Here is a 72089-nt window from a genome sequence, read left to right as displayed (position 1 = left end):
CACAAAATTGCAGAAAAATGCCACAAAATTCCCTAAACCTTCTCAAAACCCTACCCAATTCCTGCAACATCCCACAAAATCTCCAACAATTTCCACAAAATTCAAGAAAAATCCCTCAAAATTCACTGAATTTCCTCAATATCCCACCAAATTCCAGAACCATCTCACAAAATCTCAACAAATTTCCACAAAATCTAAGAAAATTCCCGCAAAATTCTTCAAGTCTCCTCCAAATCCCACAAAATTCAAGAGAAATCCTCAAAATTCCACAAAAATCCAACAAAATTCCCTACATCTTCTCAAAACCCAAACAAATTCCTGCAACATCTCACAAAATCTCCACCAATTTCCAAACATTTCAAGAAAAATCCCGCAAAATTCTTCAAGTCTCCTCCAAATACCACAAACATCCTACAAACATCTCACAAACATCCCACAAACATCCCATAAAATTCAATAGAAATCCCACAAAATTCAAGAGAAATCCCACCAAATTCTGTACAAGCCCCACACAATTCCCTAAATCTTCTCAGAACCCAACCACATTCCTGCAACATCCCACAAAATCTCCAACAATTTCCACAAAATTCAAGAAAATTCCCTCCAAATTCACTGAATTTCCTCAATATCCCACCAAACTCCAGAACCATCTCACAAAATCTCAACAAATTTCCAAAAAATTCAAAAAAACTCTCACAAAGTTCTGTACAAGCCCCTCAAAATTCCAGAAAAATGCCACAAAATTCCCTACATCTTCTCAAAACATTACAAAATTCTACAGACATCTCACAAAATCTCCACACATTTCCACAAAATCTAAGAAAATTCCCGCAAAATTCTTCAAATCTCCTCCAAATCCCACAAAATTCAAGAGAAATCCTCAAAATTCCACAAAAATCCAACAAAATTCCCTACATCTTCTCAAAATCCAAACAAATTCCTGAAACATCTCACAAAATCTCCACCAATTTCCACAACATTTAGGAAAAATTCCTCCAAATTCTTCAAGTCTCCTCCAAATCCCACAAAATTCAAGACAAATCCTCAAAATTCCACAAAAATCCAACAAAATTCCTGCAACATATCACAAAATCTCCGGAAATTTACAAAAAATTCAAGAAGACTCTCACAAAATACTTGAAAGCTGCTGAAAATTCCACGAATATCCCACAAAAATCCCTGAATCTTCTCAAAACCCAACCACATTCCTGCAGCATCTCACAAAATCTCCACCAATATCCAAAAAATTCAAGAAAATTCCCTCCAAATTCTTCAAGTCTCCTCCAAATCCCACAAAATTCAAGACAAATCCTCAAAATCCCACAAAAATCCCACCAAATTCCAGAACCATCTCACAAAATCTCAACAAATTTCCACTAAATTCAAGAAAACTCTCACAAAGTTCTTGAAAGCCCCTCAAAATTCCAGAAAAATGCCACAAAATTCCCTACATCTTCTCAAAACCCAAACAAACTCCTGCAACATCTCACAAAATCTCCAACAATTTCCAAACAATTCAAGAAAAATCCCGCAAAATTCTTCAAGTCTCGTACAAATCCCAGAAAAATCCCACAAAATTCCAGAAACATCCCACCAAATCACCTCAATATCACCAAACATTCTGGAAAAGCCTCACAAAATTGCAGAAAAATGCCACAAAATTCCATAAATCTTCTCAAAACCCTACCAAATTCCTGCAACATCTCGCAAAATCTCCACCAATAACCAAAAAATTCAAGAAAAATCCCTCAAAATTCACTGAATTTCCTCAATATCCCACCAAATTCCAGAACCATCTCACAAAATCTCAACAAATTTCCACAAAATCTAAGAAAATTCCGCAAAATTCTTCAAGTCTCCTCCAAATCCCACAAAATTCAAGAGAAATCCTCAAAATTCCACAAAAATCCCACAAAATTCCTTCCATCTTCTCAGAACCCAAACAAACTCCTGCAACATCTCACAAAATCTCCACCAATTTCCAAAAAATTCAAGAAAAATCCCGCAAAATTCTTTAAGTCTCCTCCAAATACCACAAACATCCTACAAACATCTCACAAACATCCCACAAACATCCCATAAAATTCAATAGAAATCCCACAAAATTCAAGAGAAATCCCACCAAATTCTGTACAAGCCCCACACAATTCCCTAAATCTTCTCAGAACCCAACCACATTCCTGCAACATCCCACAAAATCTCCAACAATTTCCACAAAATTCAAGAAAATTCCCTCCAAATTCACTGAATTTCCTCAATATCCCACCAAACTCCAGAACCATCTCACAAAATCTCAACAAATTTCCAAAAAATTCAAAAAAACTCTCACAAAGTTCTTGAAAGCCCCTCAAAATTCCAGAAAAATGCCACAAAATTCCCTACATCTTCTCAAAACATTACAAAATTCTACAGACATCTCACAAAATCTCCACACATTTCCACAAAATCTAAGAAAATTCCCGCAAAATTCTTCAAGTCTCCTCCAAATCCCACAAAATTCAAGAGAAATCCTCAAAATTCCACAAAAATCCAACAAAATTCCCTACATCTTCTCAAAATCCAAACAAATTCCTGAAACATCTCACAAAATCTCCACCAATTTCCACAACATTTAGGAAAAATCCCTCCAACTTCTTCAAGTCTCCTCCAAATCCCACAAAATTCAAGACAAATCCTCAAAATTCCACATAAATGCCACAAAATTCCTGCAACATCTCACAAAATCTCCGGAAATTTCCACAAAATTCAAGAAGACTCTCACAAAATACTTGAAAGCTGCTGAAAATTCCACGAATATCCCACAAAAATCCCTAAATCTTCTCAAAACCCAACCACATTCCTGCAGCATCTCACAAAATCTCCACCAATATCCAAAAAATTCAAGAAAATTCCCTCCAAATTCTTCAAGTCTCCTCCAAATCCCACAAAATTCAAGACAAATCCTCAAAATCCCACAAAAATCCCACCAAATTCCAGAACCATCTCACAAAATCTCAACAAATTTCCACTAAATTCAAGAAAACTCTCACAAAGTTCTTGAAAGCCCCTCAAAATTCCAGAAAAATGCCACAAACTTCCCTAAATCTTCTAAAAACCCAACCACATTCCTCCAGCATCTCACAAAATCTCCACCAATTTCCAAAAAATTCAAGAAAATTCCCTCCAAATTCTTCAAGTCTCCTCCAAATCCCACAAAATTCAAGACAAATCCTCAAAATCCCACAAAAATCCCACCAAATTCCAGAACCATCTCACAAAATCTCAACAAATTTCCACTAAATTCAAGAAAACTCTCACAAAGTTCTTGAAAGCCCCTCAAAATTCCAGAAAAATGCCACAAACTTCCCTACATCTTCTCAAAACCCAAACAAACTCCTGCAACATCTCACAAAATCTCCACCAATTTCCAAACAATTCAAGAAAAATCCCGCAAAATTCTTCAAGTCTCGTACAAATCCCAGAAAAATCCCACAAAATTCCAGAAACATCCCACCAAATCACCTCAATATCACCAAACATTCTGGAAAAGCCTCACAAAATTGCAGAAAAATGCCACAAAATTCCATAAATCTTCTCAAAACCCTACCAAATTCCTGCAACATCCCACAAAATCTCCAACAATTTCCACAAAATTCAAGAAAAATCCCTCCAAATTCACTGAATTTCCTCAATATCCCACCAAATTCCAGAACCATCTCACAAAATCTCAACAAATTTCCACAAAATCTAAGAAAATTCCGCAAAATTCTTCAAGTCTCCTCCAAATCCCACAAAATTCAAGACAAATCCTCAAAATTCCACAAAAATCCCACAAAATTCCTTCCATCTTCTCAGAACCCAAACAAACTCCTGCAACATCTCACAAAATCTCCACCAATTTCCAAACAATTCAAGAAAAATCCCGCAAAATTCTTCAAGTCTCCTCCAAATACCACAAACATCCCACAAACATCCCACAAAATTCAAGAGAAATCCCACAAAATTCAAAAGAAATCGCACAAAATCCTGTACAAGCCCCACACAATTCCCTAAATCTTCTCAGTACCCAACCACATTCCTGCAACATCCCACAAAATCTCTGGAAATTTCCACAAAATTCAAGAAGACTCTCACAAAATACTTGAAAGCTGCTGAAAATTCCACGAAAATCCCACAAAAATCCCTAAATCTTCTCAAAACCCAACCACATTCCTGCAGCATCTCACAAAATCTCCACCAATATCCAAAAAATTCAAGAAAATTCCCTCCAAATTCTTCAAGTCTCCTCCAAATCCCACAAAATTCAAGACAAACCCTCAAAATCCCACAAAAATCCCACCAAATTCCAGAACCATCTCACAAAATCTCAACAAATTTCCACTAAATTCAAGAAAACTCTCACAAAGCTCTTGAAAGCCCCTCAAAATTCCAGAAAAATGCCACAAACTTCCCTACATCTTCTCAAAACCCAAACAAACTTCTGCAACATCTCACAAAATCTCCACCAATTTCCAAACAATTCAAGAAAAATCCCGCAAAATTCTTCAAGTCTCCTACAAATCCCAGAAAAATCCCACAAAATTCCAGAAACATCCCACCAAATCACCTCACTATCATCAAACATTCTGGAAAAGCCTCACAAAATTGCAGAAAAATGCCACAAAATTCCCTAAATCTTCTCAAAACCCCACCAAATTCCTGCCACATCCCACAAAATCTCCAACAATTTCCACAAAATTCAAGAAAAATCCCTCAAAATTCACTGAATTTCCTCAATATCCCACCAAATTCCAGAACCATCTCACAAAATCTCAACAAATTTCCACAAAATCTAAGAAAATTCCGCAAAATTCTTCAAGTCTCCTCCAAATCCCACAAAATTCAAGACAAATCCTCAAAATTCCACAAAAATCCCACAAAATTCCCTACATCTTCTCAGAACCCAAACAAACTCCTGCAACATCTCACAAAATCTCCACCAATTTCCAAACAATTCAAGAAAAATCCCGAAAAATTCTTCAAGTCTCCTCCAAATACCACAAACATCCCACAAACATCCCACAAAATTCAAGAGAAATCCCACAAAATTCAAAAGAAATCGCACAAAATCCTGTACAAGCCCCACACAATTCCCTAAATCTTCTCAGAACCCAACCACATTCCTGCAACATCCCACAAAATCTCTGGAAATTTCCACAAAATTCAAGAAGACTCTCACAAAATACTTGAAAGCTGCTGAAATTTCACGAAAATCCCACAAAAATCCCTAAATCTTCTCAAAACCCAACCACATTCCTGCAGCATCTCACAAAATCTCCACCAATATCCAAAAAATTCAAGAAAATTCCCTCCAAATTCTTCAAGTCTCCTCCAAATCCCACAAAATTCAAGACAAATCCTCAAAATCCCACAAAAATCCCACCAAATTCCAGAACCATCTCACAAAATCTCAACAAATTTCCACTAAATTCAAGAAAACTCTCACAAAGTTCTTGAAAGCCCCTCAAAATTCCAGAAAAATGCCACAAACTTCCCTACATCTTCTCAAAACCCAAACAAACTCCTGCAACATCTCACAAAATCTCCAACAATTTCCAAACAATTCAAGAAAAATCCCGCAAAATTCTTCAAGTCTCGTACAAATCCCAGAAAAATCCCACAAAATTCCAGAAACATCCCACCAAATCACCTCAATATCACCAAAAATTCTGGAAAAGCCTCACAAAATTGCAGAAAAATGCCACAAAATTCCCTAAACCTTCTCAAAACCCTACCCAATTCCTGCAACATCCCACAAAATCTCCAACAATTTCCACAAAATTCAAGAAAAATCCCTCAAAATTCACTGAATTTCCTCAATATCCCACCAAATTCCAGAACCATCTCACAAAATCTCAACAAATTTCCACAAAATCTAAGAAAATTCCGCAAAATTCTTCAAGTCTCCTCCAAATCCCACAAAATTCAAGACAAATCCTCAAAATTCCACAAAAATCCCACAAAATTCCTTCCATCTTCTCAGAACCCAAACAAACCCCTGCAACATCTCACAAAATCTCCACCAATATCCAAAAAATTCAAGAAAATTCCCTCCAAATTCTTCAAGTCTCCTCCAAATCCCACAAAATTCAAGACAAATCCTCAAAATCCCACAAAAATCCCACCAAATTCCAGAACCATCTCACAAAATCTCAACAAATTTCCACAAAATCTAAGAAAATTCCGCAAAATTCTTCAAGTCTCCTCCAAATCCCACAAAATTCAAGACAAATCCTCAAAATTCCACAAAAATCCCACAAAATTCCTTCCATTTTCTCAGAACCCAAACAAACTCCTGCAACATCTCACAAAATCTCCACCAATTTCCAAACAATTCAAGAAAAATCCCGCAAAAATCTTCAAGTCTCCTCCAAATACAACAAGCATCCCACAAACATCCCACAAAATTCAAGAGAAATCCCACAAAATTCAAAAGAAATCGCACAAAATCCTGTACAAGCCCCACACAATTCCCTAAATCTTCTCAGAACCCAACCACATTCCTGCAACATCCCACAAAATCTCCGGAAATTTCCACAAAATTCAAGAAGACTCACACAAAAAACTTGAAAGCTGCAGAAAATTCCACGAAAATCCCACAAAAATCCCTAAATCTTCTCAAAACCCAACCACATTCCTGCAGCATCTCACAAAATCTCCACCAATATCCAAAAAATTCAAGAAAATTCCCTCCAAATTCTTCAAGTCTCCTCCAAATCCCACAAAATTCAAGACAAATCCTCAAAATCCCACAAAAATCCCACCAAATTCCAGAACCATCTCACAAAATCTCAACAAATTTCCACTAAATTCAAGAAAACTCTCACAAAGTTCTTGAAAGCCCCTCAAAATTCCAGAAAAATGCCACAAACTTCCCTACATCTTCTCAAAACCCAACCACATTCCTGCAGCATCTCACAAAATCTCCACCAATATCCAAAAAATTCAAGAAAATTCCCTCCAAATTCTTCAAGTCTCCTCCAAATCCCACAAAATTCAAGACAAATCCTCAAAATCCCACAAAAATCCCACCAAATTCCAGAACCATCTCACAAAATCTCAACAAATTTCCACAAAATCTAAGAAACTTCCACAAAATTCTTCAAGTCTCCTCCAAATCCCACAAAATTTAAGAGAAATCCTCAAAATTCCACAAAAATCCAACAAAATTCCTTCTATCTTCTGAAAACCCAAACAAATTCCTGCAACATCTCACAAAATCTCCACCAATAGCCAAAAAATTCAAGAAAAATCCCTCCAAATTCACTGAATTTCCTCAATATCCCACCAAATTCCAGAACCATCTCACAAAATCTCAACAAATTTCCACAAAATCTAAGAAAATTCCACAAAATTCTTCAAGTCTCCTCCAAATCCCACAAAATTCAAGAGAAATCCTCAAAATTCCACAAAAATCCCACAAAATTCCTTCCATCTTCTCAGAACCCAAACAAACTCCTGCAACATCTCACAAAATCTCCACCAATTTCCAAACAATTCAAGAAAAATCCCGCAAAACTCTTCAAGTCTCCTCCAAATACCACAAACATCCCACAAACATCCCACAAACATCCCACAAACATCCCACAAACATCCCACAAAATTCAAGAGAAATCCCACAAAATTCAAAAGAAATCGCACAAAATCCTGTACAAGCCCCACACAATTCCCTAAATCTTCTCAGAACCCAACCACATTCCTGCAACATCCCACAAAATCTCCAACAATTTCCACAAAATTCAAGAAGACTCTCACAAAATACTTGAAACTGCTGAAAATTCCACGAATATCCCACAAAAATCCCTAAATCTTCTCAAAACCCAACCACATTCCTGCAGCATCTCACAAAATCTCCACCAATATCCAAAAAATTCAAGAAAATTCCCTCCAAATTCTTCAAGTCTCCTCCAAATCCCACAAAATTCAAGACAAATCCTCAAAATCCCACAAAAATCCCACCAAATTCCAGAACCATCTCACAAAATCTCAACAAATTTCCACTAAATTCAAGAAAACTCTCACAAAGTTCTTGAAAGCCCCTCAAAATTCCAGAAAAATGCCACAAACTTCCCTACATCTTCTCAAAACCCAAACAAACTCCTGCAACATCTCACAAAATCTCCACCAATTTCCAAACAATTCAAGAAAAATCCCGCAAAATTCTTCAAGTCTCCTACAAATCCCAGAAAAATCCCACAAAATTCCAGAAACATCCCACCAAATCACCTCAATATCACCAAACATTCTGGAAAAGCCTCACAAAATTGCAGAAAAATGCCACAAAATTCCCTAAACCTTCTCAAAACCCTACCCAATTCCTGCAACATCCCACAAAATCTCCAACAATTTCCACAAAATTCAAGAAAAATCCCTCCAAATTCACTGAATTTCCTCAATATCCCACCAAATTCCAGAACCATCTCACAAAATCTCAACAAATTTCCACTAAATCTAAGAAAATTCCCGCAAAATTCTTCAAGTCTCCTCCAAATCCCACAAAATTCAAGAGAAATCCTCAAAATTCCACAAAAATCCAACAAAATTCCTTCCATCTTCTCAAAACCCAAACAAATTCCTGCAACATCTCACAAAATCTCCACCAATTTCCAAACAATTCAAGAAAAATCCCGCAAAATTCTTCAAGTCTCCTCCAAATACCACAAACATCCTACAAACATCTCACAAACATCCCACAAACATCCCATAAAATTCAATAGAAATCCCACAAAATTCAAGAGAAATCCCACCAAATTCTGTACAAGCCCCACACAATTCCCTAAATCTTCTCAGAACCCAACCACATTCCTGCAACATCCCACAAAATCTCCAACAATTTCCACAAAATTCAAGAAAATTCCCTCCAAATTCACTGAATTTCCTCAATATCCCACCAAACTCCAGAACCATCTCACAAAATCTCAACAAATTTCCAAAAAATTCAAAAAAACTCTCACAAAGTTCTTGAAAGCCCCTCAAAATTCCAGAAAAATGCCACAAAATTCCCTACATCTTCTCAAAACATTACAAAATTCTACAGACATCTCACAAAATCTCCACACATTTCCACAAAATCTAAGAAAATTCCCGCAAAATTCTTCAAGTCTCCTCCAAATCCCACAAAATTCAAGAGAAATCCTCAAAATTCCACAAAAATCCAACAAAATTCCCTACATCTTCTCAAAATCCAAACAAATTCCTGAAACATCTCACAAAATCTCCACCAATTTCCACAACATTTAGGAAAAATCCCTCCAACTTCTTCAAGTCTCCTCCAAATCCCACAAAATTCAAGAGAATTCCTCAAAATTCCACAAAAATCCCACAAAATTCCTGCAACATCTCACAAAATCTCTGGAAATTTCCACAAAATTCAAGAAGACTCTCACAAAATACTTGAAAGCTGCTGAAAATTCCACGAATATCCCACAAAAATCCCTAAATCTTCTCAAAACCCAACCACATTCCTGCAGCATCTCACAAAATCTCCACCAATATCCAAAAAATTCAAGAAAATTCCCTCCAAATTCTTCAAGTCTCCTCCAAATCCCACAAAATTCAAGACAAATCCTCAAAATCCCACAAAAATCCCACCAAATTCCAGAACCATCTCACAAAATCTCAACAAATTTCCACTAAATTCAAGAAAACTCTCACAAAGTTCTTGAAAGCCCCTCAAAATTCCAGAAAAATGCCACAAAATTCCCTACATCTTCTCAAAACCCAAACAAACTCCTGCAACATCTCACAAAATCTCCAACAATTTCCAAACAATTCAAGAAAAATCCCGCAAAATTCTTCAAGTCTCGTACAAATCCCAGAAAAATCCCACAAAATTCCAGAAACATCCCACCAAATCACCTCAAAATCACCAAACATTCTGGAAAAGCCTCACAAAATTGTAGAAAAATGCCACAAAATTCCATAAATCTTCTCAAAACCCTACCAAATTCCTGCAACATCTCGCAAAATCTCCACCAATAACCAAAAAATTCAAGAAAAATCCCTCAAAATTCACTGAATTTCCTCAATATCCCACCAAATTCCAGAACCATCTCACAAAATCTCAACAAATTTCCACAAAATCTAAGAAAATGCCGCAAAACTCTTCAAGTCTCTTCCAAATCCCACAAAATTCAAGAGAAATCCTCAAAATTCCACAAAAATCCCACAAAATTCCTTCCATCTTCTCAGAACCCAAACAAACTCCTGCAACATCTCACAAAATCTCCACCAATTTCCAAACAATTCAAGAAAAATCCCGCAAAATTCTTCAAGTCTCCTCCAAATACCACAAACATCCCACAAACATCCCACAAACATCCCACAAACATCCCACAAACATCCCACAAAATTCAAGAGAAATCCCACCAAATTCTGTACTAGCCCCACACAATTCCCTAAATCTTCTCAGAACCCAACCACATTCCTGCAACATCCCACAAAATCTCCAACAATTTCCACAAAATTCAAGAAAATTCCCTCCAAATTCACTGAATTTCCTCAATATCCCACCAAACTCCAGAACCATCTCACAAAATCTCAACAAATTTCCAAAAAATTCAAAAAAACTCTCACAAAGTTCTTGAAAGCCCCTCAAAATTCCAGAAAAATGCCACAAAATTCCCTACATCTTCTCAAAACATTACAAAATTCTACAGACATCTCACAAAATCTCCACACATTTCCACAAAATCTAAGAAAATTCCCGCAAAATTCTTCAAGTCTCCTCCAAATCCCACAAAATTCAAGAGAAATCCTCAAAATTCCACAAAAATCCAACAAAATTCCCTACATCTTCTCAAAATCCAAACAAATTCCTGAAACATCTCACAAAATCTCCACCAATTTCCACAACATTTAGGAAAAATCCCTCCAACTTCTTCAAGTCTCCTCCAAATCCCACAAAATTCAAGAGAATTCCTCAAAATTCCACAAAAATCCCACAAAATTCCTGCAACATCTCACAAAATCTCCGGAAATTTCCACAAAATTCAAGAAGACTCTCACAAAATACTTGAAAGCTGCTGAAAATTCCACGAATATCCCACAAAAATCCCTAAATCTTCTCAAAACCCAACCACATTCCTGCAGCATCTCACAAAATCTCCACCAATATCCAAAAAATTCAAGAAAATTCCCTCCAAATTCTTCAAGTCTCCTCCAAATCCCACAAAATTCAAGACAAATCCTCAAAATCCCACAAAAATCCCACCAAATTCCAGAACCATCTCACAAAATCTCAACAAATTTCCACTAAATTCAAGAAAACTCTCATAAAGTTCTTGAAAGCCCCTCAAAATTCCAGAAAAATGCCACAAAATTCCCTACATCTTCTCAAAACCCAAACAAACTCCTGCAACATCTCACAAAATCTCCACCAATTTCCAAACAATTCAAGAAAAATCCCGCAAAATTCTTCAAGTCTCGTACAAATCCCAGAAAAGTCCCACAAAATTCCAGAAACATCCCACCAAATCACCTCAATATCACCAAAAATTCTGGAAAAGCCTCACAAAATTGCAGAAAAATGCCACAAAATTCCCTAAACCTTCTCAAAACCCTACCCAATTCCTGCAACATCCCACAAAATCTCCAACAATTTCCACAAAATTCAAGAAAAATCCCTCAAAATTCACTGAATTTCCTCAATATCCCACCAAATTCCAGAACCATCTCACAAAATCTCAACAAATTTCCACAAAATCTAAGAAAATTCCGCAAAATTCTTCAAGTCTCCTCCAAATCCCACAAAATTCAAGAGAAATCCTCAAAATTCCACAAAAATCCAACAAAATTCCTTCCATCTTCTCAGAACCCAAACAAACTCCTGCAACATCTCACAAAATCTCCACCAATTTCCAAACATTTCAAGAAAAATCCCGCAAAATTCTTCAAGTCTCCTCCAAATACCACAAACATCCTACAAACATCTCACAAACATCCCACAAACATCCCATAAAATTCAATAGAAATCCCACAAAATTCAAGAGAAATCCCACCAAATTCTGTACAAGCCCCACACAATTCCCTAAATCTTCTCAGAACCCAACCACATTCCTGCAACATCCCACAAAATCTCCAACAATTTCCACAAAATTCAAGAAAATTCCCTCCAAATTCACTGAATTTCCTCAATATCCCACCAAACTCCAGAACCATCTCACAAAATCTCAACAAATTTCCAAAAAATTCAAAAAAACTCTCACAAAGTTCTTGAAAGCCCCTCAAAATTCCAGAAAAATGCCACAAAATTCCCTACATCTTCTCAAAACATTACAAAATTCTACAGACATCTCACAAAATCTCCACACATTTCCACAAAATCTAAGAAAATTCCCGCAAAATTCTTCAAGTCTCCTCCAAATCTTACAAAATTCAAGAGAAATCCTCAAAATTCCACAAAAATCCAACAAAATTCCCTACATCTTCTCAAAATCCAAACAAATTCCTGAAACATCTCATAAAATCTCCACCAATTTCCACAACATTTAGGAAAAATCCCTCCAAATTCTTCAAGTCTCCTCCAAATCCCACAAAATTCAAGAGAATTCCTCAAAATTCCACAAAAATCCCACAAAATTCCTGCAACATCTCACAAAATCTCCGGAAATTTCCACAAAATTCAAGAAGACTCTCACAAAATACTTGAAAGCTGCTGAAAATTCCACGAATATCCCACAAAAATCCCTAAATCTTCTCAAAACCCAACCACATTCCTGCAGCATCTCACAAAATCTCCACCAATATCCAAAAAATTCAAGAAAATTCCCTCCAAATTCTTCAAGTCTCCTCCAAATCCCACAAAATTCAAGACAAATCCTCAAAATCCCACAAAAATCCCACCAAATTCCAGAACCATCTCACAAAATCTCAACAAATTTCCACTAAATTCAAGAAAACTCTCACAAAGTTCTTGAAAGCCCCTCAAAATTCCAGAAAAATGCCACAAAATTCCCTACATCTTCTCAAAACCCAAACAAACTCCTGCAACATCTCACAAAATCTCCACCAATTTCCAAACAATTCAAGAAAAATCCCGCAAAATTCTTCAAGTCTCGTACAAATCCCAGAAAAATCCCACAAAATTCCAGAAACATCCCACCAAATCACCTCAATATCACCAAACATTCTGGAAAAGCCTCACAAAATTGCAGAAAAATGCCACAAAATTCCCTAAACCTTCTCAAAACCCTACCCAATTCCTGCAACATCCCACAAAATCTCCAACAATTTCCACAAAATTCAAGAAAAATCCCTCAAAATTCACTGAATTTCCTCAATATCCCACCAAATTCCAGAACCATCTCACAAAATCTCAACAAATTTCCACAAAATCTAAGAAAATTCCGCAAAATTCTTCAAGTCTCCTCCAAATCCCACAAAATTCAAGAGAAATCCTCAAAATTCCACAAAAATCCCACAAAATTCCTTCCATCTTCTCAGAACCCAAACAAACTCCTGCAACATCTCACAAAATCTCCACCAATTTCCAAACAATTCAAGAAAAATCCCGCAAAATTCTTCAAGTCTCCTCCAAATACCACAAACATCCCACAAACATCCCACAAACATCCCACAAACATCCCACAAACATCCCACAAAATTCAAGAGAAATCCCACAAAATTCAAGAGAAATCCCACCAAATTCTGTACAAGCCCCACACAATTCCCTAAATCTTCTCAGAACCCAACCACATTCCTGCAACATCCCACAAAATCTCCAACAATTTCCACAAAATTCAAGAAAATTCCCTCCAAATTCACTGAATTTCCTCAATATCCCACCAAACTCCAGAACCATCTCACAAAATCTCAACAAATTTCCAAAAAATTCAAAAAAACTCTCACAAAGTTCTTGAAAGCCCCTCAAAATTCCAGAAAAATGCCACAAAATTCCCTACATCTTCTCAAAACATTACAAAATTCTACAGACATCTCACAAAATCTCCACACATTTCCACAAAATCTAAGAAAATTCCCGCAAAATTCTTCAAGTCTCCTCCAAATCCCACAAAATTCAAGAGAAATCCTCAAAATTCCACAAAAATCCAACAAAATTCCCTACATCTTCTCAAAATCCAAACAAATTCCTGAAACATCTCACAAAATCTCCACCAATTTCCACAACATTTAGGAAAAATCCCTCCAACTTCTTCAAGTCTCCTCCAAATCCCACAAAATTCAAGACAAATCCTCAAAATTCCACAAAAATCCCACAAAATTCCTGCAACATCTCACAAAATCTCTGGAAATTTCCACAAAATTCAAGAAGACTCTCACAAAATACTTGAAAGCTGCTGAAAATTCCACGAATATCCCACAAAAATCCCTAAATCTTCTCAAAACCCAACCACATTCCTGCAGCATCTCACAAAATCTCCACCAATATCCAAAAAATTCAAGAAAATTCCCTCCAAATTCTTCAAGTCTCCTCCAAATCCCACAAAATTCAAGACAAATCCTCAAAATCCCACAAAAATCCCACCAAATTCCAGAACCATCTCACAAAATCTCAACAAATTTCCACTAAATTCAAGAAAACTCTCACAAAGTTCTTGAAAGCCCCTCAAAATTCCAGAAAAATGCCACAAAATTCCCTACATCTTCTCAAAACCCAAACAAACTCCTGCAACATCTCACAAAATCTCCAACAATTTCCAAACAATTCAAGAAAAATCCCGCAAAATTCTTCAAGTCTCGTACAAATCCCAGAAAAATCCCACAAAATTCCAGAAACATCCCACCAAATCACCTCAAAATCACCAAACATTCTGGAAAAGCCTCACAAAATTGTAGAAAAATGCCACAAAATTCCATAAATCTTCTCAAAACCCTACCAAATTCCTGCAACATCTCGCAAAATCTCCACCAATAACCAAAAAATTCAAGAAAAATCCCTCAAAATTCACTGAATTTCCTCAATATCCCACCAAATTCCAGAACCATCTCACAAAATCTCAACAAATTTCCACAAAATCTAAGAAAATTCCGCAAAACTCTTCAAGTCTCTTCCAAATCCCACAAAATTCAAGAGAAATCCTCAAAATTCCACAAAAATCCCACAAAATTCCTTCCATCTTCTCAGAACCCAAACAAACTCCTGCAACATCTCACAAAATCTCCACCAATTTCCAAAAAATTCAAGAAAAATCCCGCAAAATTCTTCAAGTCTCCTCCAAATACCACAAACATCCTACAAACATCTCACAAACATCCCACAAACATACCATAAAATTCAATAGAAATCCCACAAAATTCAAGAGAAATCCCACCAAATTCTGTACAAGCCCCACACAATTCCCTAAATCTTCTCAGAACCCAACCACATTCCTGCAACATCTCACAAAATCTCCAACAATTTCCACAAAATTCAAGAAAATTCCCTCCAAATTCACTGAATTTCCTCAATATCCCACCAAACTCCAGAACCATCTCACAAAATCTCAACAAATTTCCAAAAAATTCAAAAAAACTCTCACAAAGTTCTTGAAAGCCCCTCAAAATTCCAGAAAAATGCCACAAAATTCCCTACATCTTCTCAAAACCCAAACAAACTCCTGCAACATCTCACAAAATCTCCAACAATTTCCAAACAATTCAAGAAAAATCCCGCAAAATTCTTCAAGTCTCCTCCAAATCCCACAAAATTCAAGAGAAATCCTCAAAATTCCACAAAAATCCAACAAAATTCCCTACATCTTCTCAAAATCCAAACAAATTCCTGAAACATCTCACAAAATCTCCACCAATTTCCACAACATTTAGGAAAAATCCCTCCAACTTCTTCAAGTCTCCTCCAAATCCCACAAAATTCAAGAGAATTCCTCAAAATTCCACAAAAATCCCACAAAATTCCTGCAACATCTCACAAAATCTCTGGAAATTTCCACAAAATTCAAGAAGACTCTCACAAAATACTTGAAAGCTGCTGAAAATTCCACGAATATCCCACAAAAATCCCTAAATCTTCTCAAAACCCAACCACATTCCTGCAGCATCTCACAAAATCTCCACCAATATCCAAAAAATTCAAGAAAATTCCCTCCAAATTCTTCAAGTCTCCTCCAAATCCCACAAAATTCAAGACAAATCCTCAAAATCCCACAAAAATCCCACCAAATTCCAGAACCATCTCACAAAATCTCAACAAATTTCCACTAAATTCAAGAAAACTCTCATAAAGTTCTTGAAAGCCCCTCAAAATTCCAGAAAAATGCCACAAAATTCCCTACATCTTCTCAAAACCCAAACAAACTCCTGCAACATCTCACAAAATCTCCACCAATTTCCAAACAATTCAAGAAAAATCCCGCAAAATTCTTCAAGTCTCGTACAAATCCCAGAAAAATCCCACAAAATTCCAGAAACATCCCACCAAATCACCTCAATATCACCAAACATTCTGGAAAAGCCTCACAAAATTGCAGAAAAATGCCACAAAATTCCCTAAACCTTCTCAAAACCCTACCCAATTCCTGCAACATCCCACAAAATCTCCAACAATTTCCACAAAATTCAAGAAAAATCCCTCAAAATTCACTGAATTTCCTCAATATCCCACCAAATTCCAGAACCATCTCACAAAATCTCAACAAATTTCCACAAAATCTAAGAAAATTCCGCAAAATTCTTCAAGTCTCCTCCAAATCCCACAAAATTCAAGAGAAATCCTCAAAATTCCACAAAAATCCCACAAAATTCCTTCCATCTTCTCAGAACCCAAACAAACTCCTGCAACATCTCACAAAATCTCCACCAATTTCCAAACAATTCAAGAAAAATCCCGCAAAATTCTTCAAGTCTCCTCCAAATACCACAAACATCCTACAAACATCTCACAAACATCCCACAAACATCCCATAAAATTCAATAGAAATCCCACAAAATTCAAGAGAAATCCCACCAAATTCTGTACAAGCCCCACACAATTCCCTAAATCTTCTCAGAACCCAACCACATTCCTGCAACATCCCACAAAATCTCCAACAATTTCCACAAAATTCAAGAAAATTCCCTCCAAATTCACTGAATTTCCTCAATATCCCACCAAACTCCAGAACCATCTCACAAAATCTCAACAAATTTCCAAAAAATTCAAAAAAACTCTCACAAAGTTCTTGAAAGCCCCTCAAAATTCCAGAAAAATGCCACAAAATTCCCTACATCTTCTCAAAACATTACAAAATTCTACAGACATCTCACAAAATCTCCACACATTTCCACAAAATCTAAGAAAATTCCCGCAAAATTCTTCAAGTCTCCTCCAAATCCCACAAAATTCAAGAGAAATCCTCAAAATTCCACAAAAATCCAACAAAATTCCCTACATCTTCTCAAAATCCAAACAAATTCCTGAAACATCTCACAAAATCTCCACCAATTTCCACAACATTTAGGAAAAATCCCTCCAACTTCTTCAAGTCTCCTCCAAATCCCACAAAATTCAAGACAAATCCTCAAAATTCCACAAAAATCCCACAAAATTCCTGCAACATCTCACAAAATCTCTGGAAATTTCCACAAAATTCAAGAAGACTCTCACAAAATACTTGAAAGCTGCTGAAAATTCCACGAATATCCCACAAAAATCCCTAAATCTTCTCAAAACCCAACCACATTCCTGCAGCATCTCACAAAATCTCCACCAATATCCAAAAAATTCAAGAAAATTCCCTCCAAATTCTTCAAGTCTCCTCCAAATCCCACAAAATTCAAGACAAATCCTCAAAATCCCACAAAAATCCCACCAAATTCCAGAACCATCTCACAAAATCTCAACAAATTTCCACTAAATTCAAGAAAACTCTCACAAAGTTCTTGAAAGCCCCTCAAAATTCCAGAAAAATGCCACAAAATTCCCTACATCTTCTCAAAACCCAAACAAACTCCTGCAACATCTCACAAAATCTCCAACAATTTCCAAACAATTCAAGAAAAATCCCGCAAAATTCTTCAAGTCTCGTACAAATCCCAGAAAAATCCCACAAAATTCCAGAAACATCCCACCAAATCACCTCAAAATCACCAAACATTCTGGAAAAGCCTCACAAAATTGTAGAAAAATGCCACAAAATTCCATAAATCTTCTCAAAACCCTACCAAATTCCTGCAACATCTCGCAAAATCTCCACCAATAACCAAAAAATTCAAGAAAAATCCCTCAAAATTCACTGAATTTCCTCAATATCCCACCAAATTCCAGAACCATCTCACAAAATCTCAACAAATTTCCACAAAATCTAAGAAAATTCCGCAAAACTCTTCAAGTCTCTTCCAAATCCCACAAAATTCAAGAGAAATCCTCAAAATTCCACAAAAATCCCACAAAATTCCTTCCATCTTCTCAGAACCCAAACAAACTCCTGCAACATCTCACAAAATCTCCACCAATTTCCAAAAAATTCAAGAAAAATCCCGCAAAATTCTTCAAGTCTCCTCCAAATACCACAAACATCCTACAAACATCTCACAAACATCCCACAAACATACCATAAAATTCAATAGAAATCCCACAAAATTCAAGAGAAATCCCACCAAATTCTGTACAAGCCCCACACAATTCCCTAAATCTTCTCAGAACCCAACCACATTCCTGCAACATCTCACAAAATCTCCAACAATTTCCACAAAATTCAAGAAAATTCCCTCCAAATTCACTGAATTTCCTCAATATCCCACCAAACTCCAGAACCATCTCACAAAATCTCAACAAATTTCCAAAAAATTCAAAAAAACTCTCACAAAGTTCTTGAAAGCCCCTCAAAATTCCAGAAAAATGCCACAAAATTCCTTACATCTTCTCAAAACATTACAAAATTCTACAGACATCTCACAAAATCTCCACACATTTCCACAAAATCTAAGAAAATTCCCGCAAAATTCTTCAAGTCTCCTCCAAATCCCACAAAATTCAAGAGAAATCCTCAAAATTCCACAAAAATCCAACAAAATTCCCTACATCTTCTCAAAATCCAAACAAATTCCTGAAACATCTCACAAAATCTCCACCAATTTCCACAACATTTAGGAAAAATCCCTCCAACTTCTTCAAGTCTCCTCCAAATCCCACAAAATTCAAGAGAATTCCTCAAAATTTCACAAAAATCCCACAAAATTCCTGCAACATCTCACAAAATCTCTGGAAATTTCCACAAAATTCAAGAAGACTCTCACAAAATACTTGAAAGCTGCTGAAAATTCCACGAATATCCCACAAAAATCCCTAAATCTTCTCAAAACCCAACCACATTCCTGCAGCATCTCACAAAATCTCCACCAATATCCAAAAAATTCAAGAAAATTCCCTCCAAATTCTTCAAGTCTCCTCCAAATCCCACAAAATTCAAGACAAATCCTCAAAATCCCACAAAAATCCCACCAAATTCCAGAACCATCTCACAAAATCTCAACAAATTTCCACTAAATTCAAGAAAACTCTCATAAAGTTCTTGAAAGCCCCTCAAAATTCCAGAAAAATGCCACAAAATTCCCTACATCTTCTCAAAACCCAAACAAACTCCTGCAACATCTCACAAAATCTCCACCAATTTCCAAACAATTCAAGAAAAATCCCGCAAAATTCTTCAAGTCTCGTACAAATCCCAGAAAAATCCCACAAAATTCCAGAAACATCCCACCAAATCACCTCAATATCACCAAACATTCTGGAAAAGCCTCACAAAATTGCAGAAAAATGCCACAAAATTCCCTAAACCTTCTCAAAACCCTACCCAATTCCTGCAACATCCCACAAAATCTCCAACAATTTCCACAAAATTCAAGAAAAATCCCTCAAAATTCACTGAATTTCCTCAATATCCCACCAAATTCCAGAACCATCTCACAAAATCTCAACAAATTTCCACAAAATCTAAGAAAATTCCCGCAAAATTCTTCAAGTCTCCTCCAAATCCCACAAAATTCAAGAGAAATCCTCAAAATTCCACAAAAATCCAACAAAATTCCCTACATCTTCTCAAAACCCAAACAAATTCCTGCAACATCTCACAAAATCTCCACCAATTTCCAAACATTTCAAGAAAAATCCCGCAAAATTCTTCAAGTCTCCTCCAAATACCACAAACATCCAACAAACATCTCACAAACATCCCACAAACATCCCATAAAATTCAATAGAAATCCCACAAAATTCAAGAGAAATCCCACCAAATTCTGTACAAGCCCCACACAATTCCCTAAATCTTCTCAGAACCCAACCACATTCCTGCAACATCCCACAAAATCTCCAACAATTTCCACAAAATTCAAGAAAATTCCCTCCAAATTCACTGAATTTCCTCAATATCCCACCAAACTCCAGAACCATCTCACAAAATCTCAACAAATTTCCAAAAAATTCAAAAAAACTCTCACAAAGTTCTTGAAAGCCCCTCAAAATTCCAGAAAAATGCCACAAAATTCCCTACATCTTCTCAAAACATTACAAAATTCTACAGACATCTCACAAAATCTCCACACATTTCCACAAAATCTAAGAAAATTCCCGCAAAATTCTTCAAGTCTCCTCCAAATCCCACAAAATTCAAGAGAAATCCTCAAAATTCCACAAAAATCCAACAAAATTCCCTACATCTTCTCAAAATCCAAACAAATTCCTGAAACATCTCACAAAATCTCCACCAATTTCCACAACATTTAGGAAAAATCCCTCCAACTTCTTCAAGTCTCCTCCAAATCCCACAAAATTCAAGAGAATTCCTCAAAATTCCACAAAAATCCCACCAAATTCCTGCAACATCTCACAAAATCTCTGGAAATTTCCACAAAATTCAAGAAGACTCTCACAAAATACTTGAAAGCTGCTGAAAATTCCACGAAAATCCCACAAAAATCCCTAAATCTTCTCAAAACCCAACCACATTCCTGCAGCATCTCACAAAATCTCCACCAATATCCAAAAAATTCAAGAAAATTCCCTCCAAATTCTTCAAGTCTCCTCCAAATCCCACAAAATTCAAGACAAATCCTCAAAATCCCACAAAAATCCCACCAAATTCCAGAACCATCTCACAAAATCTCAACAAATTTCCACTAAATTCAAGAAAACTCTCACAAAGTTCTTGAAAGCCCCTCAAAATTCCAGAAAAATGCCACAAAATTCCCTACATCTTCTCAAAACCCAAACAAACTCCTGCAACATCTCACAAAATCTCCAACAATTTCCAAACAATTCAAGAAAAATCCCGCAAAATTCTTCAAGTCTCGTACAAATCCCAGAAAAATCCCACAAAATTCCAGAAACATCCCACCAAATCACCTCAAAATCACCAAACATTCTGGAAAAGCCTCACAAAATTGTAGAAAAATGCCACAAAATTCCATAAATCTTCTCAAAACCCTACCAAATTCCTGCAACATCTCGCAAAATCTCCACCAATAACCAAAAAATTCAAGAAAAATCCCTCAAAATTCACTGAATTTCCTCAATATCCCACCAAATTCCAGAACCATCTCACAAAATCTCAACAAATTTCCACAAAATCTAAGAAAATTCCGCAAAATTCTTCAAGTCTCCTCCAAATCCCACAAAATTCAAGAGAAATCCTCAAAATTCCACAAAAATCCAACAAAATTCCTTCCATCTTCTCAGAACCCAAACAAACTCCTGCAACATCTCACAAAATCTCCACCAATTTCCAAACATTTCAAGAAAAATCCCGCAAAATTCTTCAAGTCTCCTCCAAATACCACAAACATCCTACAAACATCTCACAAACATCCCACAAACATCCCATAAAATTCAATAGAAATCCCACAAAATTCAAGAGAAATCCCACCAAATTCTGTACAAGCCCCACACAATTCCCTAAATCTTCTCAGAACCCAACCACATTCCTGCAACATCCCACAAAATCTCCAACAATTTCCACAAAATTCAAGAAAATTCCCTCCAAATTCACTGAATTTCCTCAATATCCCACCAAACTCCAGAACCATCTCACAAAATCTCAACAAATTTCCAAAAAATTCAAAAAAACTCTCACAAAGTTCTTGAAAGCCCCTCAAAATTCCAGAAAAATGCCACAAAATTCCCTACATCTTCTCAAAACATTACAAAATTCTACAGACATCTCACAAAATCTCCACACATTTCCACAAAATCTAAGAAAATTCCCGCAAAATTCTTCAAGTCTCCTCCAAATCTTACAAAATTCAAGAGAAATCCTCAAAATTCCACAAAAATCCAACAAAATTCCCTACATCTTCTCAAAATCCAAACAAATTCCTGAAACATCTCATAAAATCTCCACCAATTTCCACAACATTTAGGAAAAATCCCTCCAAATTCTTCAAGTCTCCTCCAAATCCCACAAAATTCAAGAGAATTCCTCAAAATTCCACAAAAATCCCACAAAATTCCTGCAACATCTCACAAAATCTCCGGAAATTTCCACAAAATTCAAGAAGACTCTCACAAAATACTTGAAAGCTGCTGAAAATTCCACGAATATCCCACAAAAATCCCTAAATCTTCTCAAAACCCAACCACATTCCTGCAGCATCTCACAAAATCTCCACCAATATCCAAAAAATTCAAGAAAATTCCCTCCAAATTCTTCAAGTCTCCTCCAAATCCCACAAAATTCAAGACAAATCCTCAAAATCCCACAAAAATCCCACCAAATTCCAGAACCATCTCACAAAATCTCAACAAATTTCCACTAAATTCAAGAAAACTCTCACAAAGTTCTTGAAAGCCCCTCAAAATTCCAGAAAAATGCCACAAAATTCCCTACATCTTCTCAAAACCCAAACAAACTCCTGCAACATCTCACAAAATCTCCACCAATTTCCAAACAATTCAAGAAAAATCCCGCAAAATTCTTCAAGTCTCGTACAAATCCCAGAAAAATCCCACAAAATTCCAGAAACATCCCACCAAATCACCTCAATATCACCAAACATTCTGGAAAAGCCTCACAAAATTGCAGAAAAATGCCACAAAATTCCCTAAACCTTCTCAAAACCCTACCCAATTCCTGCAACATCCCACAAAATCTCCAACAATTTCCACAAAATTCAAGAAAAATCCCTCAAAATTCACTGAATTTCCTCAATATCCCACCAAATTCCAGAACCATCTCACAAAATCTCAACAAATTTCCACAAAATCTAAGAAAATTCCGCAAAATTCTTCAAGTCTCCTCCAAATCCCACAAAATTCAAGAGAAATCCTCAAAATTCCACAAAAATCCCACAAAATTCCTTCCATCTTCTCAGAACCCAAACAAACTCCTGCAACATCTCACAAAATCTCCACCAATTTCCAAACAATTCAAGAAAAATCCCGCAAAATTCTTCAAGTCTCCTCCAAATACCACAAACATCCCACAAACATCCCACAAACATCCCACAAACATCCCACAAACATCCCACAAAATTCAAGAGAAATCCCACAAAATTCAAGAGAAATCCCACCAAATTCTGTACAAGCCCCACACAATTCCCTAAATCTTCTCAGAACCCAACCACATTCCTGCAACATCCCACAAAATCTCCAACAATTTCCACAAAATTCAAGAAAATTCCCTCCAAATTCACTGAATTTCCTCAATATCCCACCAAACTCCAGAACCATCTCACAAAATCTCAACAAATTTCCAAAAAATTCAGAAAAACTCTCACAAAGTTCTTGAAAGCCCCTCAAAATTCCAGAAAAATGCCACAAAATTCCCTACATCTTCTCAAAACATTACAAAATTCTACAGACATCTCACAAAATCTCCACACATTTCCACAAAATCTAAGAAAATTCCCGCAAAATTCTTCAAGTCTCCTCCAAATCCCACAAAATTCAAGAGAAATCCTCAAAATTCCACAAAAATCCAACAAAATTCCCTACATCTTCTCAAAATCCAAACAAATTCCTGAAACATCTCACAAAATCTCCACCAATTTCCACAACATTTAGGAAAAATCCCTCCAACTTCTTCAAGTCTCCTCCAAATCCCACAAAATTCAAGACAAATCCTCAAAATTCCACAAAAATCCCACAAAATTCCTGCAACATCTCACAAAATCTCTGGAAATTTCCACAAAATTCAAGAAGACTCTCACAAAATACTTGAAAGCTGCTGAAAATTCCACGAATATCCCACAAAAATCCCTAAATCTTCTCAAAACCCAACCACATTCCTGCAGCATCTCACAAAATCTCCACCAATATCCAAAAAATTCAAGAAAATTCCCTCCAAATTCTTCAAGTCTCCTCCAAATCCCACAAAATTCAAGACAAATCCTCAAAATCCCACAAAAATCCCACCAAATTCCAGAACCATCTCACAAAATCTCAACAAATTTCCACTAAATTCAAGAAAACTCTCACAAAGTTCTTGAAAGCCCCTCAAAATTCCAGAAAAATGCCACAAAATTCCCTACATCTTCTCAAAACCCAAACAAACTCCTGCAACATCTCACAAAATCTCCAACAATTTCCAAACAATTCAAGAAAAATCCCGCAAAATTCTTCAAGTCTCGTACAAATCCCAGAAAAATCCCACAAAATTCCAGAAACATCCCACCAAATCACCTCAAAATCACCAAACATTCTGGAAAAGCCTCACAAAATTGTAGAAAAATGCCACAAAATTCCATAAATCTTCTCAAAACCCTACCAAATTCCTGCAACATCTCGCAAAATCTCCACCAATAACCAAAAAATTCAAGAAAAATCCCTCAAAATTCACTGAATTTCCTCAATATCCCACCAAATTCCAGAACCATCTCACAAAATCTCAACAAATTTCCACAAAATCTAAGAAAATTCCGCAAAACTCTTCAAGTCTCTTCCAAATCCCACAAAATTCAAGAGAAATCCTCAAAATTCCACAAAAATCCCACAAAATTCCTTCCATCTTCTCAGAACCCAAACAAACTCCTGCAACATCTCACAAAATCTCCACCAATTTCCAAAAAATTCAAGAAAAATCCCGCAAAATTCTTCAAGTCTCCTCCAAATACCACAAACATCCTACAAACATCTCACAAACATCCCACAAACATACCATAAAATTCAATAGAAATCCCACAAAATTCAAGAGAAATCCCACCAAATTCTGTACAAGCCCCACACAATTCCCTAAATCTTCTCAGAACCCAACCACATTCCTGCAACATCTCACAAAATCTCCAACAATTTCCACAAAATTCAAGAAAATTCCCTCCAAATTCACTGAATTTCCTCAATATCCCACCAAACTCCAGAACCATCTCACAAAATCTCAACAAATTTCCAAAAAATTCAAAAAAACTCTCACAAAGTTCTTGAAAGCCCCTCAAAATTCCAGAAAAATGCCACAAAATTCCCTACATCTTCTCAAAACCCAAACAAACTCCTGCAACATCTCACAAAATCTCCAACAATTTCCAAACAATTCAAGAAAAATCCCGCAAAATTCTTCAAGTCTCCTCCAAATCCCACAAAATTCAAGAGAAATCCTCAAAATTCCACAAAAATCCAACAAAATTCCCTACATCTTCTCAAAATCCAAACAAATTCCTGAAACATCTCACAAAATCTCCACCAATTTCCACAACATTTAGGAAAAATCCCTCCAACTTCTTCAAGTCTCCTCCAAATCCCACAAAATTCAAGAGAATTCCTCAAAATTCCACAAAAATCCCACAAAATTCCTGCAACATCTCACAAAATCTCTGGAAATTTCCACAAAATTCAAGAAGACTCTCACAAAATACTTGAAAGCTGCTGAAAATTCCACGAATATCCCACAAAAATCCCTAAATCTTCTCAAAACCCAACCACATTCCTGCAGCATCTCACAAAATCTCCACCAATATCCAAAAAATTCAAGAAAATTCCCTCCAAATTCTTCAAGTCTCCTCCAAATCCCACAAAATTCAAGACAAATCCTCAAAATCCCACAAAAATCCCACCAAATTCCAGAACCATCTCACAAAATCTCAACAAATTTCCACTAAATTCAAGAAAACTCTCATAAAGTTCTTGAAAGCCCCTCAAAATTCCAGAAAAATGCCACAAAATTCCCTACATCTTCTCAAAACCCAAACAAACTCCTGCAACATCTCACAAAATCTCCACCAATTTCCAAACAATTCAAGAAAAATCCCGCAAAATTCTTCAAGTCTCGTACAAATCCCAGAAAAATCCCACAAAATTCCAGAAACATCCCACCAAATCACCTCAATATCACCAAACATTCTGGAAAAGCCTCACAAAATTGCAGAAAAATGCCACAAAATTCCCTAAACCTTCTCAAAACCCTACCCAATTCCTGCAACATCCCACAAAATCTCCAACAATTTCCACAAAATTCAAGAAAAATCCCTCAAAATTCACTGAATTTCCTCAATATCCCACCAAATTCCAGAACCATCTCACAAAATCTCAACAAATTTCCACAAAATCTAAGAAAATTCCGCAAAATTCTTCAAGTCTCCTCCAAATCCCACAAAATTCAAGAGAAATCCTCAAAATTCCACAAAAATCCCACAAAATTCCTTCCATCTTCTCAGAACCCAAACAAACTCCTGCAACATCTCACAAAATCTCCACCAATTTCCAAACAATTCAAGAAAAATCCCGCAAAATTCTTCAAGTCTCCTCCAAATACCACAAACATCCTACAAACATCTCACAAACATCCCACAAACATCCCATAAAATTCAATAGAAATCCCACAAAATTCAAGAGAAATCCCACCAAATTCTGTACAAGCCCCACACAATTCCCTAAATCTTCTCAGAACCCAACCACATTCCTGCAACATCCCACAAAATCTCCAACAATTTCCACAAAATTCAAGAAAATTCCCTCCAAATTCACTGAATTTCCTCAATATCCCACCAAACTCCAGAACCATCTCACAAAATCTCAACAAATTTCCAAAAAATTCAAAAAAACTCTCACAAAGTTCTTGAAAGCCCCTCAAAATTCCAGAAAAATGCCACAAAATTCCCTACATCTTCTCAAAACATTACAAAATTCTACAGACATCTCACAAAATCTCCACACATTTCCACAAAATCTAAGAAAATTCCCGCAAAATTCTTCAAGTCTCCTCCAAATCCCACAAAATTCAAGAGAAATCCTCAAAATTCCACAAAAATCCAACAAAATTCCCTACATCTTCTCAAAATCCAAACAAATTCCTGAAACATCTCACAAAATCTCCACCAATTTCCACAACATTTAGGAAAAATCCCTCCAACTTCTTCAAGTCTCCTCCAAATCCCACAAAATTCAAGACAAATCCTCAAAATTCCACAAAAATCCCACAAAATTCCTGCAACATCTCACAAAATCTCTGGAAATTTCCACAAAATTCAAGAAGACTCTCACAAAATACTTGAAAGCTGCTGAAAATTCCACGAATATCCCACAAAAATCCCTAAATCTTCTCAAAACCCAACCACATTCCTGCAGCATCTCACAAAATCTCCACCAATATCCAAAAAATTCAAGAAAATTCCCTCCAAATTCTTCAAGTCTCCTCCAAATCCCACAAAATTCAAGACAAATCCTCAAAATCCCACAAAAATCCCACCAAATTCCAGAACCATCTCACAAAATCTCAACAAATTTCCACTAAATTCAAGAAAACTCTCACAAAGTTCTTGAAAGCCCCTCAAAATTCCAGAAAAATGCCACAAAATTCCCTACATCTTCTCAAAACCCAAACAAACTCCTGCAACATCTCACAAAATCTCCAACAATTTCCAAACAATTCAAGAAAAATCCCGCAAAATTCTTCAAGTCTCGTACAAATCCCAGAAAAATCCCACAAAATTCCAGAAACATCCCACCAAATCACCTCAAAATCACCAAACATTCTGGAAAAGCCTCACAAAATTGTAGAAAAATGCCACAAAATTCCATAAATCTTCTCAAAACCCTACCAAATTCCTGCAACATCTCGCAAAATCTCCACCAATAACCAAAAAATTCAAGAAAAATCCCTCAAAATTCACTGAATTTCCTCAATATCCCACCAAATTCCAGAACCATCTCACAAAATCTCAACAAATTTCCACAAAATCTAAGAAAATTCCGCAAAACTCTTCAAGTCTCTTCCAAATCCCACAAAATTCAAGAGAAATCCTCAAAATTCCACAAAAATCCCACAAAATTCCTTCCATCTTCTCAGAACCCAAACAAACTCCTGCAACATCTCACAAAATCTCCACCAATTTCCAAAAAATTCAAGAAAAATCCCGCAAAATTCTTCAAGTCTCCTCCAAATACCACAAACATCCTACAAACATCTCACAAACATCCCACAAACATACCATAAAATTCAATAGAAATCCCACAAAATTCAAGAGAAATCCCACCAAATTCTGTACAAGCCCCACACAATTCCCTAAATCTTCTCAGAACCCAACCACATTCCTGCAACATCTCACAAAATCTCCAACAATTTCCACAAAATTCAAGAAAATTCCCTCCAAATTCACTGAATTTCCTCAATATCCCACCAAACTCCAGAACCATCTCACAAAATCTCAACAAATTTCCAAAAAATTCAAAAAAACTCTCACAAAGTTCTTGAAAGCCCCTCAAAATTCCAGAAAAATGCCACAAAATTCCTTACATCTTCTCAAAACATTACAAAATTCTACAGACATCTCACAAAATCTCCACACATTTCCACAAAATCTAAGAAAATTCCCGCAAAATTCTTCAAGTCTCCTCCAAATCCCACAAAATTCAAGAGAAATCCTCAAAATTCCACAAAAATCCAACAAAATTCCCTACATCTTCTCAAAATCCAAACAAATTCCTGAAACATCTCACAAAATCTCCACCAATTTCCACAACATTTAGGAAAAATCCCTCCAACTTCTTCAAGTCTCCTCCAAATCCCACAAAATTCAAGAGAATTCCTCAAAATTTCACAAAAATCCCACAAAATTCCTGCAACATCTCACAAAATCTCTGGAAATTTCCACAAAATTCAAGAAGACTCTCACAAAATACTTGAAAGCTGCTGAAAATTCCACGAATATCCCACAAAAATCCCTAAATCTTCTCAAAACCCAACCACATTCCTGCAGCATCTCACAAAATCTCCACCAATATCCAAAAAATTCAAGAAAATTCCCTCCAAATTCTTCAAGTCTCCTCCAAATCCCACAAAATTCAAGACAAATCCTCAAAATCCCACAAAAATCCCACCAAATTCCAGAACCATCTCACAAAATCTCAACAAATTTCCACTAAATTCAAGAAAACTCTCATAAAGTTCTTGAAAGCCCCTCAAAATTCCAGAAAAATGCCACAAAATTCCCTACATCTTCTCAAAACCCAAACAAACTCCTGCAACATCTCACAAAATCTCCACCAATTTCCAAACAATTCAAGAAAAATCCCGCAAAATTCTTCAAGTCTCGTACAAATCCCAGAAAAATCCCACAAAATTCCAGAAACATCCCACCAAATCACCTCAATATCACCAAACATTCTGGAAAAGCCTCACAAAATTGCAGAAAAATGCCACAAAATTCCCTAAACCTTCTCAAAACCCTACCCAATTCCTGCAACATCCCACAAAATCTCCAACAATTTCCACAAAATTCAAGAAAAATCCCTCAAAATTCACTGAATTTCCTCAATATCCCACCAAATTCCAGAACCATCTCACAAAATCTCAACAAATTTCCACAAAATCTAAGAAAATTCCCGCAAAATTCTTCAAGTCTCCTCCAAATCCCACAAAATTCAAGAGAAATCCTCAAAATTCCACAAAAATCCAACAAAATTCCCTACATCTTCTCAAAACCCAAACAAATTCCTGCAACATCTCACAAAATCTCCACCAATTTCCAAACATTTCAAGAAAAATCCCGCAAAATTCTTCAAGTCTCCTCCAAATACCACAAACATCCAACAAACATCTCACAAACATCCCACAAACATCCCATAAAATTCAATAGAAATCCCACAAAATTCAAGAGAAATCCCACCAAATTCTGTACAAGCCCCACACAATTCCCTAAATCTTCTCAGAACCCAACCACATTCCTGCAACATCCCACAAAATCTCCAACAATTTCCACAAAATTCAAGAAAATTCCCTCCAAATTCACTGAATTTCCTCAATATCCCACCAAACTCCAGAACCATCTCACAAAATCTCAACAAATTTCCAAAAAATTCAAAAAAACTCTCACAAAGTTCTTGAAAGCCCCTCAAAATTCCAGAAAAATGCCACAAAATTCCCTACATCTTCTCAAAACATTACAAAATTCTACAGACATCTCACAAAATCTCCACACATTTCCACAAAATCTAAGAAAATTCCCGCAAAATTCTTCAAGTCTCCTCCAAATCCCACAAAATTCAAGAGAAATCCTCAAAATTCCACAAAAATCCAACAAAATTCCCTACATCTTCTCAAAATCCAAACAAATTCCTGAAACATCTCACAAAATCTCCACCAATTTCCACAACATTTAGGAAAAATCCCTCCAACTTCTTCAAGTCTCCTCCAAATCCCACAAAATTCAAGAGAATTCCTCAAAATTCCACAAAAATCCCACCAAATTCCTGCAACATCTCACAAAATCTCTGGAAATTTCCACAAAATTCAAGAAGACTCTCACAAAATACTTGAAAGCTGCTGAAAATTCCACGAAAATCCCACAAAAATCCCTAAATCTTCTCAAAACCCAACCACATTCCTGCAGCATCTCACAAAATCTCCACCAATATCCAAAAAATTCAAGAAAATTCCCTCCAAATTCTTCAAGTCTCCTCCAAATCCCACAAAATTCAAGACAAATCCTCAAAATCCCACAAAAATCCCACCAAATTCCAGAACCATCTCACAAAATCTCAACAAATTTCCACTAAATTCAAGAAAACTCTCACAAAGTTCTTGAAAGCCCCTCAAAATTCCAGAAAAATGCCACAAAATTCCCTACATCTTCTCAAAACCCAAACAAACTCCTGCAACATCTCACAAAATCTCCAACAATTTCCAAACAATTCAAGAAAAATCCCGCAAAATTCTTCAAGTCTCGTACAAATCCCAGAAAAATCCCACAAAATTCCAGAAACATCCCACCAAATCACCTCAAAATCACCAAACATTCTGGAAAAGCCTCACAAAATTGTAGAAAAATGCCACAAAATTCCATAAATCTTCTCAAAACCCTACCAAATTCCTGCAACATCTCGCAAAATCTCCACCAATAACCAAAAAATTCAAGAAAAATCCCTCAAAATTCACTGAATTTCCTCAATATCCCACCAAATTCCAGAACCATCTCACAAAATCTCAACAAATTTCCACAAAATCTAAGAAAATTCCGCAAAACTCTTCAAGTCTCTTCCAAATCCCACAAAATTCAAGAGAAATCCTCAAAATTCCACAAAAATCCCACAAAATTCCTTCCATCTTCTCAGAACCCAAACAAACTCTTGCAACATCTCACAAAATCTCCACCAATTTCCAAAAAATTCAAGAAAAATCCCGCAAAATTCTTCAAGTCTCCTCCAAATACCACAAACATCCTACAAACATCTCACAAACATCCCACAAACATCCCATAAAATTCAATAGAAATCCCACAAAATTCAAGAGAAATCCCACCAAATTCTGTACAAGCCCCACACAATTCCCTAAATCTTCTCAGAACCCAACCACATTCCTGCAACATCTCACAAAATCTCCAACAATTTCCACAAAATTCAAGAAAATTCCCTCCAAATTCACTGAATTTCCTCAATATCCCACCAAACTCCAGAACCATCTCACAAAATCTCAACAAATTTCCAAAAAATTCAAAAAAACTCTCACAAAGTTCTTGAAAGCCCCTCAAAATTCCAGAAAAATGCCACAAAATTCCCTACATCTTCTCAAAACATTACAAAATTCTACAGACATCTCACAAAATCTCCACACATTTCCACAAAATCTAAGAAAATTCCCGCAAAATTCTTCAAGTCTCCTCCAAATCCCACAAAATTCAAGAGAAATCCTCAAAATTCCACAAAAATCCAACAAAATTCCCTACATCTTCTCAAAATCCAAACAAATTCCTGAAACATCTCACAAAATCTCCACCAATTTCCACAACATTTAGGAAAAATCCCTCCAACTTCTTCAAGTCTCCTCCAAATCCCACAAAATTCAAGAGAATTCCTCAAAATTCCACAAAAATCCCACAAAATTCCTGCAACATCTCACAAAATCTCTGGAAATTTCCACAAAATTCAAGAAGACTCTCACAAAATACTTGAAAGCTGCTGAAAATTCCACGAATATCCCACAAAAATCCCTAAATCTTCTCAAAACCCAACCACATTCCTGCAGCATCTCACAAAATCTCCACCAATATCCAAAAAATTCAAGAAAATTCCCTCCAAATTCTTCAAGTCTCCTCCAAATCCCACAAAATTCAAGACAAATCCTCAAAATCCCACAAAAATCCCACCAAATTCCAGAACCATCTCACAAAATCTCAACAAATTTCCACTAAATTCAAGAAAACTCTCATAAAGTTCTTGAAAGCCCCTCAAAATTCCAGAAAAATGCCACAAAATTCCCTACATCTTCTCAAAACCCAAACAAACTCCTGCAACATCTCACAAAATCTCCACCAATTTCCAAACAATTCAAGAAAAATCCCGCAAAATTCTTCAAGTCTCGTACAAATCCCAGAAAAATCCCACAAAATTCCAGAAACATCCCACCAAATCACCTCAATATCACCAAACATTCTGGAAAAGCCTCACAAAATTGCAGAAAAATGCCACAAAATTCCCTAAACCTTCTCAAAACCCTACCCAATTCCTGCAACATCCCACAAAATCTCCAACAATTTCCACAAAATTCAAGAAAAATCCCTCAAAATTCACTGAATTTCCTCAATATCCCACCAAATTCCAGAACCATCTCACAAAATCTCAACAAATTTCCACAAAATCTAAGAAAATTCCGCAAAATTCTTCAAGTCTCCTCCAAATCCCACAAAATTCAAGAGAAATCCTCAAAATTCCACAAAAATCCCACAAAATTCCTTCCATCTTCTCAGAACCCAAACAAACTCCTGCAACATCTCACAAAATCTCCACCAATTTCCAAACAATTCAAGAAAAATCCCGCAAAATTCTTCAAGTCTCCTCCAAATACCACAAACATCCTACAAACATCTCACAAACATCCCACAAACATCCCATAAAATTCAATAGAAATCCCACAAAATTCAAGAGAAATCCCACCAAATTCTGTACAAGCCCCACACAATTCCCTAAATCTTCTCAGAACCCAACCACATTCCTGCAACATCCCACAAAATCTCCAACAATTTCCACAAAATTCAAGAAAATTCCCTCCAAATTCACTGAATTTCCTCAATATCCCACCAAACTCCAGAACCATCTCACAAAATCTCAACAAATTTCCAAAAAATTCAAAAAAACTCTCACAAAGTTCTTGAAAGCCCCTCAAAATTCCAGAAAAATGCCACAAAATTCCCTACATCTTCTCAAAACATTACAAAATTCTACAGACATCTCACAAAATCTCCACACATTTCCACAAAATCTAAGAAAATTCCCGCAAAATTCTTCAAGTCTCCTCCAAATCCCACAAAATTCAAGAGAAATCCTCAAAATTCCACAAAAATCCAACAAAATTCCCTACATCTTCTCAAAATCCAAACAAATTCCTGAAACATCTCACAAAATCTCCACCAATTTCCACAACATTTAGGAAAAATCCCTCCAACTTCTTCAAGTCTCCTCCAAATCCCACAAAATTCAAGAGAAATCCTCAAAATTCCACATAAATGCCACAAAATTCCTGCAACATCTCACAAAATCTCCGGAAATTTCCACAAAATTCAAGAAGACTCTCACAAAATACTTGAAAGCTGCTGAAAATTCCACGAATATCCCACAAAAATCCCTAAATCTTCTCAAAACCCAACCACATTCCTGCAGCATCTCACAAAATCTCCACCAATATCCAAAAAATTCAAGAAAATTCCCTCCAAATTCTTCAAGTCTCCTCCAAATCCCACAAAATTCAAGACAAATCCTCAAAATCCCACAAAAATCCCACCAAATTCCAGAACCATCTCACAAAATCTCAACAAATTTCCACTAAATTCAAGAAAACTCTCACAAAGTTCTTGAAAGCCCCTCAAAATTCCAGAAAAATGCCACAAACTTCCCTAAATCTTCTCAAAACCCAACCACATTCCTCCAGCATCTCACAAAATCTCCACCAATATCCAAAAAATTCAAGAAAATTCCCTCCAAATTCTTCAAGTCTCCTCCAAATCCCACAAAATTCAAGACAAATCCTCAAAATCCCACAAAAATCCCACCAAATTCCAGAACCATCTCACAAAATCTCAACAAATTTCCACTAAATTCAAGAAAACTCTCACAAAGTTCTTGAAAGCCCCTCAAAATTCCAGAAAAATGCCACAAACTTCCCTACATCTTCTCAAAACCCAAACAAACTCCTGCAACATCTCACAAAATCTCCAACAATTTCCAAACAATTCAAGAAAAATCCCGCAAAATTCTTCAAGTCTCGTACAAATCCCAGAAAAATCCCACAAAATTCCAGAAACATCCCACCAAATCACCTCAATATCACCAAACATTCTGGAAAAGCCTCACAAAATTGCAGAAAAATGCCACAAAATTCCATAAATCTTCTCAAAACCCTACCAAATTCCTGCAACATCCCACAAAATCTCCAACAATTTCCACAAAATTCAAGAAAAATCCCTCAAAATTCACTGAATTTCCTCAATATCCCACCAAATTCCAGAACCATCTCACAAAATCTCAACAAATTTCCACAAAATCTAAGAAAATTCCGCAAAATTCTTCAAGTCTCCTCCAAATCCCACAAAATTCAAGACAAATCCTCAAAATTCCACAAAAATCCCACAAAATTCCTTCCATCTTCTCAGAACCCAAACAAACTCCTGCAACATCTCACAAAATCTCCACCAATTTCCAAACAATTCAAGAAAAATCCCGCAAAATTCTTCAAGTCTCCTCCAAATACCACAAACATCCCACAAACATCCCACAAAATTCAAGAGAAATCCCACAAAATTCAAAAGAAATCGCACAAAATCCTGTACAAGCCCCACACAATTCCCTAAATCTTCTCAGAACCCAACCACATTCCTGCAACATCCCACAAAATCTCTGGAAATTTCCACAAAATTCAAGAAGACTCTCACAAAATACTTGAAAGCTGCTGAAAATTCCACGAATATCCCACAAAAATCCCTAAATCTTCTCAAAACCCAACCACATTCCTGCAGCATCTCACAAAATCTCCACCAATATCCAAAAAATTCAAGAAAATTCCCTCCAAATTCTTCAAGTCTCCTCCAAATCCCACAAAATTCAAGACAAATCCTCAAAATCCCACAAAAATCCCACCAAATTCCAGAACCATCTCACAAAATCTCAACAAATTTCCACTAAATTCAAGAAAACTCTCACAAAGCTCTTGAAAGCCCCTCAAAATTCCAGAAAAATGCCACAAACTTCCCTACATCTTCTCAAAACCCAAACAAACTCCTGCAACATCTCACAAAATCTCCACCAATTTCCAAACAATTCAAGAAAAATCCCGCAAAATTCTTCAAGTCTCCTACAAATCCCAGAAAAATCCCACAAAATTCCAGAAACATCCCACCAAATCACCTCAAAATCACCAAACATTCTGGAAAAGCCTCACAAAATTGCAGAAAAATGCCACAAAATTCCCTAAATCTTCTCAAAACCCCACCAAATTCCTGCCACATCCCACAAAATCTCCAACAATTTCCACAAAATTCAAGAAAAATCCCTCAAAATTCACTGAATTTCCTCAATATCCCACCAAATTCCAGAACCATCTCACAAAATCTCAACAAATTTCCACAAAATCTAAGAAAATTCCGCAAAATTCTTCAAGTCTCCTCCAAATCCCACAAAATTCAAGACAAATCCTCAAAATTCCACAAAAATCCCACAAAATTCCCTACATCTTCTCAGAACCCAAACAAACTCCTGCAACATCTCACAAAATCTCCACCAATTTCCAAACAATTCAAGAAAAATCCCGAAAAATTCTTCAAGTCTCCTCCAAATACCACAAACATCCCACAAACATCCCACAAAATTCAAGAGAAATCCCACAAAATTCAAAAGAAATCGCACAAAATCCTGTACAAGCCCCACACAATTCCCTAAATCTTCTCAGAACCCAACCACATTCCTGCAACATCCCACAAAATCTCTGGAAATTTCCACAAAATTCAAGAAGACTCACACAAAAAACTTGAAAGCTGCTGAAATTTCACGAAAATCCCACAAAAATCCCTAAATCTTCTCAAAACCCAACCACATTCCTGCAGCATCTCACAAAATCTCCACCAATATCCAAAAAATTCAAGAAAATTCCCTCCAAATTCTTCAAGTCTCCTCCAAATCCCACAAAATTCAAGAGAAATCCTCAAAATCCCACAAAAATCCCACCAAATTCCAGAACCATCTCACAAAATCTCAACAAATTTCCACAAAATCTAAGAAAATTCCGCAAAATTCTTCAAGTCTCCTCCAAATCCCACAAAATTCAAGACAAATCCTCAAAATTCCACAAAAATCCCACAAAATTCCTTCCATCTTCTCAGAACCCAAACAAACTCCTGCAACATCTCACAAAATCTCCACCAATATCCAAAAAATTCAAGAAAATTCCCTCCAAATTCTTCAAGTCTCCTCCAAATCCCACAAAATTCAAGACAAATCCTCAAAATCCCACAAAAATCCCACCAAATTCCAGAACCATCTCACAAAATCTCAACAAATTTCCACTAAATTCAAGAAAACACTCACAAAGTTCTTGAAAGCCCCTCAAAATTCCAGAAAAATGCCACAAACTTCCCTACATCTTCTCAAAACCCAAACAAACTCCTGCAACATCTCACAAAATCTCCACCAATTTCCAAACAATTCAAGAAAAATCCCGCAAAATTCTTCAAGTCTCCTACAAATCCCAGAAAAATCCCACAAAATTCCAGAAACATCCCACCAAATCACCTCAATATCACCAAAAATTCTGGAAAAGCCTCACAAAATTGCAGAAAAATGCCACAAAATTCCCTAAACCTTCTCAAAACCCTACCCAATTCCTGCAACATCCCACAAAATCTCCAACAATTTCCACAAAATTCAAGAAAAATCCCTCAAAATTCACTGAATTTCCTCAATATCCCACCAAATTCCAGAACCATCTCACAAAATCTCAACAAATTTCCACAAAATCTAAGAAAATTCCGCAAAATTCTTCAAGTCTCCTCCAAATCCCACAAAATTCAAGACAAATCCTCAAAATTCCACAAAAATCCCACAAAATTCCTTCCATCTTCTCAGAACCCAAACAAACCCCTGCAACATCTCACAAAATCTCCACCAATATCCAAAAAATTCAAGAAAATTCCCTCCAAATTCTTCAAGTCTCCTCCAAATCCCACAAAATTCAAGACAAATCCTCAATATCCCACAAAAATCCCACCAAATTCCAGAACCATCTCACAAAATCTCAACAAATTTCCACAAAATCTAAGAAAATTCCGCAAAATTCTTCAAGTCTCCTCCAAATCCCACAAAATTCAAGACAAATCCTCAAAATTCCACAAAAATCCCACAAAATTCCTTCCATTTTCTCAGAACCCAAACAAACTCCTGCAACATCTCACAAAATCTCCACCAATTTCCAAACAATTCAAGAAAAATCCCGCAAAAATCTTCAAGTCTCCTCCAAATACCACAAACATCCCACAAACATCCCACAAAATTCAAGAGAAATCCCACAAAATTCAAAAGAAATCGCACAAAATCCTATACAAGCCCCACACAATTCCCTAAATCTTCTCAGAACCCAACCACATTCCTGCAACATCCCACAAAATCTCCGGAAATTTCCACAAAATTCAAGAAGACTCACACAAAAAACTTGAAAGCTGCAGAAAATTCCACGAAAATCCCACAAAAATCCCTAAATCTTCTCAAAACCCAACCACATTCCTGCAGCATCTCACAAAATCTCCACCAATATCCAAAAAATTCAAGAAAATTCCCTCCAAATTCTTCAAGTCTCCTCCAAATCCCACAAAATTCAAGACAAATCCTCAAAATCCCACAAAAATCCCACCAAATTCCAGAACCATCTCACAAAATCTCAACAAATTTCCACTAAATTCAAGAAAACTCTCACAAAGTTCTTGAAAGCCCCTCAAAATTCCAGAAAAATGCCACAAACTTCCCTACATCTTCTCAAAACCCAACCACATTCCTGCAGCATCTCACAAAATCTCCACCAATATCCAAAAAATTCAAGAAAATTCCCTCCAAATTCTTCAAGTCTCCTCCAAATCCCACAAAATTCAAGACAAATCCTCAAAATCCCACAAAAATCCCACCAAATTCCAGAACCATCTCACAAAATCTCAACAAATTTCCACAAAATCTAAGAAACTTCCACAAAATTCTTCAAGTCTCCTCCAAATCCCACAAAATTCAAGAGAAATCCTCAAAATTCCACAAAAATCCAACAAAATTCCTTCTATCTTCTGAAAACCCAAACAAATTCCTGCAACATCTCACAAAATCTCCACCAATAGCCAAAAAATTCAAGAAAAATCCCTCCAAATTCACTGAATTTCCTCAATATCCCACCAAATTCCAGAACCATCTCACAAAATCTCAACAAATTTCCACAAAATCTAAGAAAATTCCACAAAATTCTTCAAGTCTCCTCCAAATCCCACAAAATTCAAGAGAAATCCTCAAAATTCCACAAAAATCCCACAAAATTCCTTCCATCTTCTCAGAACCCAAACAAACTCCTGCAACATCTCACAAAATCTCCACCAATTTCCAAACAATTCAAGAAAAATCCCGCAAAACTCTTCAAGTCTCCTCCAAATACCACAAACATCCCACAAACATCCCACAAACATCCCACAAACATCCCACAAACATCCCACAAAATTCAAGAGAAATCCCACAAAATTCAAAAGAAATCGCACAAAATCCTGTACAAGCCCCACACAATTCCCTAAATCTTCTCAGAACCCAACCACATTCCTGCAACATCCCACAAAATCTCCAACAATTTCCACAAAATTCAAGAAGACTCTCACAAAATACTTGAAAGCTGCTGAAAATTCCACGAATATCCCACAAAAATCCCTAAATCTTCTCAAAACCCAACCACATTCCTGCAGCATCTCACAAAATCTCCACCAATATCCAAAAAATTCAAGAAAATTCCCTCCAAATTCTTCAAGTCTCCTCCAAATCCCACAAAATTCAAGACAAATCCTCAAAATCCCACAAAAATCCCACCAAATTCCAGAACCATCTCACAAAATCTCAACAAATTTCCACTAAATTCAAGAAAACTCTCACAAAGTTCTTGAAAGCCCCTCAAAATTCCAGAAAAATGCCACAAAATTCCCTACATCTTCTCAAAACCCAAACAAACTCCTGCAACATCTCACAAAATCTCCACCAATTTCCAAACAATTCAAGAAAAATCCCGCAAAATTCTTCAAGTCTCGTACAAATCCCAGAAAAATCCCACAAAATTCCAGAAACATCCCACCAAATCACCTCAATATCACCAAACATTCTGGAAAAGCCTCACAAAATTGCAGAAAAATGCCACAAAATTCCCTAAACCTTCTCAAAACCCTACCCAATTCCTGCAACATCCCACAAAATCTCCAACAATTTCCACAAAATTCAAGAAAAATCCCTCCAAATTCACTGAATTTCCTCAATATCCCACCAAATTCCAGAACCATCTCACAAAATCTCAACAAATTTCCACTAAATCTAAGAAAATTCCCGCAAAATTCTTCAAGTCTCCTCCAAATCCCACAAAATTCAAGAGAAATCCTCAAAATTCCACAAAAATCCAACAAAATTCCTTCCATCTTCTCAAAACCCAAACAAATTCCTGAAACATCTCACAAAATCTCCACCAATTTCCAAACAATTCAAGAAAAATCCCGCAAAATTCTTCAAGTCTCCTCCAAATACCACAAACATCCTACAAACATCTCACAAACATCCCACAAACATCCCATAAAATTCAATAGAAATCCCACAAAATTCAAGAGAAATCCCACCAAATTCTGTACAAGCCCCACACAATTCCCTAAATCTTCTCAGAACCCAACCACATTCCTGCAACATCCCACAAAATCTCCAACAATTTCCACAAAATTCAAGAAAATTCCCTCCAAATTCACTGAATTTCCTCAATATCCCACCAAACTCCAGAACCATCTCACAAAATCTCAACAAATTTCCAAAAAATTCAAAAAAACTCTCACAAAGTTCTTGAAAGCCCCTCAAAATTCCAGAAAAATGCCACAAAATTCCCTACATCTTCTCAAAACATTACAAAATTCTACAGACATCTCACAAAATCTCCACACATTTCCACAAAATCTAAGAAAATTCCCGCAAAATTCTTCAAGTCTCCTCCAAATCCCACAAAATTCAAGAGAAATCCTCAAAATTCCACAAAAATCCAACAAAATTCCCTACATCTTCTCAAAATCCAAACAAATTCCTGAAACATCTCACAAAATCTCCACCAATTTCCACAACATTTAGGAAAAATCCCTCCAACTTCTTCAAGTCTCCTCCAAATCCCACAAAATTCAAGAGAATTCCTCAAAATTCCACAAAAATCCCACCAAATTCCTGCAACATCTCACAAAATCTCCGGAAATTTCCACAAAATTCAAGAAGACTCTCACAAAATACTTGAAAGCTGCTGAAAATTCCACGAATATCCCACAAAAATCCCTAAATCTTCTCAAAACCCAACCACATTCCTGCAGCATCTCACAAAATCTCCACCAATATCCAAAAAATTCAAGAAAATTCCCTCCAAATTCTTCAAGTCTCCTCCAAATCCCACAAAATTCAAGACAAATCCTCAAAATCCCACAAAAATCCCACCAAATTCCAGAGCCATCTCACAAAATCTCAACAAATTTCCACTAAATTCAAGAAAACTCTCACAAAGTTCTTGAAAGCCCCTCAAAATTCCAGAAAAATGCCACAAAATAACCTACATCTTCTCAAAACCCAACCACATTCCTGCAGCATCTCACAAAATCTCCACCAATATCCAAAAAATTCAAGAAAATTCCCTCCAAATTCTTCAAGTCTCCTCCAAATCCCACAAAATTCAAGACAAATCCTCAAAATCCCACAAAAATCCCACCAAATTCCAGAACCATCTCACAAAATCTCAACAAATTTCCACTAAATTCAAGAAAACTCTCACAAAGTTCTTGAAAGCCCCTCAAAATTCCAGAAAAATGCCACAAACTTCCCTACATCTTCTCAAAACCCAAACAAACTCCTGCAACATCTCACAAAATCTCCACCAATTTCCAAACAATTCAAGAAAAATCCCGCAAAATCCTTCAAGTCTCGTACAAATCCCAGAAAAATCCCACCAAATTCCAGAAACATCCCACCAAATCACCTCAATATCACCAAACATTCTGGAAAAGCCTCACAAAATTGCAGAAAAATGCCACAAAATTCCCTAAACCTTCTCAAAACCCTACCCAATTCCTGCAACATCCCACAAAATCTCCAACAATTTCCACAAAATTCAAGAAAAATCCCTCAAAATTCACTGAATTTCCTCAATATCCCACCAAATTCCAGAACCATCTCACAAAATCTCAACAAATTTCCACTAAATCTAAGAAAATTCCCGCAAGATTCTTCAAGTCTCCTCCAAATCCCACAAAATTCAAGAGAAATCCTCAAAATTCCACAAAAATCCAACAAAATTCCCTACATCTTCTCAAAATCCAAACAAATTCCTGAAACATCTCACAAAATCTCCACCAATTTCCACAACATTTAGGAAAAATCCCTCCAACTTCTTCAAGTCTCCTCCAAATCCCACAAAATTCAAGAGAATTCCTCAAAATTCCACAAAAATCCCACCAAATTCCTGCAACATCTCACAAAATCTCCGGAAATTTCCACAAAATTCAAGAAGACTCTCACAAAATACTTGAAAGTTGCTGAAAATTCCACGAATATCCCACAAAAATCTTTAAATCTTCTCAAAACCCAACCACATTCCTGCAGCATCTCACAAAATCTCCACCAATATCCAAAAAATTCAAGAAAATTCCCTCCAAATTCTTCAAGTCTCCTCCAAATCCCACAAAATTCAAGACAAATCCTCAAAATCCCACAAAAATCCCACCAAATTCCAGAACCATCTCACAAAATCTCAACAAATTTCCACTAAATTCAAGAAAACTCTCACAAAGTTCTTGAAAGCCCCTCAAAATTCCAGAAAAATGCCACAAAATAACCTACATCTTCTCAAAACCCAAACAAACTCCTGCAACATCTCACAAAATCTCCACCAATTTCCAAACAATTCAAGAAAAATCCCGCAAAATTCTTCAAGTCTCCTACAAATCCCAGAAAAATCCCACAAAATTCCAGAAACATCCCACCAAATCACCTCAATATCATCAAACATTCTGGAAAAGCCTCACAAAATTGCAGAAAAATGCCACAAAATTCCCTAAATCTTCTCAAAACCCCACCAAATTCCTGCCACATCCCACAAAATCTCCAACAATTTCCACAAAATTCAAGAAAAATCCCTCAAAATTCACTGAATTTCCTCAATATCCCACCAAATTCCAGAACCATCTCACAAAATCTCAACAAATTTCCACAAAATCTAAGAAAATTCCGCAAAATTCTTCAAGTCTCCTCCAAATCCCACAAAATTCAAGACAAATCCTCAAAATTCCACAAAAATCCCACAAAATTCCCTACATCTTCTCAGAACCCAAACAAACTCCTGCAACATCTCACAAAATCTCCACCAATTTCCAAACAATTCAAGAAAAATCCCGAAAAATTCTTCAAGTCTCCTCCAAATACCACAAACATCCCACAAACATCCCACAAAATTCAAAAGAAATCCCACAAAATTCAAAAGAAATCCCACCAAATTCTGTACAAGCCCCACACAATTCCCTAAATCTTCTCAGAACCCAACCACATTCCTGCAACATCCCACAAAATCTCTGGAAATTTCCACAAAATTCAAGAAGACTCACACAAAAAACTTGAAAGCTGCTGAAAATTCCACGAAAATCCCACAAAAATCCCTAAATCTTCTCAAAACCCAACCACATTCCTGCAGCATCTCACAAAATCTCCACCAATATCCAAAAAATTCAAGAAAATTCCCTCCAAATTCTTCAAGTCTCCTCCAAATCCCACAAAATTCAAGACAAATCCTCAAAATCCCACAAAAATCCCACCAAATTCCAGAACCATCTCACAAAATCTCAACAAATTTCCACTAAATTCAAGAAAACTCTCACAAAGTTCTTGAAAGCCCCTCAAAATTCCAGAAAAATGCCACAAACTTCCCTACATCTTCTCAAAACCCAAACAAACTCCTGCAACATCTCACAAAATCTCCACCAATTTCCAAACAATTCAAGAAAAATCCCGCAAAATTCTTCAAGTCTCGTACAAATCCCAGAAAAATCCCACAAAATTCCAGAAACATCCCACCAAATCACCTCAATATCACCAAAAATTCTGGAAAAGCCTCACAAAATTGCAGAAAAATGCCACAAAATTCCCTAAACCTTCTCAAAACCCTACCCAATTCCTGCAACATCCCACAAAATCTCCAACAATTTCCACAAAATTCAAGAAAAATCCCTCAAAATTCACTGAATTTCCTCAATATCCCACAAAATTCCAGAACCATCTCACAAAATCTCAACAAATTTCCACAAAATCTAAGAAAATTCCGCAAAATTCTTCAAGTCTCCTCCAAATCCCACAAAATTCAAGACAAATCCTCAAAATTCCACAAAAATCCCACAAAATTCCTTCCATCTTCTCAGAACCCAAAAAAACTCCTGCAACATCTCACAAAATCTCCACCAATTTCCAAACAATTCAAGAAAAATCCCGCAAAATTCTTCAAGTCTCCTCCAAATACCACAAACATCCCACAAACATCCCACAAAATTCAAGAGAAATCCCACAAAATTCAAAAGAAATCGCACAAAATCCTGTACAAGCCCCACACAATTCCCTAAATCTTCTCAGAACCCAACCACATTCCTGCAACATCCCACAAAATCTCTGGAAATTTCCACAAAATTCAAGAAGACTCACACAAAAAACTTGAAAGCTGCTGAAAATTCCACGAAAATCCCTCAAAAATCCCTAAATCTTCTCAAAACCCAACCACATTCCTGCAGCATCTCACAAAATCTCCACCAATATCCAAAAAATTCAAGAAAATTCCCTCCAAATTCTTCAAGTCTCCTCCAAATCCCACAAAATTCAAGACAAATCCTCAAAATCCCACAAAAATCCCACCAAATTCCAGAACCATCTCACAAAATCTCAACAAATTTCCACTAAATTCAAGAAAACTCTCACAAAGTTCTTGAAAGCCCCTCAAAATTCCAGAAAAATGCCACAAACTTCCCTACATCTTCTCAAAACCCAAACAAACTCCTGCAACATCTCACAAAATCTCCACCAATTTCCAAACAATTCAAGAAAAATCCCGCAAAATTCTTCAAGTCTCGTACAAATCCCAGAAAAATCCCACAAAATTCCAGAAACATCCCACCAAATCACCTCAATATCACCAAACATTCTGGAAAAGCCTCACAAAATTGCAGAAAAATGCCACAAAATTCCATAAATCTTCTCAAAACCCTACCAAATTCCTGCAACATCCCACAAAATCTCCAACAATTTCCACAAAATTCAAGAAAAATCCCTCCAAATTCACTGAATTTCCTCAATATCCCACCAAATTCCAGAACCATCTCACAAAATCTCAACAAATTTCCACAAAATCTAAGAAAATTCCGCAAAATTCTTCAAGTCTCCTCCAAATCCCACAAAATTCAAGACAAATCCTCAAAATTCCACAAAAATCCCACAAAATTCCTTCCATCTTCTCAGAACCCAAACAAACTCCTGCAACATCTCACAAAATCTCCACCAATTTCCAAACAATTCAAGAAAAATCCCGCAAAATTCTTCAAGTCTCCTCCAAATACCACAAACATCCCACAAACATCCCACAAACATCCCACAAACATCCCACAAAATTCAAGAGAAATCCCACAAAATTCAAAAGAAATCGCACAAAATCCTGTACAAGCCCCACACAATTCCCTAAATCTTCTCAGAACCCAACCACATTCCTGCAACATCCCACAAAATCTCTGGAAATTTCCACAAAATTCAAGAAGACTCACACAAAAAACTTGAAAGCTGCTGAAATTTCACGAAAATCCCACAAAAATCCCTAAATCTTCTCAAAACCCAACCACATTCCTGCAGCATCTCACAAAATCTCCACCAATATCCAAAAAATTCAAGAAAATTCCCTCCAAATTCTTCAAGTCTCCTCCAAATCCCACAAAATTCAAGACAAATCCTCAAAATCCCACAAAAATCCCACCAAATTCCAGAACCATCTCACAAAATCTCAACAAATTTCCACTAAATTCAAGAAAACTCTCACAAAGTTCTTGAAAGCCCCTCAAAATTCCAGAAAAATGCCACAAACTTCCCTACATCTTCTCAAAACCCAAACAAACTCCTGCAACATCTCACAAAATCTCCACCAATTTCCAAACAATTCAAAAAAAATCCCGCAAAATTCTTCAAGTCTCGTACAAATCCCAGAAAAATCCCACAAAATTCCAGAAACATCCCACCAAATCACCTCAATATCACCAAAAATTCTGGAAAAGCCTCACAAAATTGCAGAAAAATGCCACAAAATTCCCTAAACCTTCTCAAAACCCTACCCAATTCCTGCAACATCCCACAAAATCTCCAACAATTTCCACAAAATTCAAGAAAAATCCCTCCAAATTCACTGAATTTCCTCAATATCCCACCAAATTCCAGAACCATCTCACAAAATCTCAACAAATTTCCACAAAATCTAAGAAAATTCCGCAAAATTCTTCAAGTCTCCTCCAAATCCCACAAAATTCAAGACAAATCCTCAAAATTCCACAAAAATCCCACAAAATTCCTTCCATCTTCTCAGAACCCAAACAAACTCCTGCAACATCTCACAAAATCTCCACCAATATCCAAAAAATTCAAGAAAATTCCCTCCAAATTCTTCAAGTCTCCTCCAAATCCCACAAAATTCAAGACAAATCCTCAAAATCCCACAAAAATCCCACCAAATTCCAGAACCATCTCACAAAATCTCAACAAATTTCCACAAAATCTAAGAAAATTCCGCAAAATTCTTCAAGTCTCCTCCAAATCCCACAAAATTCAAGACAAATCCTCAAAATTCCACAAAAATCCCACAAAATTCCTTCCATTTTCTCAGAACCCAAACAAACTCCTGCAACATCTCACAAAATCTCCACCAATTTCCAAACAATTCAAGAAAAATCCCGCAAAATTCTTCAAGTCTCCTCCAAATACCACAAACATCCCACAAACATCCCACAAAATTCAAGAGAAATCCCACAAAATTCAAAAGAAATCGCACAAAATCCTGTACAAGCCCCACACAATTCCCTAAATCTTCTCAGAACCCAACCACATTCCTGCAACATCCCACAAAATCTCTGGAAATTTCCACAAAATTCAAGAAGACTCACACAAAAAACTTGAAAGCTGCAGAAAATTCCACGAAAATCCCACAAAAATCCCTAAATCTTCTCAAAACCCAACCACATTCCTGCAGCATCTCACAAAATCTCCACCAATATCCAAAAAATTCAAGAAAATTCCCTCCAAATTCTTCAAGTCTCCTCCAAATCCCAAAAAATTCAAGACAAATCCTCAAAATCCCACAAAAATCCCACCAAATTCCAGAACCATCTCACAAAATCTCAACAAATTTCCACTAAATTCAAGAAAACTCTCACAAAGTTCTTGAAAGCCCCTCAAAATTCCAGAAAAATGCCACAAACTTCCCTACATCTTCTCAAAACCCAACCACATTCCTGCAGCATCTCACAAAATCTCCACCAATATCCAAAAAATTCAAGAAAATTCCCTCCAAATTCTTCAAGTCTCCTCCAAATCCCACAAAATTCAAGACAAATCCTCAAAATCCCACAAAAATCCCACCAAATTCCAGAACCATCTCACAAAATCTCAACAAATTTCCACAAAATCTAAGAAACTTCCACAAAATTCTTCAAGTCTCCTCCAAATCCCACAAAATTCAAGAGAAATCCTCAAAATTCCACAAAAATCCAACAAAATTCCTTCTATCTTCTGAAAACCCAAACAAATTCCTGCAACATCTCACAAAATCTCCACCAATAGCCAAAAAATTCAAGAAAAATCCCTCCAAATTCACTGAATTTCCTCAATATCCCACCAAATTCCAGAACCATCTCACAAAATCTCAACAAATTTCCACAAAATCTAAGAAAATTCCACAAAATTCTTCAAGTCTCCTCCAAATCCCACAAAATTCAAGAGAAATCCTCAAAATTCCACAAAAATCCAACAAAATTCCCTACATCTTCTCAAAATCCAAACAAATTCCTGAAACATCTCACAAAATCTCCACCAATTTCCACAACATTTAGGAAAAATCCCTCCAACTTCTTCAAGTCTCCTCCAAATCCCACAAAATTCAAGAGAATTCCTCAAAATTCCACAAATATCCCACCAAATTCCTGCAACATCTCACAAAATCTCCGGAAATTTCCACAAAATTCAAGAAGACTCTCACAAAATACTTGAAAGCTGCTGAAAATTCCACGAATATCCCACAAAAATCCCTAAATCTTCTCAAAACCCAACCACATTCCTGCAGCATCTCACAAAATCTCCACCAATATCCAAAAAATTCAAGAAAATTCCCTCCAAATTCTTCAAGTCTCCTCCAAATCCCACAAAATTCAAGACAAATCCTCAAAATCCCAAAAAAATCCCACCAAATTCCTGAACCATCTCACAAAATCTCAACAAATTTCCACTAAATTCAAGAAAACTCTCACAAAGTTCTTGAAAGCCCCTCAAAATTCCAGAAAAATGCCACAAAATAACCTACATCTTCTCAAAACCCAACCACATTCCTGCAACATCCCACAAAATCACCAACAATTTCCACAAAATTCAAGAAAAATCCCGCAAAATTCTTCAAGTCTCGTACAAATCCCAGAAAAATCCCACAAAATTCCAGAAACATCCCACCAAATCACCTCAATATCACCAAACATTCTGGAAAAGCCTCACAAAATTGCAGAAAAATGCCACAAAATTCCCTAAACCTTCTCAAAACCCTACCCAATTCCTGCAACATCCCACAAAATCTCCAACAATTTCCACAAAATTCAAGAAAAATCCCTCAAAATTCACTGAATTTCCTCAATATCCCACCAAATTCCAGAACCATCTCACAAAATCTCAACAAATTTCCACTAAATCTAAGAAAATTCCCTCCAAATTCTTCAAGTCTCCTCCAAATCCCACAAAATTCAAGAGAAATCCTCAAAATTCCACAAAAATCCAACAAAATTCCTTCCATCTTCTCAGAACCCAAACAAATTCCTGCAACATCTCACAAAATCTCCACCAATTTCCAAACAATTCAAGAAAAATCCCGCAAAATTCTTCAAGTCTCCTCCAAATACCACAAACATCCTACAAACATCTCACAAACATCCCACAAACATCCCATAAAATTCAATAGAAATCCCACAAAATTCAAGAGAAATCCCACCAAATTCTGTACAAGCCCCACACAATTCCCTAAATCTTCTCAGAACCCAACCACATTCCTGCAACATCCCACAAAATCTCCAACAATTTCCACAAAATTCAAGAAAATTCCCTCCAAATTCACTGAATTTCCTCAATATCCCACCAAACTCCAGAACCATCTCACAAAATCTCAACAAATTTCCAAAAAATTCAAAAAAACTCTCACAAAGTTCTTGAAAGCCCCTCAAAATTCCAGAAAAATGCCACAAAATTCCCTACATCTTCTCAAAACATTACAAAATTCTACAGACATCTCACAAAATCTCCACACATTTCCACAAAATCTAAGAAAATTCCCGCAAAATTCTTCAAGTCTCCTCCAAATCCCACAAAATTCAAGAGAAATCCTCAAAATTCCACAAAAATCCAACAAAATTCCCTACATCTTCTCAAAATCCAAACAAATTCCTGAAACATCTCACAAAATCTCCACCAATTTCCACAACATTTAGGAAAAATCCCTCCAACTTCTTCAAGTCTCCTCCAAATCCCACAAAATTCAAGAGAATTCCTCAAAATTCCACAAAAATCCCACAAAATTCCTGCAACATCTCACAAAATCTCCGGAAATTTCCACAAAATTCAAGAAGACTCTCACAAAATACTTGAAAGCTGCTGAAAATTCCACGAATATCCCACAAAAATCCCTAAATCTTCTCAAAACCCAACCACATTCCTGCAGCATCTCACAAAATCTCCACCAATATCCAAAAAATTCAAGAAAATTCCCTCCAAATTCTTCAAGTCTCCTCCAAATCCCACAAAATTCAAGACAAATCCTCAAAATCCCACAAAAATCCCACCAAATTCCAGAACCATCTCACAAAATCTCAACAAATTTCCACTAAATTCAAGAAAACTCTCACAAAGTTCTTGAAAGCCCCTCAAAATTCCAGAAAAATGCCACAAACTTCCCTACATCTTCTCAAAACCCAAACAAACTCCTGCAACATCTCACAAAATCTCCACCAATTTCCAAACAATTCAAGAAAAATCCCGCAAAATTCTTCAAGTCTCCTACAAATCCCAGAAAAATCCCACAAAATTCCAGAAACATCCCACCAAATCACCTCAATATCACCAAACATTCTGGAAAAGCCTCACAAAATTGCAGAAAAATGCCACAAAATTCCCTAAACCTTCTCAAAACCCTACCCAATTCCTGCAACATCTCACAAAATCTCCAACAATAGCCAAAAAATTCAAGAAAAATCCCTCAAAATTCACTTTATTTCCTCAATATCCCACCAAATTCCAGAACCATCTCACAAAATCTCAACAAATTTCCACAAAATCTAAGAAAATTCCGCAAAATTCTTCAAGTCTTCTCCAAATCCCACAAAATTCAAGACAAATCCTCAAAATTCCACAAAAATCCAACAAAATTCCTTCCATCTTCTCAGAACCCAAACAAACTCCTGCAACATCTCACAAAATCTCCACCAATTTCCAAACAATTCAAGAAAAATCCCGCAAAATTCTTCAAGTCTCCTCCAAATACCACAAACATCCCACAAACATCCCACAAACATCCCACAAAATTCAAGAGAAATCCCACAAAATTCAAAAGAAATCGCACAAAATCCTGTACAAGCCCCACACAATTCCCTAAATCTTCTCAGAACCCAACAACATTCCTGCAACATCCCACAAAATCTCCAACAATTTCCACAAAATTCAAGAAGACTCTCACAAAATACTTGAAAGCTGCTGAAAATTCCACGAAAATCCCACAAAAATCCCTAAATCTTCTCAAAACCCAACCACATTCCTGCAGCATCTCACAAAATCTCCACCAATATCCAAAAAATTCAAGAAAATTCCCTCCAAATTCTTCAAGTCTCCTCCAAATCCCACAAAATTCAAGACAAATCCTCAAAATCCCACAAAAATCCCACCAAATTCCAGAACCATCTCACAAAATCTCAACAAATTTCCACTAAATTCAAGAAAACTCTCACAAAGTTCTTGAAAGCCCCTCAAAATCCCAGAAAAATCCCACAAACTTCCCTACATCTTCTCAAAACCCAAACAAACTCCTGCAACATCTCACAAAATCTCCACCAATTTCCAAACAATTCAAGAAAAATCCCGCAAAATTCTTCAAGTCTCCTACAAATCCCAGAAAAATCCCACAAAATTCCAGAAACATCCCACCAAATCACCTCAATATCACCAAACATTCTGGAAAAGCCTCACAAAATTGCAGAAAAATGCCACAAAATTCCCTAAACCTTCTCAAAACCCTACCCAATTCCTGCAACATCCCACAAAATCTCCAACAATTTCCACAAAATTCAAGAAAAATCCCTCCAAATTCACTGAATTTCCTCAATATCCCACCAAATTCCAGAACCATCTCACAAAATCTCAACAAATTTCCACAAAATCTAAGAAAATTCCGCAAAATTCTTCAAGTCTCCTCCAAATCCCACAAAATTCAAGAGAAATCCTCAAAATTCCACAAAAATCCAACAAAATTCCTTCCATCTTCTCAGAACCCAAACAAACTCCTGCAACATCTCACAAAATCTCCACCAATTTCCAAACAATTCAAGAAAAATCCCGCAAAATTCTTCAAGTCTCCTCCAAATACCACAAACATCCTACAAACATCTCACAAACATCCCACAAACATCCCATAAAATTCAATAGAAATCCCACAAAATTCAAGAGAAATCCCACCAAATTCTGTACAAGCCCCACACAATTCCCTAAATCTTCTCAGAACCCAACCACATTCCTGCAACATCCCACAAAATCTCCAACAATTTCCACAAAATTCAAGAAAATTCCCTCCAAATTCACTGAATTTCCTCAATATCCCACCAAACTCCAGAACCATCTCACAAAATCTCAACAAATTTCCAAAAAATTCAAAAAAACTCTCACAAAGTTCTTGAAAGCCCCTCAAAATTCCAGAAAAATGCCACAAAATTCCCTACATCTTCTCAAAACATTACAAAATTCTACAGACATCTCACAAAATCTCCACACATTTCCACAAAATCTAAGAAAATTCCCGCAAAATTCTTCAAGTCTCCTCCAAATCCCACAAAATTCAAGAGAAATCCTCAAAATTCCACAAAAATCCAACAAAATTCCCTACATCTTCTCAAAATCCAAACAAATTCCTGAAACATCTCACAAAATCTCCACCAATTTCCACAACATTTAGGAAAAATCCCTCCAACTTCTTCAAGTCTCCTCCAAATCCCACAAAATTCAAGAGAATTCCTCAAAATTCCACAAAAATCCCACAAAATTCCTGCAACATCTCACAAAATCTCCGGAAATTTCCACAAAATTCAAGAAGACTCTCACAAAATACTTGAAAGCTGCTGAAAATTCCACGAATATCCCACAAAAATCCCTAAATCTTCTCAAAACCCAACCACATTCCTGCAGCATCTCACAAAATCTCCACCAATATCCAAAAAATTCAAGAAAATTCCCTCCAAATTCTTCAAGTCTCCTCCAAATCCCACAAAATTCAAGACAAATCCTCAAAATCCCACAAAAATCCCACCAAATTCCAGAACCATCTCACAAAATCTCAACAAATTTCCACTAAATTCAAGAAAACTCTCACAAAGTTCTTGAAAGCCCCTCAAATTTCCAGAAAAATGCCACAAAATTCCCTACATCTTCTCAAAACCCAAACAAACTCCTGCAACATCTCACAAAATCTCCACCAATTTCCAAACAATTCAAGAAAAATCCCGCAAAATTCTTCAAGTCTCCTACAAATCCCAGAAAAATCCCACAAAATTCCAGAAACATCCCACCAAATCACCTCAATATCACCAAACATTCTGGAAAAGCCTCACAAAATTGCAGAAAAATGCCACAAAATTCCCTAAACCTTCTCAAAACCCTACCCAATTCCTGCAACATCTCACAAAATCTCCACCAATAGCCAAAAAATTCAAGAAAAATCCCTCAAAATTCACTTTATTTCCTCAATATCCCACCAAATTCCAGAACCATCTCACAAAATCTCAACAAATTTCCACAAAATCTAAGAAAATTCCCGCAAAATTCTTCAAGTCTCCTCCAAATCCCACAAAATTCAAGACAAATCCTCAAAATTCCACAAAAATCCCACAAAATTCCTTCCATCTTCTCAGAACCCAAACAAACTCCTGCAACATCTCACAAAATCTCCACCAATTTCCAAACAATTCAAGAAAAATCCCGCAAAATTCTTCAAGTCTCCTCCAAATACCACAAACATCCCAAAAACATCCCACAAACATCCCACAAAATTCAAGAGAAATCCCACAAAATTCAAAATCGCACAAAATCCTGTACAAGCCCCACACAATTCCCTAAATCTTCTCAGAACCCAACAACATTCCTGCAACATCCCACAAAATCTCCAACAATTTCCACAAAATTCAAGAAGACTCTCACAAAATACTTGAAAGCTGCTGAAAATTCCACGAAAATCCCACAAAAATCCCTAAATCTTCTCAAAACCCAACCACATTCCTGCAGCATCTCACAAAATCTCCACCAATATCCAAAAAATTCAAGAAAATTCCCTCCAAATTCTTCAAGTCTCCTCCAAATCCCACAAAATTCAAGACAAATCCTCAAAATCCCACAAAAATCCCACCAAATTCCAGAACCATCTCACAAAATCTCAACAAATTTCCACTAAATTCAAGAAAACTCTCACAAAGTTCTTGAAAGCCCCTCAAATTTCCAGAAAAATGCCACAAACTTCCCTACATCTTCTCAAAACCCAAACAAACTCCTGCAACATCCCACAAAATCTCCAACAATTTCCACAAAATTCAAGAAAAATCCCGCAAAATTCTTCAAGTCTCGTACAAATCCCAGAAAAATCCCACAAAATTCCAGAAACATCCCACCAAATCACCTCAATATCACCAAAAATTCTGGAAAAGCCTCACAAAATTGCAGAAAAATGCCACAAAATTCCCTAAACCTTCTCAAAACCCTACCCAATTCCTGCAACATCCCACAAAATCTCCAACAATTTCCACAAAATTCAAGAAAAATCCCTCAAAATTCACTTTATTTCCTCAATATCCCACCAAATTCCAGAACCATCTCACAAAATCTCAACAAATTTCCACAAAATCTAAGAAAATTCCGCAAAATTCTTCAAGTCTCCTCCAAATCCCACAAAATTCAAGACAAATCCTCAAAATTCCACAAAAATCCAACAAAATTCCTTCCATCTTCTCAAAACCCAAACAAATTCCTGCAACATCTCACAAAATCTCCACCAATTTCCAAACATTTCAAGAAAAATCCCGCAAAATTCTTCAAGTCTCCTCCAAATACCACAAACATCCTACAAACATCTCACAAACATCCCACAAACATCCCATAAAATTCAATAGAAATCCCACAAAATTCAAGAGAAATCCCACCAAATTCTGTACAAGCCCCACACAATTCCCTAAATCTTCTCAGAACCCAACCACATTCCTGCAACATCCCACAAAATCTCCAACAATTTCCACAAAATTCAAGAAAATTCCCTCCAAATTCACTGAATTTCCTCAATATCCCACCAAACTCCAGAACCATCTCACAAAATCTCAACAAATTTCCAAAAAATTCAAAAAAACTCTCACAAAGTTCTTGAAAGCCCCTCAAAATTCCAGAAAAATGCCACAAAATTCCCTACATCTTCTCAAAACATTACAAAATTCTACAGACATCTCACAAAATCTCCACACATTTCCACAAAATCTAAGAAAATTCCCGCAAAATTCTTCAAGTCTCCTCCAAATCCCACAAAATTCAAGAGAAATCCTCAAAATTCCACAAAAATCCAACAAAATTCCCTACATCTTCTCAAAATCCAAACAAATTCCTGAAACATCTCACAAAATCTCCACCAATTTCCACAACATTTAGGAAAAATCCCTCCAACTTCTTCAAGTCTCCTCCAAATCCCACAAAATTCAAGAGAATTCCTCAAAATTTCACAAAAATCCCACAAAATTCCTGCAACATCTCACAAAATCTCCGGAAATTTCCACAAAATTCAAGAAGACTCTCACAAAATACTTGAAAGCTGCTGAAAATTCCACGAATATCCCACAAAAATCCCTAAATCTTCTCAAAACCCAACCACATTCCTGCAGCATCTCACAAAATCTCCACCAATATCCAAAAAATTCAAGAAAATTCCCTCCAAATTCTTCAAGTCTCCTCCAAATCCCACAAAATTCAAGACAAATCCTCAAAATCCCACAAAAATCCCACCAAATTCCAGAACCATCTCACAAAATCTCAACAAATTTCCTCTAAATTCAAGAAAACTCTCACAAAGTTCTTGAAAGCCCCTCAAAATTCCAGAAAAATGCCACAAACTTCCCTACATCTTCTCAAAACCCAAACAAACTCCTGCAACATCTCACAAAATCTCCACCAATTTCCAAACAATTCAAGAAAAATCCCGCAAAATTCTTCAAGTCTCCTACAAATCCCAGAAAAATCCCACAAAATTCCAGAAACATCCCACCAAATCACCTCAATATCACCAAACATTCTGGAAAAGCCTCACATAAATGCAGAAAAATGCCACAAAATTCCATAAATCTTCTCAAAACCCTACCAAATTCCTGCAACATCCCACAAAATCTCCACCAATAGCCAAAAAATTCAAGAAAAATCCCTCAAAATTCACTTTATTTCCTCAATATCCCACCAAATTCCAGAACCATCTCACAAAATCTCAACAAATTTCCACAAAATCTAAGAAAATTCCGCAAAATTCTTCAAGTCTCCTCCAAATCCCACAAAATTCAAGACAAATCCTCAAAATTCCACAAAAATCCCACAAAATTCCTTCCATCTTCTCAGAACCCAAACAAACTCCTGCAACATCTCACAAAATCTCCACCAATTTCCAAACAATTCAAGAAAAATCCCGCAGAATTCTTCAAGTCTCCTCCAAATACCACAAACATCCCAAAAACATCCCACAAGCCTCCCACAAAATTCAAGAGAAATCCCACAAAATTCAAAAGAAATCGCACAAAATCCTGTACAAGCCCCACACAATTCCCTAAATCTTCTCAGAACCCAACAACATTCCTGCAACATCCCACAAAATCTCTGGAAATTTCCACAAAATTCAAGAAGACTCACACAAAAAACTTGAAAGCTGCTGAAAATTCCACGAAAATCCCACAAAAATCCCTAAATCTTCTCAAAACCCAACCACATTCCTGCAGCATCTCACAAAATCTCCACCAATATCCAAAAAATTCAAGAAAATTCCCTCCAAATTCTTCAAGTCTCCTCCAAATCCCACAAAATTCAAGACAAATCCTCAAAATCCCACAAAAATCCCACCAAATTCCAGAACCATCTCACAAAATCTCAACAAATTTCCACTAAATTCAAGAAAACTCTCACAAAGTTCTTGAAAGCCCCTCAAAATTCCAGAAAAATGCCACAAACTTCCCTACATCTTCTCAAAACCCAAACAAACTCCTGCAACATCTCACAAAATCTCCACCAATTTCCAAACAATTCAAGAAAAATCCCGCAAAATTCTTCAAGTCTCCTACAAATCCCAGAAAAATCCCACAAAATTCCAGAAACATCCCACCAAATCACCTCAATATCACCAAACATTCTGGAAAAGCCTCACAAAATTGCAGAAAAATGCCACAAAATTCCCTAAACCTTCTCAAAACCCTACCCAATTCCTGCAACATCCCACAAAATCTCCAACAATTTCCACAAAATTCAAGAAAAATCCCTCAAAATTCACTGAATTTCCTCAATATCCCACCAAATTCCAGAACCATCTCACAAAATCTCAACAAATTTCCACTAAATCTAAGAAAATTCCCGCAAAATTCATCAAGTCTCCTCCAAATCCCACAAAATTCAAGACAAATCCTCAAAATTCCACAAAAATCCCACAAAATTCCTTCCATCTTCTCAGAACCCAAACAAACTCCTGCAACATCTCACAAAATCTCCACCAATTTCCAAACATTTCAAGAAAAATCCCGCAAAATTCTTCAAGTCTCCTCCAAATACCACAAACATCCTACAAACATCTCACAAACATCCCACAAACATCCCATAAAATTCAATAGAAATCCCACAAAATTCAAGAGAAATCCCACCAAATTCTGTACAAGCCCCACACAATTCCCTAAATCTTCTCAGAACCCAACCACATTCCTGCAACATCCCACAAAATCTCCAACAATTTCCACAAAATTCAAGAAAATTCCCTCCAAATTCACTGAATTTCCTCAATATCCCACCAAACTCCAGAACCATCTCACAAAATCTCAACAAATTTCCAAAAAATTCAAAAAAACTCTCACAAAGTTCTTGAAAGCCCCTCAAAATTCCAGAAAAATGCCACAAACTTCCCTACATCTTCTCAAAACCCAAACAAACTCCTGCAACATCTCACAAAATCTCCACCAATTTCCAAACAATTCAAGAAAAATCCCGCAAAATTCTTCAAGTCTCGTACAAATCCCAGAAAAATCCCACAAAATTCCAGAAACATCCCACCAAATCACCTCAATATCACCAAACATTCTGGAAAAGCCTCACAAAATTGCAGAAAAATGCCACAAAATTCCCTAAACCTTCTCAAAACCCTACCCAATTCCTGCAACATCCCACAAAATCTCCAACAATTTCCACAAAATTCAAGAAAAATCCCTCAAAATTCACTGAATTTCCTCAATATCCCACCAAATTCCAGAACCATCTCACAAAATCTCAACAAATTTCCACTAAATCTAAGAAAATTCCCTCCAAATTCTTCAAGTCTCCTCCAAATCCCACAAAATTCAAGACAAATCCTCAAAATTCCACAAAAATCCCACAAAATTCCTTCCATCTTCTCAGAACCCAAACAAACTCCTGCAACATCTCACAAAATCTCCACCAATTTCCAAACATTTCAAGAAAAATCCCGCAAAATTCTTCAAGTCTCCTCCAAATACCACAAACATCCTACAAACATCTCACAAACATCCCACAAACATCCCATAAAATTCAATAGAAATCCCACAAAATTCAAGAGAAATCCCACCAAATTCTGTACAAGCCCCACACAATTCCCTAAATCTTCTCAGAACCCAACCACATTCCTGCAACATCCCACAAAATCTCCAACAATTTCCACAAAATTCAAGAAAATTCCCTCCAAATTCACTGAATTTTCTCAATATCCCACCAAACTCCAGAACCATCTCACAAAATCTCAACAAATTTCCAAAAAATTCAAAAAAACTCTCACAAAGTTCTTGAAAGCCCCTCAAAATTCCAGAAAAATGCCACAAAATTCCCTACATCTTCTCAAAACATTACAAAATTCTACAGACATCTCACAAAATCTCCACACATTTCCACAAAATCTAAGAAAATTCCCGCAAAATTCTTCAAGTCTCCTCCAAATCCCACAAAATTCAAGAGAAATCCTCAAAATTCCACAAAAATCCAACAAAATTCCCTACATCTTCTCAAAATCCAAACAAATTCCTGAAACATCTCACAAAATCTCCACCAATTTCCACAACATTTAGGAAAAATCCCTCCAACTTCTTCAAGTCTCCTCCAAATCCCACAAAATTCAAGACAAATCCTCAAAATTCCACAAAAATCCCACAAAATTCCTTCCATCTTCTCAGAACCCAAACAAACTCCTGCAACATCTCACAAAATCTCCACCAATTTCCAAACAATTCAAGAAAAATCCCGCAGAATTCTTCAAGTCTCTTCCAAATACCACAAACATCCTACAAACATCTCACAAACATCCCACAAACATCCCATAAAATTCAATAGAAATCCCACAAAATTCAAAAGAAATCGCACAAAATCCTGTACAAGCCCCACACAATTCCCTAAATCTTCTCAGAACCCAACAACATTCCTGCAACATCCCACAAAATCTCTGGAAATTTCCACAAAATTCAAGAAGACTCGCACAAAAAACTTGAAAGCTGCTGAAAATTCCACGAAAATCCCACAAAAATCCCTAAATCTTCTCAAAACCCAACCACATTCCTGCAGCATCTCACAAAATCTCCACCAATATCCAAAAAATTCAAGAAAATTCCCTCCAAATTCTTCAAGTCTCCTCCAAATCCCACAAAATTCAAGACAAATCCTCAAAATCCCACAAAAATCCCACCAAATTCCAGAACCATCTCACAAAATCTCAACAAATTTCCACTAAATTCAAGAAAACTCTCACAAAGTTCTTGAAAGCCCCTCAAAATTCCAGAAAAATGCCACAAACTTCCCTACATCTTCTCAAAACCCAAACAAACTCCTGCAACATCTCACAAAATCTCCACCAATTTCCAAACAATTCAAGAAAAATCCCGCAAAATTCTTCAAGTCTCCTACAAATCCCAGAAAAATCCCACAAAATTCCAGAAACATCCCACCAAATCACCTCAATATCACCAAACATTCTGGAAAAGCCTCACAAAATTGCAGAAAAATGCCACAAAATTCCCTAAACCTTCTCAAAACCCTACCCAATTCCTGCAACATCCCACAAAATCTCCAACAATTTCCACAAAATTCAAGAAAAATCCCTCAAAATTCACTGAATTTCCTCAATATCCCACCAAATTCCAGAACCATCTCACAAAATCTCAACAAATTTCCACAAAATCTAAGAAAATTCCGCAAAATTCTTCAAGTCTCCTCCAAATCCCACAAAATTCAAGAGAAATCCTCAAAATTCCACAAAAATCCAACAAAATTCCTTCCATCTTCTCAGAACCCAAACAAACTCCTGCAACATCTCACAAAATCTCCACCAATTTCCAAACAATTCAAGAAAAATCCCGCAAAATTCTTCAAGTCTCCTCCAAATACCACAAACATCCTACAAACATCTCACAAACATCCCACAAACATCCCATAAAATTCAATAGAAATCCCACAAAATTCAAGAGAAATCCCACCAAATTCTGTACAAGCCCCACACAATTCCCTAAATCTTCTCAGAACCCAACCACATTCCTGCAACATCCCACAAAATCTCCAACAATTTCCACAAAATTCAAGAAAATTCCCTCCAAATTCACTGAATTTCCTCAATATCCCACCAAACTCCAGAACCATCTCACAAAATCTCAACAAATTTCCAAAAAATTCAAAAAAACTCTCACAAAGTTCTTGAAAGCCCCTCAAAATTCCAGAAAAATGCCACAAAATTCCCTACATCTTCTCAAAACATTACAAAATTCTACAGACATCTCACAAAATCTCCACACATTTCCACAAAATTCAAGAAAATTCCCGCAAAATTCTTCAAGTCTCCTCCAAATCCCACAAAATTCAAGAGAAATCCTCAAAATTCCACAAAAATCCAACAAAATTCCCTACATCTTCTCAAAATCCAAACAAATTCCTGAAACATCTCACAAAATCTCCACCAATTTCCACAACATTTAGGAAAAATCCCTCCAACTTCTTCAAGTCTCCTCCAAATCCCACAAAATTCAAGAGAATTCCTCAAAATTTCACAAAAATCCCACAAAATTCCTGCAACATCTCACAAAATCTCCGGAAATTTCCACAAAATTCAAGAAGACTCTCACAAAATACTTGAAAGCTGCTGAAAATTCCACGAATATCCCACAAAAATCCCTAAATCTTCTCAAAACCCAACCACATTCCTGCAGCATCTCACAAAATCTCCACCAATATCCAAAAAATTCAAGAAAATTCCCTCCAAATTCTTCAAGTCTCCTCCAAATCCCACAAAATTCAAGACAAATCCTCAAAATCCCACAAAAATCCCACCAAATTCCAGAACCATCTCACAAAATCTCAACAAATTTCCACTAAATTCAAGAAAACTCTCACAAAGTTCTTGAAAGCCCCTCAAAATTCCAGAAAAATGCCACAAAATTCCCTACATCTTCTCAAAACCCAAACAAACTCCTGCAACATCTCACAAAATCTCCACCAATTTCCAAACAATTCAAGAAAAATCCCGCAAAATTCTTCAAGTCTCCTACAAATCCCAGAAAAATCCCACAAAATTCCAGAAACATCCCACCAAATCACCTCAATATCACCAAAAATTCTGGAAAAGCCTCACAAAATTGCAGAAAAATGCCACAAAATTCCCTAAACCTTCTCAAAACCCTACCCAATTCCTGCAACATCTCACAAAATCTCCACCAATAGCCAAAAAATTCAAGAAAAATCCCTCAAAATTCACTTTATTTCCTCAATATCCCACCAAATTCCAGAACCATCTCACAAAATCTCAACAAATTTCCACAAAATCTAAGAAAATTCCGCAAAATTCTTCAAGTCTCCTCCAAATCCCACAAAATTCAAGAGAAATCCTCAAAATTCCACAAAAATCCCACAAAATTCCTTCCATCTTCTCAGAACCCAAACAAACTCCTGCAACATCTCACAAAATCTCCACCAATTTCCAAACAATTCAAGAAAAATCCCGCAGAATTCTTCAAGTCTCTTCCAAATACCACAAACATCCCAAAAACATCCCACAAGCCTCCCACAAAATTCAAGAGAAATCCCACAAAATTCAAAAGAAATCGCACAAAATCCTGTACAAGCCCCACACAATTCCCTAAATCTTCTCAGAACCCAACAACATTCCTGCAACATCCCACAAAATCTCTGGAAATTTCCACAAAATTCAAGAAGACTCACACAAAAAACTTGAAAGCTGCTGAAAATTCCACGAAAATCCCACAAAAATCCCTAAATCTTCTCAAAACCCAACCACATTCCTGCAGCATCTCACAAAATCTCCACCAATATCCAAAAAATTCAAGAAAATTCCCTCCAAATTCTTCAAGTCTCCTCCAAATCCCACAAAATTCAAGACAAATCCTCAAAATCCCACAAAAATCCCACCAAATTCCAGAACCATCTCACAAAATCTCAACAAATTTCCACTAAATTCAAGAAAACTCTCACAAAGTTCTTGAAAGCCCCTCAAAATTCCAGAAAAATGCCACAAACTTCCCTACATCTTCTCAAAACCCAAACAAACTCCTGCAACATCTCACAAAATCTCCACCAATTTCCAAACAATTCAAGAAAAATCCCGCAAAATTCTTCAAGTCTCCTACAAATCCCAGAAAAATCCCACAAAATTCCAGAAACATCCCACCAAATCACCTCAATATCACCAAAAATTCTGGAAAAGCCTCACAAAATTGCAGAAAAATGCCACAAAATTCCCTAAACCTTCTCAAAACCCTACCCAATTCCTGCAACATCCCACAAAATCTCCAACAATTTCCACAAAATTCAAGAAAAATCCCTCAAAATTCACTGAATTTCCTCAATATCCCACCAAATTCCAGAACCATCTCACAAAATCTCAACAAATTTCCACAAAATCTAAGAAAATTCCGCAAAATTCTTCAAGTCTCCTCCAAATCCCACAAAATTCAAGAGAAATCCTCAAAATTCCACAAAAATCCAACAAAATTCCTTCCATCTTCTCAGAACCCAAACAAACTCCTGCAACATCTCACAAAATCTCCACCAATTTCCAAACAATTCAAGAAAAATCCCGCAAAATTCTTCAAGTCTCCTCCAAATACCACAAACATCCTACAAACATCTCACAAACATCCCACAAACATCCCATAAAATTCAATAGAAATCCCACAAAATTCAAGAGAAATCCCACCAAATTCTGTACAAGCCCCACACAATTCCCTAAATCTTCTCAGAACCCAACCACATTCCTGCAACATCCCACAAAATCTCCAACAATTTCCACAAAATTCAAGAAAATTCCCTCCAAATTCACTGAATTTTCTCAATATCCCACCAAACTCCAGAACCATCTCACAAAATCTCAACAAATTTCCAAAAAATTCAAAAAAACTCTCACAAAGTTCTTGAAAGCCCCTCAAAATTCCAGAAAAATGCCACAAAATTCCCTACATCTTCTCAAAACATTACAAAATTCTACAGACATCTCACAAAATCTCCACACATTTCCACAAAATTCAAGAAAATTCCCGCAAAATTCTTCAAGTCTCCTCCAAATCCCACAAAATTCAAGAGAAATCCTCAAAATTCCACAAAAATCCAACAAAATTCCCTACATCTTCTCAAAATCCAAACAAATTCCTGAAACATCTCACAAAATCTCCACCAATTTCCACAACATTTAGGAAAAATCCCTCCAACTTCTTCAAGTCTCCTCCAAATCCCACAAAATTCAAGAGAATTCCTCAAAATTTCACAAAAATCCCACAAAATTCCTGCAACATCTCACAAAATCTCCGGAAATTTCCACAAAATTCAAGAAGACTCTCACAAAATACTTGAAAGCTGCTGAAAATTCCACGAATATCCCACAAAAATCCCTAAATCTTCTCAAAACCCAACCACATTCCTGCAGCATCTCACAAAATCTCCACCAATATCCAAAAAATTCAAGAAAATTCCCTCCAAATTCTTCAAGTCTCCTCCAAATCCCACAAAATTCAAGACAAATCCTCAAAATCCCACAAAAATCCCACCAAATTCCAGAACCATCTCACAAAATCTCAACAAATTTCCACTAAATTCAAGAAAACTCTCACAAAGTTCTTGAAAGCCCCTCAAAATTCCAGAAAAATGCCACAAAATTCCCTACATCTTCTCAAAACCCAAACAAACTCCTGCAACATCTCACAAAATCTCCACCAATTTCCAAACAATTCAAGAAAAATCCCGCAAAATTCTTCAAGTCTCCTACAAATCCCAGAAAAATCCCACAAAATTCCAGAAACATCCCACCAAATCACCTCAATATCACCAAAAATTCTGGAAAAGCCTCACAAAATTGCAGAAAAATGCCACAAAATTCCCTAAACCTTCTCAAAACCCTACCCAATTCCTGCAACATCTCACAAAATCTCCACCAATAGCCAAAAAATTCAAGAAAAATCCCTCAAAATTCACTTTATTTCCTCAATATCCCACCAAATTCCAGAACCATCTCACAAAATCTCAACAAATTTCCACAAAATCTAAGAAAATTCCGCAAAATTCTTCAAGTCTCCTCCAAATCCCACAAAATTCAAGAGAAATCCTCAAAATTCCACAAAAATCCAACAAAATTCCTTCCATCTTCTCAGAACCCAAACAAACTCCTGCAACATCTCACAAAATCTCCACCAATTTCCAAACAATTCAAGAAAAATCCCGCAGAATTCTTCAAGTCTCTTCCAAATACCACAAACATCCCAAAAACATCCCACAAGCCTCCCACAAAATTCAAGAGAAATCCCACAAAATTCAAAAGAAATCGCACAAAATCCTGTACAAGCCCCACACAATTCCCTAAATCTTCTCAGAACCCAACAACATTCCTGCAACATCCCACAAAATCTCTGGAAATTTCCACAAAATTCAAGAAGACTCTCACAAAATACTTGAAAGCTGCTGAAAATTCCACGAAAATCCCACAAAAATCCCTAAATCTTCTCAAAACCCAACCACATTCCTGCAGCATCTCACAAAATCTCCACCAATATCCAAAAAATTCAAGAAAATTCCCTCCAAATTCTTCAAGTCTCCTCCAAATCCCACAAAATTCAAGACAAATCCTCAAAATCCCACAAAAATCCCACCAAATTCCAGAACCATCTCACAAAATCTCAACAAATTTCCACTAAATTCAAGAAAACTCTCACAAAGTTCTTGAAAGCCCCTCAAAATTCCAGAAAAATGCCACAAACTTCCCTACATCTTCTCAAAACCCAAACAAACTCCTGCAACATCTCACAAAATCTCCACCAATTTCCAAACAATTCAAGAAAAATCCCGCAAAATTCTTCAAGTCTCGTACAAATCCCAGAAAAATCCCACAAAATTCCAGAAACATCCCACCAAATCACCTCAATATCACCAAACATTCTGGAAAAGCCTCACAAAATTGCAGAAAAATGCCACAAAATTCCCTAAACCTTCTCAAAACCCTACCCAATTCCTGCAACATCCCACAAAATCTCCAACAATTTCCACAAAATTCAAGAAAAATCCCTCAAAATTCACTGAATTTCCTCAATATCCCACCAAATTCCAGAACCATCTCACAAAATCTCAACAAATTTCCACAAAATCTAAGAAAATTCCGCAAAATTCTTCAAGTCTCCTCCAAATCCCACAAAATTCAAGAGAAATCCTCAAAATTCCACAAAAATCCAACAAAATTCCTTCCATCTTCTCAGAACCCAAACAAACTCCTGCAACATCTCACAAAATCTCCACCAATTTCCAAACAATTCAAGAAAAATCTCGCAGAATTCTTCAAGTCTCCTCCAAATACCACAAACATCCCAAAAACATCTCACAAACATCCCACAAACATCCCATAAAATTCAATAGAAATCCCACAAAATTCAAGAGAAATCCCACCAAATTCTGTACAAGCCCCACACAATTCCCTAAATCTTCTCAGAACCCAACCACATTCCTGCAACATCCCACAAAATCTCCAACAATTTCCACAAAATTCAAGAAAATTCCCTCCAAATTCACTGAATTTCCTCAATATCCCACCAAACTCCAGAACCATCTCACAAAATCTCAACAAATTTCCAAAAAATTCAAAAAAACTCTCACAAAGTTCTTGAAAGCCCCTCAAAATTCCAGAAAAATGCCACAAAATTCCCTACATCTTCTCAAAACATTACAAAATTCTACAGACATCTCACAAAATCTCCACACATTTCCACAAAATTCAAGAAAATTCCCGCAAAATTCTTCAAGTCTCCTCCAAATCCCACAAAATTCAAGAGAAATCCTCAAAATTCCACAAAAATCCAACAAAATTCCCTACATCTTCTCAAAATCCAAACAAATTCCTGAAACATCTCACAAAATCTCCACCAATTTCCACAACATTTAGGAAAAATCCCTCCAACTTCTTCAAGTCTCCTCCAAATCCCACAAAATTCAAGAGAATTCCTCAAAATTTCACAAAAATCCCACAAAATTCCTGCAACATCTCACAAAATCTCCGGAAATTTCCACAAAATTCAAGAAGACTCTCACAAAATACTTGAAAGCTGCTGAAAATTCCACGAATATCCCACAAAAATCCCTAAATCTTCTCAAAACCCAACCACATTCCTGCAGCATCTCACAAAATCTCCACCAATATCCAAAAAATTCAAGAAAATTCCCTCCAAATTCTTCAAGTCTCCTCCAAATCCCACAAAATTCAAGACAAATCCTCAAAATCCCACAAAAATCCCACCAAATTCCAGAACCATCTCACAAAATCTCAACAAATTTCCACTAAATTCAAGAAAACTCTCACAAAGTTCTTGAAAGCCCCTCAAAATTCCAGAAAAATGCCACAAAATTCCCTACATCTTCTCAAAACCCAAACAAACTCCTGCAACATCTCACAAAATCTCCACCAATTTCCAAACAATTCAAGAAAAATCCCGCAAAATTCTTCAAGTCTCCTACAAATCCCAGAAAAATCCCACAAAATTCCAGAAACATCCCACCAAATCACCTCAATATCACCAAAAATTCTGGAAAAGCCTCACAAAATTGCAGAAAAATGCCACAAAATTCCCTAAACCTTCTCAAAACCCTACCCAATTCCTGCAACATCTCACAAAATCTCCACCAATAGCCAAAAAATTCAAGAAAAATCCCTCAAAATTCACTTTATTTCCTCAATATCCCACCAAATTCCAGAACCATCTCACAAAATCTCAACAAATTTCCACAAAATCTAAGAAAATTCCGCAAAATTCTTCAAGTCTCCTCCAAATCCCACAAAATTCAAGACAAATCCTCAAAATTCCACAAAAATCCCACAAAATTCCTTCCATCTTCTCAGAACCCAAACAAACTCCTGCAACATCTCACAAAATCTCCACCAATTTCCAAACAATTCAAGAAAAATCCCGCAGAATTCTTCAAGTCTCTTCCAAATACCACAAACATCCCAAAAACATCCCACAAGCCTCCCACAAAATTCAAGAGAAATCCCACAAAATTCAAAAGAAATCGCACAAAATCCTGTACAAGCCCCACACAATTCCCTAAATCTTCTCAGAACCCAACAACATTCCTGCAACATCCCACAAAATCTCTGGAAATTTCCACAAAATTCAAGAAGACTCACACAAAAAACTTGAAAGCTGCTGAAAATTCCACGAAAATCCCACAAAAATCCCTAAATCTTCTCAAAACCCAACCACATTCCTGCAGCATCTCACAAAATCTCCACCAATATCCAAAAAATTCAAGAAAATTCCCTCCAAATTCTTCAAGTCTCCTCCAAATCCCACAAAATTCAAGACAAATCCTCAAAATCCCACAAAAATCCCACCAAATTCCAGAACCATCTCACAAAATCTCAACAAATTTCCACTAAATTCAAGAAAACTCTCACAAAGTTCTTGAAAGCCCCTCAAAATTCCAGAAAAATGCCACAAACTTCCCTACATCTTCTCAAAACCCAAACAAACTCCTGCAACATCTCACAAAATCTCCACCAATTTCCAAACAATTCAAGAAAAATCCCGCAAAATTCTTCAAGTCTCCTACAAATCCCAGAAAAATCCCACAAAATTCCAGAAACATCCCACCAAATCACCTCAATATCACCAAAAATTCTGGAAAAGCCTCACAAAATTGCAGAAAAATGCCACAAAATTCCCTAAACCTTCTCAAAACCCTACCCAATTCCTGCAACATCCCACAAAATCTCCAACAATTTCCACAAAATTCAAGAAAAATCCCTCAAAATTCACTGAATTTCCTCAATATCCCACCAAATTCCAGAACCATCTCACAAAATCTCAACAAATTTCCACAAAATCTAAGAAAATTCCGCAAAATTCTTCAAGTCTCCTCCAAATCCCACAAAATTCAAGAGAAATCCTCAAAATTCCACAAAAATCCAACAAAATTCCTTCCATCTTCTCAGAACCCAAACAAACTCCTGCAACATCTCACAAAATCTCCACCAATTTCCAAACAATTCAAGAAAAATCCCGCAAAATTCTTCAAGTCTCCTCCAAATACCACAAACATCCTACAAACATCTCACAAACATCCCACAAACATCCCATAAAATTCAATAGAAATCCCACAAAATTCAAGAGAAATCCCACCAAATTCTGTACAAGCCCCACACAATTCCCTAAATCTTCTCAGAACCCAACCACATTCCTGCAACATCCCACAAAATCTCCAACAATTTCCACAAAATTCAAGAAAATTCCCTCCAAATTCACTGAATTTTCTCAATATCCCACCAAACTCCAGAACCATCTCACAAAATCTCAACAAATTTCCAAAAAATTCAAAAAAACTCTCACAAAGTTCTTGAAAGCCCCTCAAAATTCCAGAAAAATGCCACAAAATTCCCTACATCTTCTCAAAACATTACAAAATTCTACAGACATCTCACAAAATCTCCACACATTTCCACAAAATTCAAGAAAATTCCCGCAAAATTCTTCAAGTCTCCTCCAAATCCCACAAAATTCAAGAGAAATCCTCAAAATTCCACAAAAATCCAACAAAATTCCCTACATCTTCTCAAAATCCAAACAAATTCCTGAAACATCTCACAAAATCTCCACCAATTTCCACAACATTTAGGAAAAATCCCTCCAACTTCTTCAAGTCTCCTCCAAATCCCACAAAATTCAAGAGAATTCCTCAAAATTTCACAAAAATCCCACAAAATTCCTGCAACATCTCACAAAATCTCCGGAAATTTCCACAAAATTCAAGAAGACTCTCACAAAATACTTGAAAGCTGCTGAAAATTCCACGAATATCCCACAAAAATCCCTAAATCTTCTCAAAACCCAACCACATTCCTGCAGCATCTCACAAAATCTCCACCAATATCCAAAAAATTCAAGAAAATTCCCTCCAAATTCTTCAAGTCTCCTCCAAATCCCACAAAATTCAAGACAAATCCTCAAAATCCCACAAAAATCCCACCAAATTCCAGAACCATCTCACAAAATCTCAACAAATTTCCACTAAATTCAAGAAAACTCTCACAAAGTTCTTGAAAGCCCCTCAAAATTCCAGAAAAATGCCACAAAATTCCCTACATCTTCTCAAAACCCAAACAAACTCCTGCAACATCTCACAAAATCTCCACCAATTTCCAAACAATTCAAGAAAAATCCCGCAAAATTCTTCAAGTCTCCTACAAATCCCAGAAAAATCCCACAAAATTCCAGAAACATCCCACCAAATCACCTCAATATCACCAAAAATTCTGGAAAAGCCTCACAAAATTGCAGAAAAATGCCACAAAATTCCCTAAACCTTCTCAAAACCCTACCCAATTCCTGCAACATCTCACAAAATCTCCACCAATAGCCAAAAAATTCAAGAAAAATCCCTCAAAATTCACTTTATTTCCTCAATATCCCACCAAATTCCAGAACCATCTCACAAAATCTCAACAAATTTCCACAAAATCTAAGAAAATTCCGCAAAATTCTTCAAGTCTCCTCCAAATCCCACAAAATTCAAGAGAAATCCTCAAAATTCCACAAAAATCCAACAAAATTCCTTCCATCTTCTCAGAACCCAAACAAACTCCTGCAACATCTCACAAAATCTCCACCAATTTCCAAACAATTCAAGAAAAATCCCGCAGAATTCTTCAAGTCTCTTCCAAATACCACAAACATCCCAAAAACATCCCACAAGCCTCCCACAAAATTCAAGAGAAATCCCACAAAATTCAAAAGAAATCGCACAAAATCCTGTACAAGCCCCACACAATTCCCTAAATCTTCTCAGAACCCAACAACATTCCTGCAACATCCCACAAAATCTCTGGAAATTTCCACAAAATTCAAGAAGACTCTCACAAAATACTTGAAAGCTGCTGAAAATTCCACGAAAATCCCACAAAAATCCCTAAATCTTCTCAAAACCCAACCACATTCCTGCAGCATCTCACAAAATCTCCACCAATATCCAAAAAATTCAAGAAAATTCCCTCCAAATTCTTCAAGTCTCCTCCAAATCCCACAAAATTCAAGACAAATCCTCAAAATCCCACAAAAATCCCACCAAATTCCAGAACCATCTCACAAAATCTCAACAAATTTCCACTAAATTCAAGAAAACTCTCACAAAGTTCTTGAAAGCCCCTCAAAATTCCAGAAAAATGCCACAAACTTCCCTACATCTTCTCAAAACCCAAACAAACTCCTGCAACATCTCACAAAATCTCCACCAATTTCCAAACAATTCAAGAAAAATCCCGCAAAATTCTTCAAGTCTCGTACAAATCCCAGAAAAATCCCACAAAATTCCAGAAACATCCCACCAAATCACCTCAATATCACCAAACATTCTGGAAAAGCCTCACAAAATTGCAGAAAAATGCCACAAAATTCCCTAAACCTTCTCAAAACCCTACCCAATTCCTGCAACATCCCACAAAATCTCCAACAATTTCCACAAAATTCAAGAAAAATCCCTCAAAATTCACTGAATTTCCTCAATATCCCACCAAATTCCAGAACCATCTCACAAAATCTCAACAAATTTCCACAAAATCTAAGAAAATTCCGCAAAATTCTTCAAGTCTCCTCCAAATCCCACAAAATTCAAGAGAAATCCTCAAAATTCCACAAAAATCCAACAAAATTCCTTCCATCTTCTCAGAACCCAAACAAACTCCTGCAACATCTCACAAAATCTCCACCAATTTCCAAACAATTCAAGAAAAATCTCGCAGAATTCTTCAAGTCTCCTCCAAATACCACAAACATCCCAAAAACATCTCACAAACATCCCACAAACATCCCATAAAATTCAATAGAAATCCCACAAAATTCAAGAGAAATCCCACCAAATTCTGTACAAGCCCCACACAATTCCCTAAATCTTCTCAGAACCCAACCACATTCCTGCAACATCCCACAAAATCTCCAACAATTTCCACAAAATTCAAGAAAATTCCCTCCAAATTCACTGAATTTCCTCAATATCCCACCAAACTCCAGAACCATCTCACAAAATCTCAACAAATTTCCAAAAAATTCAAAAAAACTCTCACAAAGTTCTTGAAAGCCCCTCAAAATTCCAGAAAAATGCCACAAAATTCCCTACATCTTCTCAAAACATTACAAAATTCTACAGACATCTCACAAAATCTCCACACATTTCCACAAAATTCAAGAAAATTCCCGCAAAATTCTTCAAGTCTCCTCCAAATCCCACAAAATTCAAGAGAAATCCTCAAAATTCCACAAAAATCCAACAAAATTCCCTACATCTTCTCAAAATCCAAACAAATTCCTGAAACATCTCACAAAATCTCCACCAATTTCCACAACATTTAGGAAAAATCCCTCCAACTTCTTCAAGTCTCCTCCAAATCCCACAAAATTCAAGAGAATTCCTCAAAATTTCACAAAAATCCCACAAAATTCCTGCAACATCTCACAAAATCTCCGGAAATTTCCACAAAATTCAAGAAGACTCTCACAAAATACTTGAAAGCTGCTGAAAATTCCACGAATATCCCACAAAAATCCCTAAATCTTCTCAAAACCCAACCACATTCCTGCAGCATCTCACAAAATCTCCACCAATATCCAAAAAATTCAAGAAAATTCCCTCCAAATTCTTCAAGTCTCCTCCAAATCCCACAAAATTCAAGACAAATCCTCAAAATCCCACAAAAATCCCACCAAATTCCAGAACCATCTCACAAAATCTCAACAAATTTCCACTAAATTCAAGAAAACTCTCACAAAGTTCTTGAAAGCCCCTCAAAATTCCAGAAAAATGCCACAAAATTCCCTACATCTTCTCAAAACCCAAACAAACTCCTGCAACATCTCACAAAATCTCCACCAATTTCCAAACAATTCAAGAAAAATCCCGCAAAATTCTTCAAGTCTCCTACAAATCCCAGAAAAATCCCACAAAATTCCAGAAACATCCCACCAAATCACCTCAATATCACCAAAAATTCTGGAAAAGCCTCACAAAATTGCAGAAAAATGCCACAAAATTCCCTAAACCTTCTCAAAACCCTACCCAATTCCTGCAACATCTCACAAAATCTCCACCAATAGCCAAAAAATTCAAGAAAAATCCCTCAAAATTCACTTTATTTCCTCAATATCCCACCAAATTCCAGAACCATCTCACAAAATCTCAACAAATTTCCACAAAATCTAAGAAAATT

The sequence above is a fragment of the Cyanistes caeruleus genome, chromosome 2 (genome assembly GCF_971803275.1).
Source record: "Cyanistes caeruleus chromosome 2, bCyaCae1.hap1.1, whole genome shotgun sequence".
In the NCBI taxonomy this organism is placed as follows: Eukaryota; Metazoa; Chordata; class Aves; order Passeriformes; family Paridae; genus Cyanistes; species Cyanistes caeruleus.
This window is presented reverse-complemented; position numbering follows the sequence as displayed.